The 72,089-nt window shown below is 35.0% G+C and overlaps 2 protein-coding genes across 3 annotated transcripts; both read right to left on the bottom strand.

The window, feature by feature from the left end:
* Positions 1 to 18,675: 18,675 nt before the first annotated feature.
* Positions 18,676 to 31,497, bottom strand: ANXA6_9 (Annexin A6). The gene is made up of 6 exons (XM_051216261.1): positions 29,952 to 31,497; positions 27,321 to 27,702; positions 23,174 to 23,361; positions 21,979 to 22,109; positions 20,910 to 21,091; positions 18,676 to 19,601 (listed from the first exon to the last, which is right to left on the bottom strand). Exons 1-3 carry the CDS (start codon positions 30,270 to 30,272, stop codon positions 23,270 to 23,272), a joined length of 795 nt encoding a protein of 264 aa, XP_051066832.1. The 5' UTR covers positions 30,273 to 31,497; the 3' UTR covers positions 18,676 to 19,601; positions 20,910 to 21,091; positions 21,979 to 22,109; positions 23,174 to 23,269.
* A 9,834-nt stretch (positions 31,498 to 41,331) lies between these two features.
* Positions 41,332 to 58,984, bottom strand: ANXA6_7 (Annexin A6). 2 transcript variants are annotated; one of them, XM_051216259.1, is made up of 9 exons: positions 58,378 to 58,984; positions 57,772 to 57,893; positions 57,700 to 57,750; positions 57,338 to 57,663; positions 52,741 to 53,122; positions 51,169 to 51,355; positions 48,559 to 48,701; positions 46,673 to 46,854; positions 41,332 to 42,095 (listed from the first exon to the last, which is right to left on the bottom strand). In XM_051216259.1, exons 2-9 carry the CDS (start codon positions 57,887 to 57,889, stop codon positions 42,042 to 42,044), a joined length of 1,443 nt encoding a protein of 480 aa, XP_051066830.1. In that variant the 5' UTR covers positions 57,890 to 57,893; positions 58,378 to 58,984; the 3' UTR covers positions 41,332 to 42,041. The 2 variants fall into 2 exon arrangements, with proteins under 2 accessions (XP_051066830.1, XP_051066831.1); XM_051216260.1 differs by lacking the exon at positions 58,378 to 58,984 and having other exon boundaries at positions 57,700 to 57,989.
* Between the last annotated feature and the right edge of the window lie 13,105 nt (positions 58,985 to 72,089).

Below are 72,089 nucleotides of genomic sequence, written 5' to 3'. Positions count from 1 at the left end.
GCACTATATCTGTATTTCTTTGTATAGAGTTTCAAGGAATGTTGTTTATAGTTTCTTCTCCTGCAGAGGTTTTCTTTATGCCCCTCCCGATGACATTTGCTACAACGATGTTCTTTATATGGGCAAAACCTCTTATAGTGCTAACCTCCACATGTCCAGCATACAGATGATGGTTTGTCGCTGTTACTACGGTAATTATGAGTGCTGGAACCTTGAAAGACTTTTCTCTTGACTGCATTGACATTATGGAGACAGTTACCGTTCTCTACTATTGAGGTATCATGCTTCAAGTTTACTAACCTTTGGCACTCGGTAGTCACTTCCTGCATGGTCATGTTAGGGCAGTGTTCGAGTTTGCTTAGAATTCTTGTTCGGATATCAGCATCCTCGGGTGAACGCAGGCTGCAGATAAATACTAAGCATTTAAACTGATCTTCAGACATGGACGACAATCTGAACCTCTCATATTCTCGGTTCACAGTTCCTGCATGCTTCACCCAGTCATCTCCTGGTTCTTTCGTTAACTTTAAGCACTGGTAACGGATATTGAATAGGGATGATTGTTCTCCGAAGATTTGGGATAGGGTTTTGACTGTATCATCAAAACTAAAGTCTCGTGGATTCTTCGGGAGAATGAAGTTGCTATAGCGTCCATGTTCCATAGTCCCAAGTTTTCTCAGAAGTATTCTGACTTCTGAAGCGTCACCCAGTTTGCAAAGATCAATATAAAATAAATCTTTATACTTCTTAAACCAAGAATTAAAGTTAAACCTGCTACACCATCAAAATTAAATTCATGGATGGCGTTAATGACTGAATCAGTATGTGATACTTGAGATTCACTAGAAGCAGGGTTTTTCTCGGACAGGCGGAATTTCTGCATCAGGGTTTCCATGATTCTAATTTGGGACTCTTCAAACCTCTTTTCTTGACGCACCATATAGGCTTCTAATTGCTCCAAGGAAATATGTATTGTAGTTTTTATTCCCGTCGCCACTGATAACCCAAGCTGCCAACTTTGGGGAACTTTGGGGAAATTTGTGGGAAATCCCCAAACTGAAGGTTTTGGGGATACAACTGACTACTGAATTTTAGTAAGTAGTATAAAATAATATACGAAAGAACAAATAAGCAACGGTTACGTCTGATAAAGCCTGTGAAGCCATGTGAAACGGACAAGAAAAAGTAATATCACTGTGGGGAAGCTTCCTAAAACCTTTGGGTTTTCCATGAGAACTGTTTTAACGCAAAAGCTTTACGAAAACGTATTGACATCACGGAATACCTAGGGAGAGTGCTTACGTACATTTCTTACTGGGATATTTTATTAATTTTCGTCAATCGCGCATTGCCAATGAAACTTAATGTTAACCGATTTATCGCGATTATCAAAAGACTGATTTATGACATATATAAATGTTTATTACAGTTAATAAAATTACAAATGATTCGTTTATGCAAAGTTTTTCATTGCGTTGTAACAGCAACATCCTACGTAGACGTAGAACTGTCATTGATAGTGTTCTAAAAAATAAATAAATAAATCATTTTTAGTGTATAATAACGTGTCAAGATATGTGAAAGGTTGATGATGTACCAACAGTATAACAATGTTCCTAATAATGCGAACAAAGAACTTACAGTTACGTCTGATAAAGCCTGCGCAGCCAGCTGAAAGGAAACATACAAGAGACAAGTTATATCACTTTGAGTATTGATCACAAAGTAATAAACTGTTACAGTAATTAAAGTACAGTGATTATAGTGATAAATACAATGATAATTAACATCCTGTGAATTTTGGGAAATCCCCAAGGTGAACTTCAGTTATTGGGAATACAACTGAATACTGAATTTTATTAATTAGTATTAAACAATATACAAAAGAGTAGGAAGGGAAACGAGTAGGAACAATGTGGGACAAAGTTAACATATGTATTATAACAAACATATTAAGTAGTTTTAGCTCACCCTTTCTTTGGATCGCCATCCACGTTTATGTACTTTATCTCTTGCGTCATGCAAGAAGGCCTGGCTTGCTGTAGCCATGGCTTGTATTATATCCTTTTCCTGGCAGCTTGCACTCCTGAAACGTGAACTCAAAGCACCTACAAATATGTTAATACAGTAAAGTGGACTTACTTTGAACCGTCGAGTAAAATTTGTACGTACTAATACCAAATTTACTTCTGGTTCCGTGCAAGGTGTACGTGTTTGCCAGTTCCGGAGAAAGGAGGTATTTCAGACAGGTTATCCACGTGCATTCGTGGCTTAAGGTAGAACACTTAAACATACCAATATTACTGGAGGGAAAAGGGTCGGTATATAAATTGGAAGGATTATGGAATGGCCGGAACCTAATAAGGCTTCCATCACGCATTTCTGTTACGAACCCTGGCCTACCTTTGGCAATAACTACATTGTCCGGCCTTGCAGTAGATAGCTTTGAATTCCTGTAACTGACCATTTGCTTTGAAGAATCATCAGTTACCTCAGGCTCAGTGACATTTTCAGCCATATCCTGATTCAGTATACTTTGAAAGTACACTTCTTCGGCATATCGCTGTGCGGCTTGTTTAGCCCCAGCAAATCCACAGTGTAGTGAATGCCTAATTTTTCTCATGTAAGACTCAAAAGGAAATGCTGCGAACGATTCTAAAGTACCATGTTCCATAACGTCGTCTGCAATGTGCTTTAAACTATGCACATTGTAGATTAAGTGTTCGGTACCGTAACACCTTTCGTAACCTAATAAAAAGTTATTAATGTAAACCCGAACACTGTTAGCGAATGTGCTATGAAACGTAGGGCGCGATAATAAATAAATAGACAAGGAGAGTGACTGGAAGTTTCTGTACATTGATAGTGGTAACCTATTATGAAGAACTACAGGTCCTAAATATAATAAGAACAACCGACATTCAGTTGCTTTCCATACTGCATAGCTTTCAAAATTTGAAAAAGTGGTTTACAACAGACAACTCTTTGTCTACTGTTTGTTTGTTGATGTATTAAAACAAGACCTGAAATTCGATGGACTAATCCTCACCAAAAGTCTGCATTGAATTAAAATGTAAATTAATTTATTCAAATTTACTACTTTGAGGCTTATTTATATTATGTTGATGAAATGTTAGTGTGCAAATTTGCGCTACGAACATTTTGGGGATTTTCCCCAAAATTTCCCCAAACATTGGGGAAGGTTTTTCGCTTTGGGGTTTTCCCCAAAATTCCCCAGAATTTCCCCAAAGCTGGCAGCTTGGGACGTCTTGTCGATGAAACGCTATATACGATTCTTAAGCTATTTCGGTAACCCGCAGTCCAGAACTACACAGCAAATTGAACACCAGAGAGAAGACACAAAGTATGAGAGAAATGCTTTACTCCAAGGTTCACTTTTGTACAGAAAAACACGGGTATTTATAGATGTTAACATTTGTTAAATCAACACCATATTTCGGCCAATCCGACCAATAATAGCACGCCACGCTGGAATTCTCGAACGTTCCATCGTACTCTGATTGGCTAGGATCCTTCAGCTCCTTTTGGGCCTCTGGAGGCTCCGTTGAAGTTCTCCGGAAGCCGACTCAACAGTTCTGGACTGCAAATAATCAAACAACCAATACAAATGATTTGTCCTATTATTATTCAGTATTCTTCATAGGGTTCCTGATAGCTAGTTAGTGAATTTCAAAATAACTTGATAAATTAGACAATTGCTTCTTTCCCTTCTGGTGATGTTCGTTGTTAGAAACTAATAAAAATAGGATTCACGAAAGGAATACTAATATTAGGAGAGTAAGTATCAATAAAAATCTTAACATCAATGACATTGTATTGAGTTGTACTGAATATATTAAATGGCCGACAGACATTTTAAAAATTCCAATAATTTATTCTAAACAGTGGAAAGCTTGCGAATGGTGGACAACTAGAAGCATAGCTGTTGACTCAAGGTTAATAGTGTTGGTCGAAAGTCTAACTGACCAAGTAAGAGACGCCAAGCTATAGGATAAGTAAAAGATGCCAAATAGACCCAATTAGAATCAGGATTCTGTTTGGTAGCTTTTAATGTGATTCTGACCGCCAGTCTGAGAACACAACAGTCTTGAATGACTTATTCATATTGTATTTTCTTGAGTTTCCTTTCCCTACATTTCGTATCATGGTGAACATTCTGAAGTACTACTGTAGTGAACTGGAACACGAGCGAGGACAACCAAATATATTTCAATACAAAATTACAGAATCTCTTAGCAAAATCTGAGAACCATACAGTAAATTGTTCATCTGCAAAATACCCGTCAATTGTCTCAGCCTTGATTGTTCCTTCGTTTCCACACCAAACACTTCATATTCTCTTTCTCTTCTCTTCGACCTTCTTAACCTTCTACCACCAGACATTTCACTTTCGATTGATGATACATACTACTTATATCTGTCGACATCAGTAGAACTCATCACACTACAACTTGTAGAAATACATTTTGTATCCAGAGTCTTGCATTATAATTATCTAATCATCTTAAAAAAATATGCATAAATGATATGACAGGCCATTGGAACCTTAAATGTTATGTATAACAGTTTAACTATAGATGATTCTTACACAATTTTTAATGTAGAGTAAAGTGAATGCTTAAATCTCAGTTCTTCTCAATCATTTATCAACTTCAGATAGACAATAATGATGAAATTGAATACTCGGTGAAAGAAAGTACTTTTTACTTCGAATTAACATAATATTTACGAAGCTCTGATCAGACTGCAAGGTGAATGGTCGGAATTATTCAAATTTCAACTTTTTGGAATGATACAGACATGAGTTTACATTTACCATCACTATTCCTCTGATTTTGAAAGCCATGTATGATATTGTACTCTACAAACTTCAATAAGCTTTTCCCACTTTAATCGTCCATTTTCTTACTTACTATTAATTCTTGATAAATAGATAATGACTTAAACGAATGTATATTTATGCATCTCAGAACGTGACTGGAAATGGATAGGACATACACTACGCAAATCGTCAAACTGTATCACGAGACAAACCCCAACTTGGAATCCTGAAGCAAGGCGGGAAAGAGGAAGGCCAAAGAACACATTAGGTCGAGAACTGAAAGCAGATATGGAAAGGATGAATAACAACTGGAAGGAGCTAGAAAGGATTGCCCAGGACACGGTTGAATGGAGAATGCTGGTGAGCGGCCTACGCTCCTTCACTAACAGTAACAGGAGTAAGTAAGTAAGTCAGAACGTGACATTTACCATTTATTTTATTATTTTGTTGTAAAAAGGTACATGTTACTTATTGCCGTTGAGTAGTACGTTTGTTTAAAAAATTAATGGAGAACGATTATTAAGATGTAAACATTTTTATCTGATAAAGCTTGATTAAATGAAGATCCTTGAGTAATGTGAATGAATTACCTATTTCAAATTGATACTAGCCAATCATGTCATGAAACTCCGCCTGGACTCCCTCAGGGGACTACTGCTGGTCCCGAGCCCGGATAAAGGAGGAGGGTTGGGCGTGGGGTTAGTGTCCCCATCTCGTAGGAACCTAACTCGCTAAAAAACCTCCAACCAGAAAAAATTACTCAAACTTTTTAACTCTGCGCTGGGATTCAGAAGGTCTCCATTTAGAAGAGTTTTGACGCCTCATGATGAAAGCTGAGTTCCTCTGGAAGTCACGAGGCCGATGCCCCTTCTGACAACCAGAGCAACCATTTACTTAGGTACATAGAATGCTCGTACAATATGGGAGGCTGGAAAAGTCTTCCAAATTGCTGCAGAAATGAGGAGATACAACCTGAAGATGTTTTGGGATCAGTGAAACACATTGGATGCAAGTTGGACAACAACGACTAACTTCAGGAGAACTGTTATACTCCGGCCATGAAGGAGAAAATGCCCCACATACACAAGGAGTTGCATTGATGCTGTCCAAGCAAGCACAAAAAATCACTTTCAGAATGGGGATCTCATGAACCAAGGATCATCAAAGCTTCCTTCAAAACAACTAAAGAAGGCATTTCAATGAACGTCATCCAATGCTATGCGCCTAAAAACGACTACAGTGAAAACGCTAAAGATCAATTCTACAATAGGCTTCAGTCAATCATCGAGAAGTGCCCAACAAACGACCTGACCATTCTGATGGGAGATTTAAATGCCAAGGTTGGAATGGACAACACTGGATATGAAGACATCATGGGACGACACCGAATGGGAGAAAGGAAGTAAAGTGGTGAGAGATTTGCAAACCTATGTGCCTTCAATAAGCTGGTCATAGGTGGCACTATATTCCCACATAAACGCATTCACAAAACCACATGGACTTCACCGGATCACACCACGCAGAACAAAATCGACCATATCTGCATCAACAAAATGTTCAGGAGGACGTGAGAACCAAGAGAGTAGCTGATATAGCATCGGATCATCACCTGCTGGTCGCCAGGATGAAACTGAAACTCAAGAAGCACTGGACAACAGGCCGGACAATATCACAAAAGTTCCATACGGCTTTTCTTCCGGATACTGACAAACTCAACAAATTCAAGATAGCCATCAGCATTAAGTTCCAGGCCTTTCACGATCTACTCAACGGAGAAGGAACTACTATGGAGAGCGACTGGAAGGGGACCAAGGAGGCAATCACTTCAACATGTCATGAGGTTCTGAGCCACAAGAAGCACCATCACAAGGAATGGATCACTGTTGATACACTGGATACGATTCAAGAAAGGAGGAGCAAGAAGGCAGCAATCAAAGCCATCTGAACAAGAGCTGAAAAAGACAAGCAAGTGAAGAGGAGCATCAGAACTGACAAACGTAAATGTGTGGAAGATTTAGGAATGACGGCGGAAGAGGCTGCAAGAGAAGGAAACATGAGAGAACTGTATGACATAACAAAGAAACTCTCTGGAAATCACCGTAAGCCAGGACGACCAGTGAAAAGCAAGGAAGGCAGAGTAATCACCAACATTGGAGAACAGCGAAACAGGTGGGTAGAACACTTCAAAGAACTCTTGAATCGACCATCTCCACTGAACCCACACAACATCGAAGCAGCACCCACGGACCTCCCAATCAGTGTTGGCCCACAAACAATTGAAGAAATCAGTATGGGACCAGACAAATCAAGAGTGGCAAAGTAGCAGGACCAGAAAAGATTACAGCAGAGGCACTGAAAGCAGACATAGCGGTAACTGCAAGGATACTCCACATTCTCTTCAATAAGATTTAGGATGAGGAACAAGTACCAACATACTGGGAAGAAGGACTTCTGATCAAAATACCGAAGAAAAGCGATCTCGACAACTGTGATAACTACAGGGGTATCACTCGTCTCTCAATACCGGGAAAAGTCTTCAACAAGGTATTGTTGAACAGGATGAAGTACTGTGCAGACACCCAACTTCGAGACCAACAGGCAAGATTCCGTAAGGATAGATCGTGTACAGACCAAATCGCAACTCTACGGATCATTGTAGAACAATCAATTGAATGGAATTCATCACTCTACATCAACTCCATTGACTACGAAAAAGCACTTGATAGCGTGGACAGAACAACACTATGGAAGCTTCTTCGACACTACGGCGTGCCTCAGAAGATAGTCAATATCATCGAGAATTCCTATGATGGATTGAACTGCAAAATCGTGCATGGAGGAGAGTTGATAAACTCGTTCGAAGTGAAGACCGGTGTCAGGCAAAGTTGCTTACTCTCACCCTTTCTCTTTCTCCTGGTGATCGACTGGATCATGAAGACGTCAACATCTGAAAGGAAGCACAGGATACAGTGGACATCAAGGATGCAGTTGGACGATCTAGACTTCGCAGATGATCTGGCCCTCGTATCGCAAACGCAACAACAAATGCAGATGACGACCAGTATATCAGAAAACTCAGCAGCAGTAGGTCTCGATATACACAAAGGGAGAAGAAAGATTCTCCGATACAACACAGCATGTACCAATCCGATCACAATTTACGGAGAGGATGTGGAAGATGTAAAAGCCTTTAAATATTTGGGCAGCATCATTGATGAACAGGGTGGATCTGATGCAGATGTGAAGGCGCGGATCGGCAAAGCAAGAGTAGCATATTTACAACTGAATGACGCCTAGAACTCGAAGCAAATGTCAACCAACACCAAGGTCAGAATTTCCAATACAAATGTCAAGACAGTTCCCCTGTATGGGGCGGAAACCTGGATAACTACGAAAGCCATCATCCACATGATACAGGTGTTTATTAACAGTTGTCTATGCAAAATAATTCGGATCCGTTGGCCAGACACTATCAGAAACAACCTACTGTGTGAGAGAACAAACCAGAGTCTAGAGGAGGAAGAAATCAGGAAGAAGTACTGGAAGTGGATAGGACACACATTGAGGAAAGCACCATACTGTGTCACAACGCAAGACCTCACATGGGATCCTCAAGGCCAAAGGAGAAGAGGAAGACCAAAGAACACATTGCACCGAGAAATGGAGACAGATATGAGAAGAATGAACAAGAATTGGATAGAACTAGGAAGGAAGGCCCAGTACAGAGTGGGTTGGATAATACTGGTTGACGGCCTATCCTCCATTTGGAGTAACAGGCGTAAGTAAGTATAAGTAAGTCATGTCATGAACAAATAATAATAGGGTTTTTATTGTTATTCTGAGCTTAAGATTACCAAGTTATTATAAAAATTTTGGATCCCTAACAGATTTTGTGAAATGAATTGGGGCTAAAATGTATAATATTGTTCAGATGTTTTGTGAATTTGATAGGAACCACTAGTTTAGTAAGTATGTATTTCTGCTAAATTATTGGTATTGTACTTTGAATTTACGAACCTGAGAAAGAGTTTTCAACTTTTAAAATTTAGGGAGAATAGTTATGGTTAGCGCATTTTTTATCATGATTCTTTCTTACGGTGTTGAACTATTAACTCTATGCACAACTCTCTTCCATTAGTCAGGTTTAAGACCAAGAGTGACCACATGGACTTCACCGGATCACACCACGCAGAACCAAATCGACCATATCTGCATCTACAAAATGTTCAGGAGGACGATGGAGGACGTAAGAACCAAGAGAGTAGCTGATATAGCATCGGATCATCACCTGCTGGTCGCCAGGATGAAACTGAAACTCACGAAGTACTGGACAATGGGGCGGACAATATCACAAAAGTTCAATACGGCTTTTCTTCGGGATACTGACAAACTCAACAAATTCAAGATAGTCCTCAGCATTAAGTTCCAGGCCTTTCATGACCTACCGAACAATTGAAGAAATCAACATGGCCAACAGACAAATCAAGAGTGGCAAAGCAGCAGGACCAGACAACATTCCAGCAGAGACACTGAAATCAGACGTAGCAGTAACTGCAAGGATACCCCACATTCTCTTCGATAATTTGGGATGAGGAACAAGTACCAACATACTGGGAAGAAGAACTTCTGATCAAAATACCGAGGAAAAGCGATCTCAGCAACTATGATAACTACAGGGTTATCACTCTTCTCTCAATACCGGGAAATGTCTTCAACAGGTTATTGTTAAACAGGATGAAGGACTGCGTAGACGCCCAACTTCGTGACCAACAGGCAAGATTCCGTAAGGATAGATCGTGTACAGACCAAATCGCAACTCTACGGATCATTGTGGAACAATCAATTGAATGGAATTCATCACTCTACATCAACTTCATTGACTACGAGAAAGCACTTGATAGCGTGGACAGAACAACATTATGGAAGCTTATTCGACACTACGGCGTGCCTCAGAAGATAGTCAATATCATAGAGAATTCCTATGATGGATTAAACTGCAAAATCGTGCATGGAGGAGAGTTGAAAAGGTCGTTCGAAGTAAAGATCGGTGTCAGGCAAGGTTGCTTACTCTCACCCTTTCTCTTTCTCCTGGTGACCGACTGGATCATGAAGTCGTCAACATCTGAAAGGAAGCACAGGATACAGTAGACATCAAGGATGCAGTTGGACGATCTAGACTTCGCAGATGATCTGGTCCTCCTATCTCAAACGCAACAACAAATGCAGGAGATGACGACCAGTATAGCAGGAAACTCAGCAGCAGTAGGTCTCAATATACACAAAGGAAAATAAAGATTCTCCGATAAAACACAGCATGTACCAATCCGATCACAATTGACGGAGAGGATTCGAAAGATGTAAAGCCTTTACATATTTGGGTGGCATCAGTGATGAACACAGTGGATATGATGCACATGTGAGGGCGCGGATCGGCAAAGCAAGAGCAGCATATTTACAACTGAATGACGTCTGGAATTCGAAGCAACTGTCAACTAACACCAAGTTCAGAATTTTCTATACAAATGTCAAGACAGTTCTACTGTATTGAGCGGAGACTCAAAGAACTGCGAAAGCCATCATCCAGAAGATACAAGTGTTTATTAACAGTTGTCTACGCAAAATACTTCAGATCCGTTGGCCGGACACTATTAGCGACAACCTACTGTGTGAGAGAACAAACCAGAGTCTAGAGGAGGAAGAAATCAGGAAGAAGTACTGGAAGTGGATAGGACACACATTTAGGAAAGCACCCAAGTGCGTCACAAGACAAGCCCTCACATGGAATCCTCAAGGCGAAAGGAAAAGAGGAAGACCAAAGAACACATTACGCCGGGAAATGGAGATAGACATGAGAAAAATGAACAAGAATTGGATGGAACTAGAAAAGTAGGCCCAGGACAGAGTGGGTTAGAGAATGCTGGTCAGCGGCCTATGCTCCATTGGGAGTAACAGGCGTAAGTAAGTAAGCAAGTATCTACAAATTCCGGTATCTGATGAAAGCAAAGACCTCCTGACGATCAAAACGCACAAAGGTCCGTTCCGGTATAACCAACTACCTTTTGGGGTTAAGATGTAGCCCTCTATTTTACAGTAAATTATAGATACCATGTTACAAGGTATTCCAGGGGAAGCAGCTTACTTAGATGACATCATAATTATGGCAGGGGACAAAATGGACCTGCAGAAGAAACTGGATCAGGCATTAGAACGCATAACCGATTATGGTTTTCGCCTCCGAGCGGAAAAGTGTGACTTCTATATGCAGCAATACAGTATCTTGGGTTCATAATAGGTAAAGACGGAAGACGACCAGATCCAGAGAACATTGAAGCTATGAGAACAATGCTTAGACCCAGGGACATTACTACCCTACGATCATTCTTGGGATTGGTCAACCATTATGGTATCTTCCTCCCTGATCTCCATCGTCTACGTGCTCCACTAAACCACCTTTTACAAAAGAATACAAGATGGAATTGGTCTGCGGACTGTCAAGCAGCTTTCGACAAAATCAAGCAAATCCTAACCTCCAATCTCTTATTGACAAATTATGATCCTTCGCTGCCGATAGTTGTTGCTTCAGATGCCTCTAACTATGGTGTGGTCGCAGTCATCTCTCACATTTTCCTAATGGGTCTGAAAAGGCTATCTCCCACGCTGCGAGATTTTTGACAACGACCGAAGGGAACTATAGTCAAATTGAGGAAGAAGCACTATCAATTATTTTTGCAGTGGAAAAGTTCCACAAGATGATATATGGCCGACATTTTACCGTAATAACAGACCATAAGCCACTACTTGCAGTTTTGGGTCGAAGAAAGGAATTCCTGTTCATACAGCTAACCGACTCCAACGATGGGCAACCACACTTCTGGGTTACGATTTCAAGATCAAGTATCAGTCTACTACCGCTTTCAGGCAAGCTGACGCATTGTCGAGATTAATAGGCTCCCAATCAAATGCCCCAGAGGAGACTCTTGTAGCAAATATAAAGGCCGAGGAAGAAGTTCATCGCATGTTGGATGACGCAGTTAATGGACTCGCAGTAACCTTTGAAACTATCAAGAAGATCACTGAAAGTGATAAGATACTGAGCACAGTTAAATGCTATCTCTCGACCGAATGGCCAAACAATCGCCTTGACGGAGAACTTTTGCAATATTTTCGTCGACGGGACTCACTAATGGTTGTCGACTCGTGTATTATGTTCGGTGATCGAATTGTTATTCCGAAGTCATTACGTCACAAGCTTCACAAGTAGTTTCATAGTGGCCATCCTGGAATCAATAAAATGAAATCGTTGGCTCGTAGTTATGCTTATTGGCCGTCAATGTGCAAAGATATTGAGAATAAATGCCATAACTGTCCATTATAAATTCAAGCCGCTAAAAATCCTTTGAAATGCGAACCTCAGTATTGGCCTACGCCTGCAGGACCCTTGGTAAGGTTTCATGCAGATTCTGCCGATCAATCCAAGGGAAAATGTTTCTGATTATTGTAGACGCATTTACTAAATGGCCGAAAGTATATACCATGCCAAATTTTACAGCATCAGAAATAATCCACGAGTTGTCTACGCTGTTTAGCTGCTTCGGTGTTTCACATGCCTTAGTAACGGATAACGGCTCGCATTCGCCACAGAATCGTTTAAGCATTTCTATAGAGCAAACGAAATAACTCATCTTCGCTTTCCATCCTATCATCGGCAATCAAGCGGACAAGTAGAACGCTTTGTGGACACCTTTAAACGAGCACTACTGAAAGGGGAGGCGAAGGGAAGACTGGACAGATTGTAGCGTGGCGTCGAGTTGAGATTAACTGTGAACACCGCTAAAAAGAAACACGTGCCAGATAAATCAGAAGACGAGGATCGAACGTAACCAGATTTATTTCGTTGTCGATCTCGTGGTATTGAACGAATACCGAGATCGTGCCAAGGAATGGTACAAGTGAAAGCAGAAGACAGGAGTACGTGCGAACAGTACCAAAAACCACGGAACAATGATGGAAGGTAATGGAAGCACAAAATGGCTATAATTAGCACAGTTAAACAAAAGCACATTAAAACAAACACTGGTACAGTTGGTTATAATTATAATTGTTTTTATTAAGCCAGTCGTGTTCTCGTGATAATTGTGAGTCACTACAGGAGTCCCCGCTAGAAAGGGTTTACACTTTCGATAAATAGCGGTTTGAATCGTGGGACTGATCGGCTGACGAGCGATTGTAGGACGGAAGAATTGGCGAACAGGAAAGCGATCGTTGATCGTCGAGTTGCCAACGGAGGTCGTTTTCGGATAACGATACCAGGAGCGATGTGCTGTATTTATTGCTTGAGTTGGCATGCTACACCAGAGTGGTTTGTATCCAGAATCTGAAGATGGCGTTCGTAGGGAATGTGGAACAGAAACGCTGCAGATGTAGGACGAAGCCACATTGAGCTGATGAACCAGAAGCGACCATAACGACCAAGTTCGAGACCAAACGTATGCCAAACATTCGAAACAAAGATATCGACTGAGTACGTTGACATGAGCGTGAGTGATCAGGCCAGCTTTCGCCAAAGTTGACTGAAGTCGACGGTACCAAACGGGATTGGTCGGAGGCGTGGGCTCAGGAAACAAAACGAAAATAAAAAAGAGAAGAGTGTACCATGCGTGTAGTATAGGAATAATCCTACACCGTATCGGTTGTTGACTGTGCGACTATTCGCGGAAGCGTACGGGTAACCTTACTCGGCGACCGGAACGTGAGACGGCAGTCTCGTTCGCGTCGCGTGAGCCTGCAATCTCATCCGAAGTCAAGGGTGGCGTGGTCTGCTGATCTGGACGTGAGACTGTCGTCTCGTCCATAGACGGGCAGATAACGCGTGCTGTTGACTGGGACGTGAGAATGAGGTCTCAGGTGCCTACGCTGTTTAGCTGCTTCGATGTTCCAGAGATCTTAGTAAAGGATAACGGCTCGCATTCGCCGCAGAATCGTTTAAGCATTTCTGTAGAGCAAACGGAATAATTCATCTTCGTTCTCCACCCTATCATCGGCAATCAAACGGACAAGCAGAATGCTTGGTGGACACCTTTAAACGAGCATTACTGAAAGGGGAGGCAAAGGGAAGACTGGACAGATAATCACAAAATTTTTAACATCCCACAGATCCACCCCGAACCCGAATGTTCCAGATGGGAAGTCTCTTGCTGAAGCCATGTTCTGAACGCGTATTCGAACTGTCTTCAACGCCATGTTGTCATCCAAATTAGTGAATGAGCGCAATCACAATCCAAATATCCGGAAATTCAATGTTAGCGACAAAGTTTTCATTAAATCCTACATCGGGAAGAACCGATGTAAGCCAGGAGAAGATGTACAAAAATTGGGAAAAGTACTGTACAGAGTTCGAGGATTTTTGCAACATGTACACGACACATAAATCAAATCCATAAGGACAAAAGAATGATGCTTTCGCGAAATAACCGGCGGAATTTTCCGTTAGAGTTAATCTTAGATACACCAATGCTACACATACCCAAGCACACCGAAAAGAAGCCTTATACAAGACAGACGACAAGAATAATGACACTCCACCGCAACCCAGTTGTCAAGCTACAAGTAGATCCTAGGAAAAATCTTATTCGGGAATTGTTGAGTCGGCTTTCGGAGAACTTCAACGGAGCCTGCAGAGGCCCAAAAGGAGCCGAAGAGTCCTAGCCAATCACAGCATAATGGGGCATTCTAGATTTCCAACGTGACGTGTTACTATTAATCAGTAGCATAATATGTCGTTAACGAATTAGCCGAAATGTGATGTTGATTTAACAAATGTTAACATCTATAAATACCCATGATTTTCTGTACAAAAGTGAACCTTGGAGTAAAGCATTTCTCTCATACTTTGTGTCTTCTCTGTGGTGTTCAGGTCACTGTGTAGTTCTAGCTTGCGGGTTACCAGAATAGCTTAGGAAACGAATATAGCATTCAATCAACAAGACTTATCAACATTAATCTCGTTATAATTCTCTATTATATCACAAATCAATAATGATTAGAGCGTGCTTTCAGTTACATAAAGTCAAATTCAATTAAAATGAACTCTGATTTATAATTGTGAGTGGTCACAATTACATATACAATGGTATAAGAATCCTATTTATGTCAGTTAATTCTTTTTCTCAATTCAGAATACTGAAAATTTATAAGATCATTTCATTATACTGATACTGACTTAGAAAATAGTACACTTACTTTGATTCGTCTGTTCCTATTTTTGCTCCCCTGCTCTATATAGATCTTCCGCATCTCTCCGTACAAGATTCGTATCTACAAATGTAGATTCATCTCTATTTGCTTGCAGCAAAGCAATACATATACGTTTAAAATGATGTGTAGTTTCATTGTCAACATCTTTCTCTAAGTTACGTCCATTTAGCACTAAAATTATATAAAAAAATTTAGCTAGTAGTTTTAGGCGAAGAAACAATTTATAGTTTACATGACTGACTGACCTAAATAAAATAGTAATTGAAATCTAAGAATCACTGGGACGCCTCTAAAGTGCAAAGACATGTCTCCGGCAGGACGACAGAATAATTAACAATAAATCCGTTAAACGGATTATACATATCTCAAGTTCATCAAGGAGTGGTACCAATATGAGAAGCCTTTTGAAGGATTAACGATAAATCAGATAAATAGATCATATACATACCGAACTCATTGTAAAGCAGTGACTTGATGGTTGAGATATTAACTTTCACTTCGCTTTGATATTCGTAGACGAGTAGTATCATTAATTCTTACAAGGGAATTTAGGCAATCAAACGGACAAGCAGAATGCTTGGTGGACACCTTTAAACGAGCATTACTGAAAGGGGAGGCAAAGGGAAGACTGGACAGATAATCACAAAATTTTTAACATCCCACAGATCCACCCCGAACCCGAATGTTCCAGATGGGAAGTCTCTTGCTGAAGCCATGTTCTGAACGCGTATTCGAACTGTCTTCAACGCCATGTTGTCATCCAAATTAGTGAATGAGCGCAATCACAATCCAAATATCCGGAAATTCAATGTTAGCGACAAAGTTTTCATTAAATCCTACATCGGGAAGAACCGATGTAAGCCAGAGAAGATGTACAAAAATTGGGAAAAGTACTGTACAGAGTTCGAGGATTTTTTGCAACATGTACACGACACATAAATCAAATCCATAAGGACAAAAGAATGATGCTTTCGCGAAATAACCGGCGGAATTTTCCGTTAGAGTTAATCTTAGATACACCAATGCTACACATACCCAAGCACACCGAAAAGAAGCCTTATACAAGACAGACGACAAGAATAATGACACTCCACCGCAACCCAGTTGTCAAGCTACAAGTAGATCCTAGGAAAAATCTTATTCGGGGAATTGTTGAGTCGGCTTTCGGAGAACTTCAACGGAGCCTGCAGAGGCCCAAAAGGAGCCGAAGAGTCCTAGCCAATCACAGCATAATGGGGCATTCTAGATTTCCAACGTGACGTGTTACTATTAATCAGTAGCATAATATGTCGTTAACGAATTAGCCGAAATGTGATGTTGATTTAACAAATGTTAACATCTATAAATACCCATGATTTTCTGTACAAAAGTGAACCTTGGAGTAAAGCATTTCTCTCATACTTTGTGTCTTCTCTGTGGTGTTCAGGTCACTGTGTAGTTCTAGCTTGCGGGTTACCAGAATAGCTTAGGAAACGAATATAGCATTCAATCAACAAGACTTATCAACATTAATCTCGTTATAATTCTCTATTATATCACAAATCAATAATGATTAGAGCGTGCTTTCAGTTACATAAAGTCAAATTCAATTAAAATGAACTCTGATTTATAATTGTGAGTGGTCACAATTACATATACAATGGTATAAGAATCCTATTTATGTCAGTTAATTCTTTTTCTCAATTCAGAATACTGAAAATTTATAAGATCATTTCATTATACTGATACTGACTTAGAAAATAGTACACTTACTTTGATTCGTCTGTTCCTATTTTTGCTCCCCTGCTCTATATAGATCTTCCGCATCTCTCCGTACAAGATTCGTATCTACAAATGTAGATTCATCTCTATTTGCTTGCAGCAAAGCAATACATATACGTTTAAAATGATGTGTAGTTTCATTGTCAACATCTTTCTCTAAGTTACGTCCATTTAGCACTAAAATTATATAAAAAAATTTAGCTAGTAGTTTTAGGCGAAGAAACAATTTATAGTTTACATGACTGACTGACCTAAATAAAATAGTAATTGAAATCTAAGAATCACTGGGACGCCTCTAAAGTGCAAAGACATGTCTCCGGCAGGACGACAGAATAATTAACAATAAATCCGTTAAACGGATTATACATATCTCAAGTTCATCAAGGAGTGGTACCAATATGAGAAGCCTTTTGAAGGATTAACGATAAATCAGATAAATAGATCATATACATACCGAACTCATTGTAAAGCAGTGACTTGATGGTTGAGATATTAACTTTCACTTCGCTTTGATATTCGTAGACGAGTAGTATCATTAATTCTTACAAGGGAATTTAGGCAATCAAACGGACAAGCAGAATGCTTGGTGGACACCTTTAAACGAGCATTACTGAAAGGGGAGGCAAAGGGAAGACTGGACAGATAATCACAAAATTTTTAACATCCCACAGATCCACCCCGAACCCGAATGTTCCAGATGGGAAGTCTCTTGCTGAAGCCATGTTCTGAACGCGTATTCGAACTGTCTTCAACGCCATGTTGTCATCCAAATTAGTGAATGAGCGCAATCACAATCCAAATATCCGGAAATTCAATGTTAGCGACAAAGTTTTCATTAAATCCTACATCGGGAAGAACCGATGTAAGCCAGGAGAAGATGTACAAAAATTGGGAAAAGTACTGTACAGAGTTCGAGGATTTTTGCAACATGTACACGACACATAAATCAAATCCATAAGGACAAAAGAATGATGCTTTCGCGAAATAACCGGCGGAATTTTCCGTTAGAGTTAATCTTAGATACACCAATGCTACACATACCCAAGCACACCGAAAAGAAGCCTTATACAAGACAGACGACAAGAATAATGACACTCCACCGCAACCCAGTTGTCAAGCTACAAGTAGATCCTAGGAAAAATCTTATTCGGGGAATTGTTGAGTCGGCTTTCGGAGAACTTCAACGGAGCCTGCAGAGGCCCAAAAGGAGCCGAAGAGTCCTAGCCAATCACAGCATAATGGGGCATTCTAGATTTCCAACGTGACGTGTTACTATTAATCAGTAGCATAATATGTCGTTAACGGATTGGCCGAAATTTGGTGTTGATTTAACAAATGTTAACATCTATAAATATTTTGACTATATATGTAATGCTTTGCTTATTACGTTCCTCATTAACTTTTGAAGATGATTTTCAGGTCAGATGAATGCTCTTCATGGTGTTGTGTTCTATGATGTCCTATGTTGTGAAAGCAAAGACTTCGCTGACTTTCTGGAACATATCATCGCTAACTTCCTTCTATTTATATGAGCTTTCAGATTATTTCACAGGTGAAAATATTTTCATGCTGTTAGGAATTTTGTTGACTACGCTAACAGATTAACCTATTACTATGTGAGCATTCGATCATGTCGTTTCTAATACTGGAACTCATGACAATAATCGTATCATCCTGATTGTGTTGTAATTACGAGATTTAAGTAGATAGTGATTAGTATCCACTGTAAACTGATATCAACTATCAAATCAGTGTAGACTGACAGATGTTTCAGTTTAATTATCAGTGAATGGACTCAGATTGGTAGAAGAAATAGGATAATGCACTTTCAAGTATTTAGCAATCAAACTGATCTGGAATACAGTTATCAATTACTTTATTGAAGTATACATAATTTTTCAATCAGCACAAAATATTATTGGGAGGATGAGGATTAATGTTAAGTAAACTGAAGTTGAGTGAAATACATTCGTTCAACGAGGTGGTCTTCACCAGATTAATCAATGTCTATTACTAGATCGAAAACAGAATGCATTCTAAAACATGCATATTTCATTCTAACTGGTCAATACACAACATGAAGAAGTCACGGTTTGATTTGCTGCATGATTTGTTTAAAAGTCTTGAAGTGACACTGAATGTATCTCTCCTTTGTTGTTCTCCGATTTGAATTGTTGGAGGACTCATGATAAACAACCTAATGATCATTCAGTTGAATAAACTAATATCTTTCAACTTGCTTCACACCACTCACTCCTCTCAATGAAAACTTGAACAAATCAATCTTATAACAAAATAATTGTATTCATTTAAGCAGAATAGTTAAGCGAACGTATCTTATTACTACATTTTGTTAGGAGATTAATCAAATGGAGTATAGGGTAAAGACAGAGGGAGAGAGAAGACGGAGAGAGGAGATAAGGAGATAAAATAAGTGTGAATAATAATATTTTCATTTGTTAATACAATTCTTGTTAAAGGAGGAAATGGCTTTTGTTCATTGTGAATCGAAACATGTCAAGAAATATATTTTGTGAAGCCGGAAATCGTTGACGTCTACAGAATAACTTCGTAATTGTTTGATGACTTTAATCAATGTAAATATATGATTAATAATGTAATTGGTAAGTAGATTATCCGTTGATAAGCTTCAATAACAGACATCGATAATTATTCAGTGCCCAATTCAATAAATTCGTTCAATAATTGATTTTATCTGGTTTGATGAGTCGTTTCTAAAACACTGAAATAAAATATTTTTGAGAAATAAAATTTGTAAAATTATTTCCTTTTATCACGTTTGATCACTTGATAAATAACTTCAATGCACAAGTAATGCATGGTAAAATTTGCTACAAATTATGCCATCAATTATTATCAATGTAGAATATGACATACATTCACATAAGTCGAACTAGTATGCTATAATTGAACACTAGGATTTACCAAAACGAAAGATACTCTAGTCGAAACAATAGTGGGAGATTAAATATGAAGGTTCTTGTTCAATTGATTCATTTCCGAAGTGATCTGACGTTATCATCAAATCAGACAAACACGCACACATCTATACATGGATGCAGGATGGTCTAGTCTTCTTAGAACTGTATTTCGAAACATGTCGAAACTCTTCAATTTGTTGTTATAATCAAGTTTCAGCAACATACAATACAACCATGAAATTTCTGGGTCAATTTTCAGCTGACAAACACCTTGGATTATTCAGTTACAACGTAACAATATCATGAACCTTTTGTTCATGATGTGTTTGCACACCGTTTACGGACTTTATGAGGTTCGATTAATTTCTACTGATTCGGGTGAAAATCTACGTAGGAATATAGTTTGTAATATGACGTGAAAAATGTGAAAGCATTCTGTTCCGACAATCGATGTGGATAAAATAACTTCATTTGAATGATTCAACAAGCGATTAGTCTACAACACATCACATGAAACAAGGACAAAGTAGTATGTAGGATCAGAAAGTGTTAATTTAAGTATCAGTCTCAGTATAATGTGTCCACAATTGTTTGAAATAACATCTTCCTTCTCAATGAGAATCAATTCTAACCGTCATACAATACGTAGGTCACCTAACTGGGAAAAGAAATAATCTTATGATAGCTTAAACTATGAATTGACAAACAGTTTTCACATAGAAATAGTTTCAGATAGTTCTGATGTTCAACAATCGACTCTTAACACAACTTGTTTTAAGTAAAACTCGACTAAGTGACAATTGTCATTGTTTTCGGAAGCATTTTGAAGTGTATTGAATCAATAGACTGTGAGACTGCAAATGTGATGTATGCACTTCAAGTCATGAACGTAGAAGTTTTCGAGAAGTATTTGGTTGAAGCAATAATACTCAGTAATATTCAGCATTATTGTTCACTCCGATTACGTTGGGGATATAGATAAACACGTAGAGATAATGGTATTTACTAAGCTAATCCGTCTATATTAGCAATTGTATCCATGTTTAAGTTTCAGTAAATGGATCATAATAATTGCAAATTATTACTTCTTAAATATTGTTTATACGTACTTCTATACACTTATATAATGGTTCTCCCTTTAAATCAAGAAATTCTTCCATAATTCGTCCCATATCAACTTCACAACGAGAGACAATAATTCGATTAATTGTTCCATAATCTTTTTCTGCATTTTCCGTAGCCTTGACTAATTTTTCAGCAAAATATCTTGGTCTATTTTGTATACAACGGACTGAAATGAATTTTAATTAATGAAATATACATAAGTAAATGTAAGAAATGCAAAAAAGAGTTCATTATACAGAACAATTACTTGCTCACTTAATTATACTTAATATGAGACCAAACAATCCAATTTGTTGATAGTTTTCAGCAAGTAATCGAGTCAGTGATAAATGATTAAAAATACATTAGCCTAATGCTATTGTGGTGTGTGCTTACTGATGTCAACAAATATAGTAGTATGTATCATCAATCGAAGTGAAATACCTGGCAACAGAAAGTTGAGAAGATTGAAGAAAAGTGAACGAGAACAGTGAATGATCGCTGTGGAAATGAAGGGACAGTGAAGTCTGAGATGATTGATTGACATTGTGCAAATGAAGTATTTACTGTATGGTTCTCAGATTTTAATAAGTTTTCCTGTAATTTTGTGCTCAAATACATCTAATTGTCCCTACTTAGTCAGAACTATCTCACGTCAAAAACATGATATCTACAATGTTATTTCATTTAGACTAATGATCAGATTAAATCTCGTTGATTAGTGGAAATTGATCAATACTAAACACTAGACAAATACGTCATACCTTAATACCTGTTAACTAGTAATTGTAGAGTTTAAAGATGTTCAATTTTAAGTAGAATTTCTCTTCATATGAAGATCTTAACATCTGAGGGGAAACATGGAATACAATGGACAGCTCAGGATCAATTAGAAGATCTGGACTTTGCAGATGAACTGACACTTCTATCCCAAACACACAAACAAATGCAGATGAGAACAACTAGTGTGACAGAAGCTTCTGTAGCAGTAGGCTTCAAAATACACAGGAGAAAGAGCATACTAATTATTCAACTCACAATTCCTTTGAATACATAATAGTGATGACTACTTACCAATAGACAGTATACAATCGACTGCATGTCCACGCATTTCCTCTTCCAAATCACGTTCACTATGTAACGAATATTCATTGAATACAGCTCGTAAGTGACCATAGGATCGTGTAATCAAGATAGGCATGAATCTAATAAGTGAAGATATTAAAAAAGTTATTTCACCAGTTCATTAAAAAGAACAACGTGTTGTATGTTGCTTCAAATTGATTAGAGGATCACATTCATTAATTTAATCAATGATGTATCTAGAGTTCTAGTTAGATTTCGGGACTGATGGATACATAGGAGATATATATATATTGGGAATTTTAATTCGCAGTAAAATTTCGTACTTTGTACTCGTGAATTAGTCGACGATCTTTACAAAAGTAAGGCATTTATGGTGAAATAATTGAGACCTAAACGTAGCCCAGAAGCAAACAAGTGAGTGAAAGTGGGATCCTCACACAAACATAATTATTTATAATAAGTCACAACAGTTCTGTTTATAAAATGGAATTCTCTTTCAATGCGAAATTCACAAACTAAGTAAGAGCTATGTAGGATCAATAAATCATACTAGTATATCTGCAAAGAAAAACTAATGTGTTGGAGGAGAATAAACAGATATCTTTGTTCAGTTATTTAGAGCTTGAATGACCGAACTGTAAGACGAGAAAGTAGTTGCATTGATCTGGTCCATGTATTGATTAGTTCATTTAGATTGACGTCTAGTACCAATTACATCAGGTTAACGGATGATACGCTAAATGTGAGATAACAACTGAATGACTATTTGTCCGGAATGCAGTTTCCACGTTTACTCCCCGATAGCCACAAAGAAAAACAACTCAGCAGACAGATGACCTCCAACTAAACAGTTCGAATTTTTCGATCACTCATACAGTAATATAGAGCAAAATCGTGGCAACACATCAACAGAATTAGGAATTTACAATATGAGCACAACTGCACCATAAATGGGAAGGAACTGAGTATTAGGTTTGTAATGAATTAACAATAACTTTGGGAAATGTAAAAGACAAAACAATGTTTACTGCGTCAAACAAAATTGGAGGAGTGTAAGAATGTAACAGTTAAAATATTTAATAAGAGTACAGCGAAAACATCAATAATAACTTCAGATTGGTTAGTTCCGAAAGTTCACTTTTGTCTAATATTTATTCCGGCATAGTAAAAACAGTACACTTACTTTGATTCATCAATTTTAATGTCTTGTTTCATTGCTCTAAGTAGTTCTTCCACATCTCTTCGTACAAGATTTCCATCTATAAATGTGAATTCATCTCTATTCGCATTTCAGTAAAGCTATATATATTGATTTAAAAGGATGTTCAGTATTATCGTTCACATCATCTTCTAAATCACGTCCATAGAATACTAAAATTTAACGAAAAACGTGGTTATTATTTAAAAAGCGAAAAAATTGTTTATCGTTTACATGACTGACTGACATCAGCTAAATCAGCATTGAAAGCCTATTTTTACTTACTTACTTATTTACGCCTGTTACTCCCAATGGAGCATATGACATCAACCAGCATTCTCCAACCCACTCTGTACTGGGCCTTCCTTCTAGTCTATCCAATATTTGTTCATTCTTGCCATGTCTTTTCGCTTCTCGGAGTAATCTGTTCTTTGATCTTCCTCTTCTCCTTTAGCCTAGAGGACTAAATGAGGTCTTGCGTTGTGACACAGTTTGGTGCTTTCCTCAATGTGTGTCCTATCCACTTCCAGTGCTTCATTCTGATTTCTTCTTCACCGGGATCTGGTTTGTTATCTCACACAGTAGATTGAAGCCTATATTTAGCGTACAGCTTTTTCACCAAAATGTGAGACTTTTCTGCAGTACGCATTCATAATCATATCACTTATCAGATTCATGGTTTTCAGGCATCGTGACAAGTTCTTCAACTTTATACCACATAGGTGATACCCCATGATTTACACTTCTATTATCTCTTTATAATTAAATAATCATTGAATATCTTAACGTATAGACCTACAAAAGCAATGCGTACATTTACGTTAGAGCTAAAGGTTGAACCAACTGGTCAATAACTATGGTATTTCAAATGTTTTAGTGTAATAAGAAAAGCTAATATTATATACCAACTGTCAGTTAAGAATACTACTGTTTACAGAATACTATACTAATCTTTCATATTGACCTAGATAAATAGAATATGAAAAGAGCTATTTTTAAACAGGTAAGTATATTTAAACTAATGAATGCTTTCATTACTATATATGGTCACTATTTTAATGAACGATTAATTAAGTAAACAAAAATAATATAACTATATGACAGGCTTCTTAAATAATCTGATAAGTGTTTTAATTGAACGCTAGATTCGGTTTCCTAAGCTCTCTAATAACACCCAGGCTAAATCTATATAACAATTGAACACGAAAGAAAAGATGAGAAATATGGAACAAAACGTTTTACTCAAAGGTCTGTTTATGTACAGAAACTCTAGGATATTTATTTATAGCATTCTATATGGCCTTGTTTTCCAGAAAATACTGGGGCTCTACTAAACATAATAGCAGTATAGGTAATGATCCAATTAGAAACGCGACATGTGACGTTTCACTTTTCAAATGTTTATGGAAAAACTTTTATTAAATGTTGATTAGATAAGAGGTTTTCTCAACGTTTTCAGAGCCTGTTTTGGCTTTCTCTGAAGGATTTTCTGGATCTCTCAACATAGTCAACAATAAACTAGTTAAACAAATCATGTACAGTTCATAATTGACGTAGAACAGTGAAATAATAGTTGAACCATTTAAATTTTATCTACTGAATCATAGATTTCAATCCTGTTTTAATTCGTTCAATTTCAGTAGACTTGTAATATCATAAATCTTTAAACAGGATTATGATCAGATTTTGCTCAATTTTTGGACGAAATAGATGAAAGTGATTTCGAAATACAAAGCAAATAGTATACACAAACTTTCAAAAATTCACAATGTAAATTATGAGGATCTTAGAGCTACATAATTTCTGATAATCCAAGAAGTACTGTGGTGTGTGCTACTGATGTCGACAGATATGAGTAGTATGTATCATCAATCGAAAGTGAAATAGCTGACAACAGAAAGTTAAGAAGATTGAAGAAAAGTGAACAAGATAGGAGAATGATTCCTTTGGAAATGAAGGCACAGTGAAGTCTGAGATGATTGATTTACATTTTGCAAATGAAGTGTTTATTGTATGGATTCTAGATTTTACTAAGTTGTTCTGTTATTTTGTGTTCCAATACATCCGATTGTCCCCAGTTGTATCCTTATCTACTACAGTACAAATGAACAGACGCCGATAAAATTAACATGTATCTATCAGTTTGTTCAATGGCATATACAATTAGTATCTAATGAATAGATTTGAATTGGTAATATTGACCAATAAAGAGAACGAATATACATTCAAGTGTCAAACAGTGATATATCGTGAATACATATCTTACATCTATAAATCTATATGACACTAATTGGTAAATAAATTGAAATATTCAATGTGATGTGATTAGAATGAGTTATGTATGGAGAAGTAAGTAGTTCCGATCTATCGTACCACAATAAATTCCTTCTAAAGCATAAATCTAACCATCTTAGAACTTTAAGAAATTCATTTCAAAGAGGTTTTCTCAATAAACACAAGATGGTTACTTAATTGTATTTGTGTGAAGATCTACATAGTTTGGAAATGATTACTCATTATTTTAAAATAAACAATGTTGACCATAGAAATTATGTAAAACTATGCTGATAATATGTAATTTCAAGAGTTGAGATGATCAGTCATTTGAAGCTAGACCACCACGGAAAACCTGGAAGCACTGAATGACCGTTTTGTCCTAATATGAGACTCCTCGGCAGTGCGCATCCACGATCCCGCTTCGCGAGTGCTTAACCTCTAGACCACTGAGCCGGCCGGCATCCAATTGTGTTAATGTCTAACTTCAACTAATCCACGAAATTGAGCGACACATCCACCATTGTCTTCAGTCAGCTACTATCTCACAACAAACCCGGTTGAACTCCACTAGTCACTGCTTCTCACTAGAACTCCAGGAAACACCTCTTGAAGCCAATCACTAGTAAGCATATGTTGATTAATATCAGAAGGGATTTTTGTGGATATTATAGTAATTTCAGTAGTTGAGATCATGAGTCAATTGAAGCTACGTTGATAGGTTCTGGGTTCGAAATCTGCGAGGCGGGATCGTGGATGCGCACTGCCGAGGGTCCCACATTAGTACAAAACGGTCATCCAGTGCTTCTAGGTTTTCCATGGTGGTCCACCTTCAGTTGACTCATGATCTCAACTATTAAAATTACTATAATATCTAGAACACCCCCTTCTGATAATGGGTAGACAAATTGAATTTTCAAACTTTGTAACATTTAATTTCTCTGAGAAACAACTTGTTTTTCCATGAATATTAAGGATTTGAATATCAACTTTAGAAACAGCTAGTATGTCCAGATTATAGTATTTTCAAGGGATTGTAATTTTGATCAATCTATTGAATCTGTCTGAATGAATCTTTCAAATAGTCATTCATTCATTCATTCTTTCTTTCTTATCAAATATGAATTGTGACTACAGTGTAGTCCACGCGGTTCACTTCTTCCTACATCAGACTCATTAGATGAACATTCCTGAATTCCACTGTTTGTTTTCACATTGAAACAAGTTTTGAACTATAATCACAGTGTGAACATGAAAAATGAGATATATGTATATCTACTTGACATGTTCGAAATAAAATGAAATTTACATCTTCTATTCCAATTGCGTACATCATTATTACTTTCCAAGTGAACTCATGGAGTTGCGTAACGAATAAGTTTGCTTCACAATAGTAGCAGTTAGTAATTTTTCAAATGTTGATGTCAGGGTATTTCTCCTTAGCAAAATGAAATATATTGAAATGGCTACCATAGACCCATATGGTTAGATGGATAACATTAAAGGTACATTATAGAAGTGAAATATTTTCATCTGATTATAATCTTAAATTTAGATAAAGATTATTGTTTATTCAATTAATGTAACCCTGAAATATAAAATATAAACAGAGCTTTTATTTAGAACTGTGGACAATTGGATTCTAACCCATTAGCTTAAAGTTGATGGCTATGGCTAATGGACCTAGAATCCCTGGTTTCTTGAAGGTTTGTTTGTGCAAACTACCAATGTATTGTAAAATAGTAAAAACTAGATTTATGTTATTCCTTGTATTCTCAATGATTCTTCAGTTTAACCAAATTTATGGTGACCAATCTTCACTATAAATAATTCATGATTTTATTAACTAATAACTTACATTTTGGATAAACATTCTTAATTCTTCTGATTTGTTCATTCGTTCTTGTACAAAGAATTTCAATTATTGTATCTTCATCAGTATCAGTTCCTCTCATTGCTCTATGAAGTTCTATTGCATCAAATTCTGCTGGTGTATAGCACAACGCAATCAAACAATCTTTTAAACATCCAGTTAATATAGAATTAAATATGGCGAATAAATTGTCTATATACAGAAATTTATATTTTTGTAGAATTGCTATACGTTGAACAACAGATCGACGACCCATTACATCAACGATTTCTTTTTCTCTAATCTTTAATCTATCCATAGCATTCATTAAACGTTCACAGTCATGTTCAACACAGAAATCCTCTTTAGGTGTTAATGTTGGTTTCATCTAACATTAGAAGAATGGATATTTACAACTAAGTAAGTTGTAGAATCAAACAAACTTTAAAACATCCAATTAATTTAGAGGTAAATTTGGTAGGTAAATTCTTTCCGTACATTGATCTATATTTTTGTAGAATAGCTATACGTTGAACAACAGGTCGACGACCCATTACTTCTATAATTCTCCACTCAGTTATCGTATGTTTACATACAAGTCTCCGCCAATGTTCGCAATTATGTTCAACAGTGAAACCCGGTTCGACAGTAAGAGTTGGTTTCAGCGAAGATCAAGGTGAATGGATATTGACAAATAAGTAAAATGTCAGTCAGCTACAACGTAGGATTGTTTAAATCAAATAATCTGAAATAGTCTTGATATATGTCAAATTATTACTGTTTACCTAAAATAATATTCAACGTATTTAGATGAAGTGATTCCACAATAATGTAAACTCACTGTAAAACAGAAGCATGATAGTACAGTGACGTATTTTGGAAAGTAACTTGTGCATGCTAAAGGACTTTAAAATGCTTGAGGTTTTTAAATGACCCTTATATTTATGAACCATTCTTCTAACTGAAAATTCATTCAATTCACTTTCCTTGTTCAGAATAATAATAATAATAATTTAATGGTTGAATTCATGAGTTGATTTAATTGAGGGTACCCTGGAAAACTTGCAAACACTGGAGGGCCGTTTCATATCAGTATGGGACATTTAGGCAGGACGAAACAACCGTCCAGTGCTTCCAAGTTTTCCAGGGTGGTCTAGCTTAAATTGACTGATGAATTCGACCATTAAATTACTACAATTTTCCATTGGTTTAGCACAAACATAATGTCATAGAAGTCGATATTGTGATTGGTAATTTTGTCACGTCATATTTAACGCATCATAGGACATGACAATAGGTTCAATTTCAATAAAATGCTTCAATGAAATCAATTAAAATGTGTTTCATAACCTCTATTAACCAAACCATCCACTACAGATATTATCTCATTCGTAAGATGGAGAAATGGATATTGTGGTAAAATGTAACAAAAGTGATCAGTGATCTATTTGACATAAATGAAGGTATTATTATAATGTAAATAACTAAATTACTAACTGTAGGGAGTTAAATGAAGCATTCCAGTTTCACAAATGAAAAATGATTTCCTCGATAAATACCTCAAGTAACCTATCAATATGAGTAAACATATACATACGTTTTAACATTTGATATCACTTGACTGATATCACCCATAATCCGAACACCCATTACAAACACTGTTCAGTGGATTAATATTCATCAGATCAATACCTCTGTAAGTTCCTATGACTGTTAACCGTTAATTAAGAATTATTTAGCAGCATGGTATGTTTGTACAGATATGCCTACTCTGAAGGATTCATTAAAATCGGAATGGGGATTTGTGGAGAATGCAGCAATCTTGACAGTTGAATTCATAAGTTGATCTAAGCTAAACCAGCATCGCGAATCTGTAAGTACTGATAGGCCGTTTCATCTCAGTATGGGACACCTCAATAGTGCGCACCCACCATCCCGCGCACAGCACTAGAACATAGGACCTTCAGTCTCGCGTGCGAACGCTCCACCTCTAGATCACTGAGACGACATCCAACGGTGGTAATGTCTAACATCAATCGATCCATGATCTTGTGCAGCTCTTCATCCGTTGTCTGAGGTAACTAACTGTCTCCATACTACGACGAAACGATCGTCCTGTGTTTCCAGGTTTTGAATAGCGGTCTAGCTTAAATCGTCTCATGAATTCAACTATTAAGATTTATTATAAGTTCACAATTACACTGAAATAACTATCGAAATCTACTGAGTCTCTCTAAATAATTATTTATTTAGAGATGAGATATTGTGAGTTCTTGTAGGATTTCACTTTGTCTTTTTCTGAAAAGCCTCACATAGTGAAATTTATATTTTCATCATTTCTTAACCACCGTATAGAATAAATAATTAACCGACTGAAAATAAGTTCCCATGAATCAGAATCTATGGGAATGTGGAGTTTGGAATTAATGTAAAAGAACACAACGGCCATTGGAAATACCAAAGTTAATAAGTCATAAACACAATAGTAATCAAAGTATTTCTAGACTGGATGGATATTCAGTATAGTGAATTTCAATTGCTAATCAAAGATGCATGAATAAATAATGAACAGAATAATCAACGAAAATGACTGGAAAAGTCATTCAGACGAAATCATTTATGAATGTAACAACTTACTATATCTTCGTAAGGAACTGATTCACCATATCCAAATACTCTGGAAGTTCCAAAAAAGTCATTAAACTGACATGATTCAAGCAGAGGAACATTTGGAAAAACACTAGGTACACTCAAAGGTGTGTCTGATTGTCCGGAAAATTCACACAACGTGGTTTCAATTTTTCCATCCATATTATATTCAGCTTTATTTGAATTTATTGAGCTTCCTATCGATAAACAAGCATGTTCTATTGGAGGTTTACCTAGATAATTTGTATTAGATTGTTGAGTCTCATTTGAGCTATCCACCACAGAGAGATAAGAGAAATCTAAATCCATCAGTTAATCTGATATACTTAGAGTGAGTGTGTTATGCACAAAAACTGTTAATAGATTGATTTTTGTTTCGTCTAGGTCACTAGTGTGATGAGTCAATTGGCTGAAATGAAAATGTAACAGTAAGAGGATTGGTTAAGTTAGTCGGAAGAAACAAACAACTGGCCTTCACAATGTCGACAGATTTTCATGGCATAAACAAAATACATTTTTCATCTGTTCCAGGTTATTTTGAAATTATCAGCCAGTATTATGAATATAGAAACATTTTTTAGAGGCTTTTAAGAAGTTCAAAAGTTTATTAGTTAATTCAATAACATTCTTCTCCGATGTCTCATCTTCAACACATGCATCAGTGATCATCACTTCAAAGTTTTATTATTATTATTATTATTATTATTATTATTATTATTATGAGTATACACTAGAATTCCTGGAGTTACATCTTAAATCTGATCACTAGTGAACACATGTTTATTATTAGCATAGAGGTCCTGAGTTTGATTGTCACGTGAAGTGTCGTGGATATCCACTGCTGAGGATTCCTATACTGACACGAAATGTTCGTCCAGTACTTTCAGGTTTCCAATGATGATCTAGCTAAGATCAGTCCGTCACATAAAATATGAATATGCTACAACGTCGACAAATCCCCCATACTGATCATTCTTATACCTCTTTTTACAAACTCTAATAAGACAACTTATTGCCGTAGTGAGTTCTGAATTTCCCACCTTTGGTCACGTTAACGGTAGGAGTTTTAGCTACACCATTTTTGTAAGCAATCATCGATGCTATGTCTCACAGGTTATCCGTTTTTTGCTGATTTTGTGATAATGCTCCAGTTGTTGATGTTTCAGTTTCCGATAATTGTGCTGTTTGTGTAATGTATCCTGACCATTTTTGACACATTTATCATCACAATATCAATCTCCACTTCGTCCTACTTATTACTTAGCTATTTAATTTATTTCACTATCATTATCTCACAAACTATCTTCTAATAAATATGCATATAAATATTACTGTATATTTAAACAATGACTTATAAAGATCCGACTGAGACAAATCATGTTTGCTTATATGTTGAATTGTTCTACATTACAAGATAGGAATTTCCAATATTTCAAAGTATTTATATCTTAGACACTCTTATTAACTGAAAAGTAATTCCAAGGAGATAACTAAAGGAAATGACGACATATCAAGTTTCCTAGTGAATCTGATTTAATAAATCTGGACAGTCAGGAAGTTCCAGATAAAGTCATTTGACTGACAAGGAGTAGGATTATAAAAATAGAATGTATGAGTTCTTGGTTTGTGTCTACTGGATTGATATGAAAAATCATTTATCTGATGAAATAAGTGGAAAATACTCTGTTAGAGGATATTGCAAACAAGAATCCTCGGCAATGTAGGGACTCTGCATTCGAATTTCAGAATCTATTTGTAAAGTAGTTGTACCTGTAGTATAAGTGCAGTATTCCCATAAGAAGGATTTATATAACCTAGTTGAGTTGAAAGTGAAGCAGTCGGATTAGTTAAACGGTCACCAGAAGAACCATCAGTCTCACAGCAAGGTGTATTATTATAATCTCCATCTGATTATCGAAGAAATGTATACTACTTGTCCTCCTGAATATATTTTTGTGATTTGATTTGTAGAATTTCCCGGTGATGATTCAGGAGGTTGTGCAAATAATATTCCTCGATAACCCTCATCAGTTATCCCTGGAAATACCCCACAAGATATACAATTATAACTTGCATTTGATTGTTGTTGTTCGTTTAAGTTCCAGAATGAACAATCAGAAAACCTCTGATTGATCTGTCAAGTAGATACAATTAAGTTGAGAATGATTAGCATGAAACCGGCAATTGAAATCGTTTTTTCGATAAGATCACTTTTGTGACTAGCTAATTGGTTAAAATGAGGTAAATAGCTTCATAAGGATTGGTTAAATTAACTAATTAAAATGTGAGATGATTTTCACAACTTTCATGATCAAAATATTTCATATATAATTTTCACATATAATCATTTTAACTAAGTTTTCTTGTTATAGCCACTCAATTATCACGTTTTGTACAAAATTCCCTAAGAACCGTTCGTACGTTAGCATTAAGCACTGAAGTTGGCGCCGTATCCTTGAAATCTCTAAAACCCTTCTGATTGGCTCGTCCATAAATTAGAGTCTCTCCCAATAAATTAGTTACGATAAGTGTTGATAATTTATATTGTAGATATGGAAAGTGTTATCACTTGTGGCCTGAGTGCCCTGCTAATGTATAACGTAATGATACCGCTAATTAGAGAGCAGTGAATTATCGGTCAGACCAATGACGTCTAAAACCCGTGCGAGCAGTCTTGAGTACTTATCGGCCCTGCTTCCCGTCTACCCCAGCCAGTTAAGTCCAGAACACCAATCTCAGCCTCTACAATATAAATCATGTATTTCAAACATGCGGGGTTTATATACCAATCAAACAGACCACATCGTACCAGATAGTCAACGAATTGTATATACAACGAAGCTTGTTAGTTTGTAATTACTGAAGATCTACGTATGTTGGATATATGAGACATTTTGCACAGTTGAAGTTACGAGTCGATCTAAGCTAGACTACCATTGATGACCTGGAAGCATTGGAATGCCGTCTCGTTCTAATATGAAACTACTGAGCAGTGTGCACTCACAATCCCACACAAGGGACTGAAACTCAGGACTTTCGAACTTGCTAGCATACGCATAACCTCCAAACCACTGAGTCTGCACCCAACGGTGTTGATGCCTATCTTCAATCCCTATATTAATATGAGAATCTGTCAGAACTGTTTGGTAATCATTTTTATTTGAATGAAACACTACTTAGTTGTAGTAAGTAGCATGAATATCAACCTAAAAATAATCAGATGGGCGTCAGTTGTTACATCTTTAAACATAAATATACATTATTATATTAGACCGTTAGTTATAAATTAAGGGATGATGTGAATAGGGATAATTAATAAGTAGAATAGTGGTGGGTTAATTTGGAAATTACTTATTGAATTTTAAAGATGGTAGTATTCATGTACATCCAGCTGACGAGTGCCAAATAGGACGAAAAGCGCGTTCTGGATTCCACTGCTAGCCACTACCCATCTTTGTTTATAATGCTTGTGATTTAAGGCAATAGCGAGACAATCCACACAAGATGTACACATTCCAACAAGAGACTGGTCAATTGCAGTCCTAAATAACAATGAGAAGACACAAGCAAACAACACCAAGTGAATTAAAATTGTTTAGAAAATCAGAATAGTAATGATATTAGACAATATTTGTAGTAATGCCTTGGGTCGGAATTCAGATGACACAAATATTTCATTTGACTATTTAGTTCGAACTTCTTCAGTATTAAGTTAAACTGAACAAGAAATTAATAAATGCATTCTTTGACTAACTATGCATCAGTTCACAATTTCACGCATGAAAATTTGAAAATCATGTTTATTATTCTGGATGGTTTTTGAAAAATGTACTAAATGGTAGTTTGAACTTTTTATTGTACTATTAATGATCTGGGTCAATGAATAAAGTATAAATCAAATATGTACTTGTTAATTTATCTGATCTATTCCATTGTAACTAGGATAATTATCAGGGAGTTTGGATAAGAGAGATCATGAAGGAATTATAAATAATTGTAAATCGAAACCCTGTTAATTTATCAATATATTGATGGATTCAGCTAAGAAGCTGATACTTACAAACTTGATTTGATGACTATACAGTCGTCTTATGTTCAAACAATATCCAAGTTTACTTTATTCATATTCATAGTTCTATTATCTATCGATTTCCGTATAGATTATGGGACATATTATAAACCATGTTATAACAATTTTTTTATTTACTACTGAATAAATTCACTGCCAAAATTGTACAAATTACTGAATGGGTAGTTGTTTTTACTGAAACAGAAATATACATACCTATACTTTCAGTATAACTCCGCCTGGAGCCCCTCTGGGGCTACTGCCAGTCTTAAACCCGGATAAAGGAGGAGGGTGGAGCAAGGAGTGAGAAACCCCATTCCGTAGAAAAGTAACTCGCTAAAAAATGCTAACCGGAAAAAGTAATTCTAGCCATTTAAAATACTCCCTGGGAGATAGAAGGCCTTCATTTAAAAGAGTATGACGCCTCATAGTGAAAGCGACTTGAGGTAGATCGAAGTAAAAAGATTCACTTTTTTTCTACCGAAGGTAAACATGTAGTTAATTTTACTTGGTTGTTAAAAATCAGATGACATTTTGATTATTTGAAGAAAGTAGTTTTTTATGGTTAAATGACATCAAATAGAAAATCTCTATTCACTTCCACTTAAAGACCCCTCATCAACGTGAACTTAAAACCTTAAATATGATCAAATGTATATCTCCAAATGTTGGTATACAGTTGGTAAATTCTATGGATTTATGATATAACTCAACTATTAGTTAATGCTATACTGTGCTGTGAGCTACTTATATCCACATAAGTAGTAATATAACAGTGGGTAGTAATAGAATGTATTTCAGTAGAAGATCGAGAAGGAGAGAAAGGGAACCAAAAGCAATTGATATGAAATGCAGAAACAATGAAATCTAAGACGATGTAGTGATATTTGCAAAAGAATAGTCAAGTTTGAGACAATTGAGTATTTACTGTATGGGTCTCAGATTTTCGTACGATGTTCCACAATTTTACGTTGAAATATATTCGACTGCCCCCACCTCTCTCGTGTTCTTGTTCACTGCAATACAAATCTGGTTTCTATGATACTTACATATACAACTAGAACAAAATGTTCTCATGTATGCATAAGTAGAAACTAATATTAATTACCTATCTATACAGTAATAATTTATGATTGACAAGTGAAAGTAAGTAGATAAGTCACAATATTAAATGAAATTAACATTAGCACAATCAAATGAGTTCCAGTTATAATAGCTATCTATCTATCTATCCACACATCTATCTATCTATCTATTTATCTATCTATCTATCTATCTATCTATCTATTCGAACCCATGACCTATTAGTCGCGAGCGCTTAACCACTAGATCACTGAGTTGGCCGGCATCCAACGGTGTTAATTTCCAACTTCAACCAATCAACAAAACTGTGTGACACATCCACCATTGTCATCAATCAGTTACTATGTCACAACAGACCCGGTTGAACTTCTCTGGTCTAGCTTCAATTGACTCATGATCTCAACCATTGACATTACTACAATCTCCACATAACCCATTCTGATACAAACAGCTTAGTTAACAATAAATAAAGTAGGATCTGGTGCAATAATATAATGATTCAAATTTCTGCATTCCATTTTGGGATAATACTAAAAAAAGAAATAACAATTTTAGAAGCCCTCAAAAACGTTACTTTAGGAACGTTCGAGAGGGTTCTAGAAAATGAGAAATTATGTTTCCATTCATTTTGTTGGACAATTATGTATTCCGTTACCAATAATAACATTGTCTTTCAAATGCTTTTAGCAACTCATGATTACATTTAAAACTGGAGGCACCCTTATTTTCTGTGTATCAAATCAATTTGATAGTTAAACTTCTTCTGTACTTAACTTTTGTTTTGTGTTCGTGGTTCCACAGTGAAAGATTCATAGACACCAGGAAGCTATTAGAAAGTGAATATTTTGGCACTCAAATACAAGATTTACCAACCATTTTTATTCGAAGGCTAAACAAACAAAATATATTTTCGAAGTAATTGGTAATATTAAGAAATTAAATGTTTAGAGTAAAATTAAGATCAATGGTTAGAGGAAGATGAGAAATGAATTTAACTGTACTATTGTAAATATAGGATATAACTATTCCATGAGTACCAACAAATCAGTTCACACCTACTTACATGACTCAATATGACAGTCAGCATTTAATTATTTCCTTTACTTGGTTACTACGGACGTTTTCACAACATATCACAATACCAGGTGACTCGATGCTTCAGAATAAGCTGTGAATTGGAATATGTTAAATATGTTAAATACCATGTGCCTAACCACTGAAAATAGTGTATGACAAACACAGAAATTATTTTTCCTTAATTAACGAAGGTTTTGATAAGTTGTCAAATCATATGAAAACAAAGCAAGATTTTCATTGAAATCATGAAGAAATCTAAGTTAGACCACCACTGAAGACCTAGTATGGGGTTCCTCAGCAATGCTCACCCGCGACTCCTTGCGCAGTAATAGAACCCAGGATCCCAGGTTAAGCGCACAAACACCTAGACTTAAGCTAACGTAACCGGCACACAATGGAGCTAATATCCACGACGTTGGACGCCCTGGATTCGATTCTCTTCTGAGGGGTCTTAAGTGCTCACTGCTGAGGAATCCTATGAAGGGACTAAACAGTTATCCAGTGTTTTGAGGTCTTTAATGGTGGCCTAACTCAGATCGGATCATGACTCCAATGCAATTAAATAACCTTCATATTCCCATACTGAATATAAGGTTTATTTGAACATACAGACGAATTCACTAAGCATTGGTCCTGATTTACGATGTTACGTGACAGTGGTTTCTTGACATCGGTAATAGTATCCTTACTGTAAAAATGACTGAATTGAAGAATCCCATACTAGAATGAAACTAAACTAATATTTCACTTGGTGATATTGTGGTGTGTGCTACTTATATTGACATAAGTAGTAGATGGTGTTATTCGTGAACAGAAGGTCTGGCAGCAGAGAGACAAGAGGATCGAACAGTAAAGAATCAAAACAGGATGCGATTCTAATAAAAATGCAAGAACAATGAAGTTTGAGTCATTTTGAAACAATTGATGGACATCTTGCAAATTACGTATTTACTAAGTGATTGTTAGATTTCATTAACAAAACCTATAATTTTGTGTCAAATACATTTAATTGTCTTCAGCCGTGTTCTGTTCACTACAATATGATTATGGATGCGTACTGCAGAAAAGTCTCACATTTTGGTGAAGTAGATGTACGGTAAATATAGGTTTCAATCTACTGTGCGAGAGAACAAACCAGAACCCAGAGGAAGAAAAGATAAAAAGAACTGGAAGTAGATAGGACACACATTAAGGAAAGCAACAAGCTGTGTCACAACGCAAGCCCTCACATTGAATCCTTAAGGCCAAAGGAGAAGAGGAAGACCAAAGAACAGATTACGCCGAGAAATGGAGACAGACATGGTAAGGGTAAACAAGAATTGGATAGAACTAGAAAGGAAGGCCCAGTACAGTGTGGGTTGGAGAATGCTGGTTGGTGGCATATGCTCCCGATAGGGCGTAAGCAAGTAACAAGGAGATTTAAATAAGTTTTATTAATGTTCAGGAGCTATTCATTGAAAAGTATTCTAATGTATCTCATGACATTGTAAGATAGGAGAATTTATCCTATATTGAAAAGAAAATTTATATCGATATTTTAGCCAATTAGTTGCGTGGATGCACACTGCTAAGAAGTCTCACAATAAGAAGAATTGGCTGTCGAGTGCTTCCAAGCTTTTAATGGTAGTCTAAAATCAATCGCATCATGATCTCGATCAAAAACCTAAAAAACCTCCACAACCTAATACTGATAAAATGCGTTTGTTATGCAAACAATTCACAGAATTTTCTGCATTTTGACAACATAATCTGAGTTACTATTTAAAAGTAGAAAGAACTTGACAACTGCTTTATTTCTTAAAAGTGTGCATCTATGACTTTGAATCAACTCATACTCATAAAATCTTGATCTCATTACTGACACAATAAAATAAGTCCGTTGAGTTGGAATCCATTTTTTTTTCAATTTTTATTAATTCAATAAGAAAAAGAGAATTCAGTGAAAAAAAATTTTCTTTTCGATGAAATCATTTACTTAAGCTGTACATTCGTACATATAGTTATATGGGAAATGTATGTCTATAGAAGGATAGGGAGGATTGTATCACTAAGAAATGGATTCGAGAATAAATAAGAAATGAGGTTAACGTACTAATCAAGGGGTAAGGAGGAACAAAATTTATGGGTCAGATAATAGTCCAATTGACAACAAAGGTCATAATAATAAACTGAATGATAATCAAGAAAACTTGTAAAAGGTAATAATAATAAATGATTAGAGTTCAAAGTGCAAAATAGTAATTTAAAAATATGGATAATAATAAAAGTGCAGAAAAAAACACAAAAAATACCTAGAAACATACCCATTAAGAGAATGAGGGCCAGGGAAGGATGAGAGGTTGGACAAATCGTTTCTGCACGCAAAGTTCAGGCTTTAGTTTGTCGATTGCTAATGCCTCTGCGGTGCATAAAATATTGACTCGAACCCTCTTCGATCCAGTTTTTTGACTCTGTAAACTATCTTAAACGAAGTGTCTTTAGGAGCGATATGTCCACAGTTGATTAAGTGCTCCTGTATCAAACTAGTGATTGTTTTTCGTTCCCCTTTCAAGAGCCAGGTTGGATAATGTTCAGAGATTCGTTTGGATAATGATCGCTTTGTGAGGCCTATGTAACATGCCCCACATGAGCAAGTAAATTTATAGATACACATTGAAGTGGCCCAGAGCAAAAGTTTATCCTTAACACAACCCAGAATGGTAGGTCGGCTATAGAAGATGATTCGAAGCTTAGCTGCGTGGAATGTTTTATTCAATGATTTCGAAAACCGTATATTTAGGATTTCAGCAGCCGTATCTCTCTTAAATTCCATATTCATAAATAGAGTTTTTTTCTCTACTGTCAATGCTTTGTCATGAAGTATAGGTGCCAAGTTTCTATCGATGAATCTCGGTGGATAACCATTTTTGATGAGAGTCTGTCGAAGATAAAATAGTTCCCCATCTATTGTGTCATTGGAACAAATTCACCTAATCCTTGAGGATAAAGAATGAATTAAGTTCCTTTTTCTACTTAATGGAACCCAACTGTGGAAGTTCGTGTATTGTCCATTCCAAGTGGGTTTTCTATATGTCGATCTCTGTAATAAACCGTCAGGCATTCTTTTTAAATGGATATCAAGAAAATGAAATTCGTGGGTTGTCTCTGCTTCTAAGGTATATTGGATTGATGGGTGGCATGACAAAGCATTGACTGTAGAGACAAAAAACTCTATTTATGAATATGGAAGATGTGCAAATGAATTGTATAATGTATGGTCTTCATAACTTACGAAAAAAATAAAAAAAATATAAATTGGTTATCGCCACCAAGTCTTCGTTCGTTAAAGTATTTGATGAATCAATATTATTTATTTTGAGGCTACACTCAAATAGTAAAATATTTATTCAAATATACATAACTGTTTAATGAAAAAAAACCTGAGAAGGTTGAAAAGATATGTAGATAAGGTGAATGATTTTGATAGAGTTTTATTTTCTGAACTGAATGGTTTCCTCGTAGAGCTTTCATTATTCTTCTGAACGACATCATCAACCAAAACTTCATATAGAATGATTTTTGTATAAATACGCTTGATTTGTGTGCCTGATTGACCTGGTTTCTGCTGGTTACTTGTAGAATACACTTCTACGTCTTACCAAGACTTCTTTATCAAGTTAACTGAGTCGGAGACAACGGACCAGAATAGCCTATCGAGTCTTTGAATCCTGATCCTTCGTTCTGTTCCGTTCCGAATAAGCCGAATCGGTAGTAGCATTCAAGCTTAACGAGCATAACATCTAATCTTCTTATAACTGTATTTTTAAACATGTCGAAACTCTTCAATTTCTTGTTATAACAAGGTTTCAGCAACATGCAATACAATCATGAAACTTCTGTGTCAATTGTTAGCTGACAAACACCTTGGATTATTCAGCTACAACGTAACAATATCATGAATCTTATGTACATGAAGTGTTTCCACACCGTTTAGGAACTTCATGAGGTTCACTTAATTTCTACTGATTCTGTTGCAGCAAATCAATTCATCTCTAGATTCACCATGAATCTACATTGACGATTCAACGTCGTTTCACAATGTTATACGTCGATATAATGCACTGTATATCATAGATATGTGTATTTCTCTCCGTTTTAGAGTTCGCACGTCACAGGATCGATGTTGTTCAGTGCACTACCGATCACATGATTTCACTGAGACTTTTATTTGAATAAATGAGAAAGTAGTCAACTCTCATCGGTTTAAATCTCAGATGCAGTTCACATCACGACGAACACGCATTCCAAGTCCATACTACACCATTTCTTATTAGTGATGGTTTAGCAAACGCTTACTTACCACACTCAAGTGTTTTAAGCACTTGAAGAGTGCATCGTGTTCACGATCACCTGTCAGAGGTGTAACATTTGATATGAGTTCATGCATTGAACTTGAAATACCAGTTCATCATGTTAACGCTGATTGGTTCAGTCATGGTTACTGGTGCAACACACCCTTATCAAGCTAATCAATTTCTATTTAACACTGATTAAATGTATTTACCATTGTAAAACTCTTGACACAACTTGTTTTAAGAAAAACTCGACTAAGTGACAATTGTCATTGTTTTCGGAAACATTTTGAAATTTGGTGAAACAATAGACTGTGAGACTGCAAATGTGATGTATGCATCATTAGACATGAACGTAGAAGTTTGTCCAGAAGCATTTGGTTGTAGCAATAATACTCAGTAATATTCAGCATTATTGTTCACACAGATTTCCATGGGTTGTAGATTAACCTAGAAAAATAATTTTCAATCTAAAGCAGATAAGTTTACCGTGAAATGTAAATCATTCATCATATTTGGCTTGTGAGGTGGTTGGAGATAGTAATAGGAAATTGTACGCCTAGGTATTCTGTTTGTCGACACTCGTTGATAAAATATATGGGGAATTATAAAGAAATTATTGTTACCCGTAAAATCTGATTCTACTTCACTAAACATGATTGACCTGGTATCTACTGGTTGCTTGTAGAATACACTTCTACGTCTTACCAAGACTTCTTTATCAAGTTAACTGAGTCGGAGACAACGGACCAGAATAGCCTATCGAGTCTTTGAATCCTGATCCTTCGTTCTGTTCCGTTCCGAATAAGCCGAATCGGTAGTAGCATTCAAGCTTAACGAACCTAACAACATCATTTTAATACATGAAATGATGATCATTAAAAAAATAGTTACTTGATTTCGAATGAAATCAAACAGATTTTTATTGTGTTAAAACGTTTTTCATTCACAAAGTGAGATAATTTGTTTCATAATAAATCATTTTTTAAAAAAAATAATCACTAAGATAATGTTCAATTGTTCACAATAAAAAAATAAAAATCACAATGTTTAATTAAATAATAATAATAATAATAATAATAGTAACTCCGCCTGGAACCCAGCTAGGGCTATTGCCTGTCCCAAACTTGGATAAAGTAGGAGGGTTCGCAACCCCATACCGTAGAAAACTAACTCGCCAATAAACGCCAACCAAAAAAAAAAAAATAAGTAGTAGTAGTGATAATAATAGTAGTAATAGTATGGAATTTTCTTTCGTTTCATTAATAATAAGAATGAAAAAAATAAAAAAAGAAAGCAAGAAAGTAATAATCTTTGAAAATCATTCACAATAAAAAAAACTGTATAGAGAATAAAAGTTGAGACAAATAAAGAAATATCAATCAAATAATAAATGATCACTTCAAATGATATGTTGTTCTAAAGTTTGTGTTTTATTGATTAATCTAATATTGTTAAATATAATTGAATTGTGGTCGATTTTCTTTTGCCATTTACTTTTTTTTCTTCGTCTTCTTCTTATTCACTAACAAGTTTTAATAATATACGTCGATAATCTCCACTGGTATCATCCTGAAATTAAAATATACACAAGAAAATATTGTTTCAATGGTGGTCTAGCTTCAACTGACTCATGATTTCAATCTTTGAAATTTCTAAAACTCTCCACAAAACCCCTTCGGATAATTATCATCTGCTCACTAGTGACTGACTTCAAGAGATACTCTTGGAGTTCTAGTGGGAAGCCGTTACCAGTGGAGTTCAACAAGGTCTGTTATGAGATAGTAACTCACTGAAGACAATGGTATACGGTGGCGCAACTTCGTGGATTGATTGAAGTTAGACATTAACACCGTTGGATGCCGGCTCAATGGATTAATCGTTAAGTGTTCGCGCGCGAAATCAGTTGGGCCTGGGTTCGAGTCCCGCGGGGTGCGGGATCGTGGATGCGCACTGCCGAGGAGCCCCATAATAGGACGGAACGGCCGTCCAGTGCTTACAGGTTTTCAGTGGTGGTCTAGCTTCAACTGACCCATGATTTCAATCTGTGATATTTTGGATCTGATTTACTATGTATACAGCATTTAAAGTGAGCTGTTAAAATGTTCAATTATAATTCAGACAAAGGTCAATTGTACAAGGATTTGAACAGTCAATTATTTTTAATCAGTCAGATATTGGTGACCTGTATATTTTGCAGAAAATAAGCAATGTTCTTGTAGTGTTGATTACTATTGCTAAGCTCACATAGCTTATTCTAGCTTCCGGACAAGCCAATTCATTTTTTTTATTATTATTGAGTCACATTTCGACCATGTCAATTATTTGCTTATCAACCTTGACTGTTTTTATATGAGCGTTTGTGTGCATTTGTTATCCCATTCATCACATATTTGTAACTTATTTTTGTTCGGCTATAAATATCGATTAACGTTTGATTAAATCGAGTTGGCTCGCACACACTTTTTCCACTGCGCATCATTTTTGATTCGCTCTCTTCTCTTCGCTTCTCCAATCTATTGTCTGAATCAACGAATGTATGAAATATACGAATTTGAAATTCATTCTCGTATTTGACTTATTTAATTCCGTTGTTCACTAACATGCTTTAAGTCGATGATTATATACGAGGATAGGCGACATGTATATTTCAATAACAAGAAGCATACGATCATATTGGAGTCAGATTTAGGGTCATTAAATTCTCATATATCTAATTGGTAATACATAATGAGTTATTTTTGTTATATCTTTCGTTACAATATTATGTGTACACTTTTAATTTGGACATCAAGCAAAATCACTCCCTATACTCGGTACATGTAGACCTCTATAATTTTTTTTCTAGAAATACAAAGTATTTATGCGGTAAAAGCGCTGAGAATACATGGAGATGATAAAATGCAAACAGACCATAGGACTGTTGAATTACTTAACTCATTAAGACTTCCACATGGGATAAATTTACTGTTAAAAAAGGTGAGCACTTTAGTGGGAACAACATTGATATTTCCTAAATTATATAAAATGACGTTTTTATGGACTCAATTTATGTATTCGTTGGATTGATTACATATACCCATAGATAATAAAATAATATATATTTGCAAAAATTTATCAAAAGATAAACTTGTTAGATTTAAGACATTGAAGTATTTCAACTAGGCAATATTTAATATAGACTATTCATCGGTGTTAATTAATTAAAGGCGATCAACATAATAACCCTACTTGACTTAAGCTTAACCCTGTAATTCACACTTGTCAATAAGATGTATGACCAGTTATGAAGCATCATGTAATATCACGATCAAAAGTGTCATAAATGAGTCATTCAAGATATCATGTTACCGATTACCAGTACATGTTTACCGGTTATTGGTTGAGAGACAATCATAATCTACAAAGATGGAGAGTGGCTGGTAGTGGAATCCAGGATGCACTTTTCGTCCTATTTGGGACTCTTCAACTGTATGTATGTACCTTGGAACCCAGTACAGTTCGTTTCAGTCGCCATCGCGTTATCTACTATGCTACTGTGCCCTGATGGCCACTTGCTTGTTCAATGGGGAAAAGTTTAAATTCATCAACTCTGAAATGCAGGTACATCCAACTGACGAGTCCCAAATAGGTCGGAACGCACGTCATAGATTTCGTTGCTAGCCACTATCCATCTTTGCTTATAAAGCTTAAGGCAATATCGAGGTAGTCCACACAGGATGTACAGATACCAACAAGAGACTGATCAATTACAGTCCTAAATAACAATGGGAAGATTCAAGTAAACAATGCCTAGTGAATTTAATCATAATCTAAGTTTGAATACTTTTGATGATATATATTAAAGTTGATGAAAGATACCCCTACGCTTTAATTTTAGCCTAATATTAAGCATGTTATTGTATTATCCTTATTCTAGTTCCCAATTAGTAATTTCACCAAAGTTGACATTATTATTATTTTTTACCTGCGTTTACTTTTTCCTCTTGTCACTATGCTGATAACATAGGAGATGAAAAAAAATCAAACTGCGAAGCATAATTTGTGTTACTTTATGCCAATAAATATTTTAAAATTATGTAGAATAATAATAATTTGAACACTTAACTAGGTAAACACTTCACATTGTGCGTAAATTTGCAGAGAGAGAGAGAGAGAGAGAGAAATAAGAGTAGCTAAATCGTTTAAATCATGTGATTCATTCACGGGCCTGGTTACCATTACTAATTTCTTATTTTTAACATTTAATTTTTTTTAAAGTTCAGTGTTGTTGATCCCGGATTACTTGATTAATTAATTAGTCAGATAAATAATTATTGATACATTTATTTTATAGTTGAATTCATGAGTCAGTTGAAGGTAGACCACCATGGAAAACCTGGAATCACTAGACGGCCGTTTCGTCCTATTGTGGGGATCTTGAGCGCGAACGCTTAACCTCTAGACCACTGAGTCGGTATCAAACGGCATTAATGTTTAACCTGAACAAATCCTCGAAATTGCGCAACCATCTTCCATTGTACTCAGGTAGATACCTGTCTTTACCCGACACAGATTAGCTCCATTGGCCACGGCCTCTCACTAGAACTCCGATAATTCACTCATGAAGCTAACCACTAGTAAGCATATGGTTAGTTTTCTCAACTAAATATTCATAAGTAATCTATTAATAATCGACTGGACGAATAATTTTTATAATTGTTTTAGGATTTTTTGTAGTTTTGCATAACTAATTGAACTTAGTTCGACAATCATTAGAAACCAGGAAGCACTGGATAGCTATTTCATCCTAGCATGAGACGTTACAACAATAATCACGTCTGACCGAATCAAGGATCGGATTCAAGGTCATTCATTCTTGAGGTAAGTACTAAACCTTCATACCTCAGAACTGGCATTCAATCAATTCATGATACTGTGAAATGCAATTTATGGATAAATCACTTATACCCAAAATGTTTTATTATTGTTTATTGTTTAATAGTTTAGATTTAAGTCAACCGTAGCCTTTATTAAGATTTTCCTGTAAATGCAACATAAAATGCGTAGAATGGTTTTGTTTCTACTTATAATTATCATCGTTTCTAATTTTTAAAAAAGGCTGGAAAAGAACCAATAATTAAACAGATTCATAATATTTTGCTACGATTGCTATTCTTCAGTGACAAACTATCCTCACTTGAATGGATCATAATGCAAGAAATATTTATTCAATTCATATTAATGTTTCGTAAATACCTAATATCTTGATGGAGTTTTATCCTCTCAGCTGGATGGCTTAGTCGTGGAGCTTTCGTCGTTCTTCTGAATGAAATAATCAGAACGGACTTCAAGTAGAAGTGAAATGTTCGAATTTATCCACATTTAGCTCACAGCTTTTCCTGTAGACCTCGCTGTTGAATGGTTCTTGTTGACATTTAACCTCTCATAGTTTACTTCTTTGTTTTGGTTGTATCTCACAATGGTTTGAATCTTGGTCCTATATTTATCCATGAATTTTCTAACTGGTTGATAAATTACATACATTTCAATCTGTTTGTCGGTTGTTGGTTGATTTGAGTGCCAAGTTTGTAAGAATTCTCTGGTATTTTCAGAATTGCCTCTATCAACGATTTCCAAATTTTTCCGATCTAATATGTGTAAACTGTTTTACACGTGCATTGATATAGGTGAGGATATGTCATGGAGTTTGACCACTAATTGATGTTCATGTAGGCGAAATGAAGAGGGCATCCGCTTTGTCCGACGTAGTGTTTCTCGCAGTTGGAACAATTTATTTTGTAGATTATGTTCGGTTTTTGTTATTTTATCATTTCATCTTTTGGTTTGCATAGAATAGATTGTAGCGATTTTGTTGGTTTGTGTGCAACACCTATTCCGAAAGGTTTCAACAATCTCGTTGTAGTTTCGGATATGCCTTTTATGTATGGTAGAATGATCCGTTTGTTAGTTTCAGAAGAAAGATGAGAGCTCCACGACCAAACCATCAAGCTCAGAGAACAAAACTCCATCAAAATCATCCACCTGAGCTACAAATCTTCTCCACCATATAAAATCTTATAGAAGAAAAGGAATTTCCAACAAGTTATTTAATAAGTATTCATAAGTATAAATGATCATGCTTTATCTAGTTGATTATTCAAACTTACAGCTATCCATGACTCAAGACTTTTTCCTGTTAAACTAATAAATTCTTTTTTAATACGACCCATATCAATACCAGAACGTCCAACAACTATACGTATCAATGTTGAATCAGCTGTTCCAGCACCTTTCATGGAAGCTTTTAATCTCTCAGCAAAATATTTCTGTTTATTTATAACACATTTCACTGCAATAAGAATTAAAAGAAATCAGTTTAAATTCATTTTGAAACAATTAATTATGAACACAAGTTACTCAATGAAGACGGACTCTGTGTTTCAAGTTATCTACAAAGTAAGTAGAAGTCTTCCAACGACAATTATATCGCATCTTCTTAGCATTGCCGAAGCAATAGCCATACATCTGGTAAAACTATAATTGTTTGTCCAAAAGAGATTGGTAAAGGGTCTTCTTCTATTATATTCTTATTGTCTTATAATTTTTTTTCTTTCTTCATACTCTTCTTCCTTTATAGTCATCTGCTTTCCCATCCATCGCCTTAAACCTTCTACTCCTAACTGCTTTATTCCTGTTTCTATGGCCTTCCTGACTACATTTAATCTCAATTTCATCATTTTATATTATCATACTGAGCCATACTTTTCCAATGTTAATTTAACTATCTATCTTTTGATGAATATTTGAGCCAGTACCAATCAAACGATTGCTAACTTCACTTGTTGTTTACTTGTATCTTTACATGGTTATTTAGGACTGTAATGGATCAGTCTCTTGTTGGCATATGGGCATCCTGTGAGGACTGCCTCAATATTGCCTTGAGTCACAAGCGTTATAAGCAAAGATGGATAGTGGCTAGCAGTGGAATCAAGAACGCGCATTTCGTTCTGTTTGGGACTTGTCAGTTGGATGATGATGTTCACTCTGGGACTCGAACCCAGTACCGTCTCAAACAGTACGAAACGCGCGTCCTGTATTCCACTGCTAGCCGCTATCCATCTTTGCCTTCAAACGATTATAAGTTTCCCTGTTTAAGAAAATTTTTAATACCTTTGTTTATTTTAGCTCACTGTCACCATGTTTAACAGAAGTTTATTATCATTATTATTGTAATTATTATCATCCTGAAAAATAAGTTTATACATATGCAATTATACAGCTTTAAGGGTGAATTCGCCGAAAAGAGAACTATTCGCTGAACCAATCTCTCTTATTTAATGTCTTAATGGATGTATTCCGTTTACTAATTAGTTTTCCATTTACATTAACGTTTTTTGGTAAAATATTGACTAATATCCAAAATGTTAAGTCCACTGAACAATCAAACACTTTAGGATGTCGTTGTATCCCGACAAGATAAAATAAATAAAATATTCTGTTCATATATTTCGGCTATAATCAAAATTAACATTTAAGGCTTCGGTCGATGAGTTAGAAATTATTCTACTCAAAACTCTAATTGGTGAGACTATAATTTATAGACGACCTTTGAGCAATGCTAAAATGACCTTAAAAATGTCCATCTACTCACTAGGGTTAAATGAGGGTTATAAATTAGTGCGACCAACTAGGATTAAGATTTGCAGTTGGACGTTAGGGTTAGAAATTATATTCGATGTTTCCATCACGAACTGACATCAACTATAATCCCGAAATGGTATTTAGCCAAATGAGTGGATGAATCTTGCACCAAAATCTAAGATTTGCTATCATAAATCTGATTGGTTTGTCCATAAATCATAGTCTCGCCATTACGGATTGAATTCGGTTAGATGACTAAGTTTCACTGGATAACCTTTTCATAAATCTAATGTTTATTTAAACAGATTTCACATAGTCGATAATAGATATCAGTACATAAGTAAAAAATTAGATCAAAACCGAAGAATAAATGACAAAGGTTATGTATGAACAGGTCCGAAGTGAAACTTACCAACAGTAAGCATAGCTCGAAGTAAATCTCCACTCATTTCCGATTTTAAAGCGCTTTCAATATCTCTTCTACCAAGTGTTGAATAGTGCTGAAAAACTGAACGTAAGTGAGCATAAGATCGATGACAGATGATTTGAATAAATCTGTAGAGATAAGAAATATTCAATTAGATCTTGTAGAAAATCAGTATATACGTTTATTAGTCAATAAGTCTGAAATCAAATCAAACGGTAATTCTACCATTTTTATAATTATTCAATCGAATAGTGAATGGTTATGGCAGTTGTAATGAAAACAGTTGGAATTCAAGCAATTAACACGTAAATACAAATTGTCTGACATTCAAGTTTATCTACTATTATATTCGATTGTCCTTATTCACATTTAGAATCCTGCTATTACCCAACAGATTTCGGTTTTCTATAAACAAGCAGGTGGCTGTCATGACTTAGTAGGTAAGTGCAGAACGCAGTGGCGTTTGAAGCGAACGGTACAGGTTTCGAGTCCCGGAATGAACATCAACTCTGAAATGCAGGTATGTCCGGCTGACGAGTCCAAAATATGACGTAACGCGCATCCTTGATTCCACTGCTCGCCACTATCCATCTTCTCATTATTTCATACTTAGTTCAATATTTCAAAGTTTTAATAAAGTATCTACTTCATTGTTTTATCCTATTGGAAAAGAGAATCGAATGAATATATAGAATCAATACCGTTGTGGTGTGTGTTACTAATGTCGACAGATATAAGCAGTATGTGTCGTCAATCGAGAGTGGAATAGCTGGCGGCAGGAGGTTGTGAAAATCAAAGAGAGGAAAATTAAAACAGAGAATGGTTGATATCGAAACGAAGGAACAATAAAGTCTGAGACAATTGATGGATATTTTGCAAATTAAGTATTTACTGCATTGTTCTCAGATTTTACCAAAAAGTTGTATTTAATACATTTGGTTGTCACCCAATTGTGTTCACATTCACTACACCGAAGGTCTTCATAGAAAATATGTCCACCGAATCATGTACACTAGTGATATCTAATCACAGGTTCTTCTGAACGAGTTGTTGACATCTTTACTGAGCTACTTTCAGACTTTGTTTAAAAGTCATCAGCTATACTCGTACGACAGAAAAAAGTGTTTTCAGTGGATTCTGGAAATTGTTCCACTTTATATCAATTCAACGTTATTGTACAGTTTGTTGATTATTTTAATAGAAAAAAAAGGATATTTGTTGGAGAACTAGTGGTAGCTAAAAAAAATTCAGGAAAACGGTTTCAATCCGTTTTAGGAAACACTGACGGTACTCATTCACAACTCAAATACACAACCCTTTTTCATTGTGTATCTGTCTATCTAAAAATATCTGAGTGGTTTACATCGATTATTGGTTCGGATACATTCAGAGTAGGTGTCATGGGTTCCACCGCTACACAATATCCATCTTTGCTTATTATTCTCATTATTTTTACAAATTTCCAGCAAGAAATTTAATTTTTGTAACATGTCGACCACATTAAAAATTAAACTGTGACTGACAAACCAAAACGACAATTATGAATACACTTTGTATTCATAATTCAATATATCTATAACAAAAAAAATATTGACATATTAAAAGGAAATATCAGTATGAGGTTGTGGAGTTAATTAAATTTTTGATTGAGATGATGAACCGGTTGATGTTAGACCACCGTTGAAAACCTGGAAGCACTGGACGGCTGTTTCGTCCTACTGTAGGACTCCTCAGCATTGAGAATCTACGATAGTTAACAATTTGACTTTCAATAATGAGAATAATACATTAAAAGTGATGAATAATGAGTAACCCTAATATCTAAAGTCAGGTAGAACTTCAGTAAGATAATGTCTCTGATCGCCAGTACGTTTTCAGAAAGAATATTTAATATTATGTTACAATGTTAACGATGATTCAATAAAAGCAAGAAAAAAAAGATATTCAGAGTTCAAGAATTGGGTATCAATATTCATGACATATATTGACATAAATATCGTATGTGAGCAGGTGAAGCACTTAAAAATATGAAGTGACCTATTACATATATGACGTGAAAGAGTATGCCTATACGCACCAGTCAGTCATGATCAATATGACTAAGAATTTCATGTTAGCATAGAGAGTTTGTAGAAAGTTTTCAACTTGAGAATATTTTAAATCATGGACCGAATTTTGTTAGACACCAGGATGTAATCGATATCTGCTTAATAAGGTTATGATACTCCTTATCATTACGGACCCAATGACTACATCAGCGATTAAACAGAAGATCTTCAGGTTACGTGATGAATACATTAGCTTTAGACTAATAAGTTAACGTAGTTCAAAATCCTAACTCTAGTGATATGATGAGATTTCATTAATATCACTCATCCACTTGGAGTCAGTTCATAATGTCAACTACAAAGGTTCAATAATCGAAAGTAATAATAAATGAATCTGCAAAAGAATAAAAATTTCCTTTAGAAAGACAATAAGAACTTTTTTTCATACGAATAATGTAAGTGATTATAGTGTAAAGTTATTTTAAAACAGTAATATTTATGTAAGGGGAATATTTCATATAAATTACTGGACAAATTATTAACTTACTTTGATTCATCTGTTCCCCATCTTTGCTCTCCAGCTTTATATAATTCTTCTGCATCTCTACGTGCTCGACATTCATCAACATTTTGACTTTCATCTCTATCCCCTTGTACTAATGCTACTAAGATACGTTTGAAATATCCAGATGTTTCATCTTTTAAATCTTTCTCGAGGGAACGACCTTTGTAAACTATTTAGAATAAAAGATTATAATATTGTTTGAAATCGTCTATATTGGGAGTTCATATTTAAGGTTATTAGTCCATGAAGCAAAGATTATTCCACTTGAAATTTTGTCTCATTTTTGCATGTAATCAGAATTAGTTTATTCAACGATTTATTGTTCTACTTCATTGATGCGTATAAAATACTCAATCATTCCCCTATTGTATTTTCTTAAATTAGTTACAAATGTAGATAATGAGTACTATTTCTGCTAAATGATAACTCTTTAGTTGTTTATATAGTAAGTAGGTGTACGAAGTTTGATATAAATAGATATAAATAAATAAGTCGAATATAGCTATATCATTCATTAGTTTGGCTTATTGTGCTAACCGGTCTTCAGATACCGATATGTACACTTTCCGTACGCCATTCTAACTCACTACTTGAATGAAGGGAAAGGAAGTGAAAAAAACCCAAATCGAAATATATACACAAATTCATTCATGAATTTTATTGGGTCCATTTATTAAACATAACATTAGATCAACCAGAAAAATGTATTCAAGGCCAAGAGATAATTGTGATATGCTGATGAGAGGACATTATAGGTTGAAATTTAAGTCAGTTAATCTAGGGACATGGCTAAATTTAAGGTCATATTAATTATGTAAAATCCTCTATTCTGTTACAAACAAACTGGAATCTCATAGTTGGAATGAATTTTATTTTTTCATTCGATCCATAGAAAGACGATTCGGAAACTAAACATTGTAATCTAATAATATAACAAGCTAACTTGTCCAGAAGACACTTTTTCCAAACATGTTAGTTTAATATGTGGGGCTTGTATTTAAATACACAAAATCTTTAATATTTATGAGTTTAATGCAACTCATCATATTTTAGAAGACTCTACAAGTATATTGGGATGAAATAAGCATGAAAGCTAGCTTCGAGATTTCAGTTTTATGCCATGACCAAGGCCTTTCTATTTTATAATGAAAACAATCAACTGTTTGAAGATTAATTTTGCTGAGAGTTCTACTAGAGGGCGTGATATATGGAATCTCTTAAGTTCACAGTAACTCAGTTATTGCTTATAATATGACATTATAATGCTCCTGTCATATTATAAATGAATGTTTAAGATTCTAAACCTTTCGATTATAATTATGTTGATATTTCAATTACTGATTGCTGAGAATTCCCAAACTATCATGGAAAAATCTATCCAATCCGTTCCGATTGTTAAAGGTTATTCTGATATCATCAGAAAATAAATAAAGGTTCCCACCGCCTCTCAGTAAATTTTTCATCATGGCTCTACACTAATATATATATATATATATATATATATATATATATATATATATTCCATATTATTTTAAAAGAAGGGAATTTACTTACGTCTTGTATAAGCTTCACGTATCTCCCTTATCTGTTCATTCGTTCGAGTGCATAAAATTTCAATCAAAACTTCTTCATTTGTACCAGTACCACGCATTGCTTTACGTAGTTCTATTGCATCGAATTCCGATGGAGATCGACATAATGCTAGCATACATTCATAAAAGTGTCCACTTAATTCAGATTCAAACTTAGAAGTTAATTCTTTTCCAAACATTGCCTTATATTTTTTTGTTATTATAACACGTTGGTTAGGACTTCTACGACCCATTACTTCTATTAATTCTTTTTCATTTGTTCCTAAACCAGCCATTGCTTTTCGTAAACGTTCACAATCTTCTTCTGGATTAAAATTTGCTGCATCTTTGACTGTTGGTTCAAACTAAATAGATAATGAAAATAGGCTGATTTAAATAAATACATTTATAAAATAGTCAAGCAATGCTATCTGAATGAATACAATTACCATTTTTATCTTGTCATGATTTTGCACATATCACCATCTTTCTCATAGTCACCGTAAGACCTAAAAATCGAGCAACATAACTATATGTATAATTGAAGGTGATACCCAGTGCTTCCTCATTTTCAGTGATTTTCAACGGACGTTTTATCGTAAGGTGGTGGTTGGAGGTAGTCAACAGGAAACCCTGGACCTAGGTTTCGTGCTATCTGACACTCGTCAGTTAGGTGTACCTGTAATCTTGAAGGAACTGATGCTCCCTGACGGATTTGATCCCGTATCACCCAGCTTCACAGTCAGAGACGTTTAATCGTAATAACAATTACATTCAAAATACTACTTTATTGAAAATACTTGATCATAATTAGATATATTTTTTAAAAGCAAATATCTAATAGCTATTCAACACGTAAGCTTTGTAGGTTTTGAGAATTATCTTAAACAATATGATCAGCTTCTAAACAATCACCAGTAAATATACGTGAAAACAGTGTCTACAAAAAACAATCATGTGACAGAGACAGATCTCAGTCCTTCCATCGATACCGAATGAAATGTGTTACTGAAGTTATTAATTATCTCATTTATACATATTGACTTTATATTGCTAATATGTATCTTTGATCACCATTTGTATAAGAATTAGTGATCAATAATATTAAAATGAAGGCTTTATCTGATAGTTTCTTAAACAACCACTAACGTCTCCGATATTGTAGTTTGACCTTAGCGCTATGAGTCAGTAAATTATTTTTAAAAGCATGTAGCTACCCAACAAATAGCAGTGAGTATTCAATACAACAGGATTGTATAAATGAAGCCGAATAATACTGTATTTATTAAGCCTTCATTTACTTAACCATTTACATGATCTGTTAAATGAGTAGGCCAATAAGATCATTAACTATTGACTATCTGGAGTTTCTGACCTGTAAGTCGATTACCATGCTGAACCATCCTCACCAATCACCAGAACTAAACCTGTGGTTTCAGAATTCTCCGTAGTGCAAAACGGCTATGAAGTAGTGATCAAATGTAGCAGCCTGAATTTTAAAAAATTCCAAGAATGTGATGTATGATGGAAAACAAAGATGGTACAAGCATACTGTCATACATGAAGAATATTTTGAAAAGTGTGAGATGGATGTTTCCTAACTTTTCATAAAATAAAGTTTACATGACTTTAATTGGCATATTTACTGAGAAAACTTTGTTTGTATTTGGGTTTCATTATAAATTCACAATAGCTGGAAAAGTTGAAAAATCTTGGAAACATCTTTTGTTTTGTTCGATAACTTCTTCTCTAATTAATATGAAACCAACAAATTACCCTTTTTAAAAATCACATTTTTCAATAGGTTATTGAATAGAAACCTCTTAGTTTATTGTTTATACAATGTATATAGTAACAAAATCATTATGCAGATAGGAATTAAAGATTCCCCATATTTTCATTCACAATTTACCGTGAGGTTGAATGATCGTAAAAATGAATCAAACTATAAAAAAACTCTGATTGATGAATCTCCTCATTAGATTGCTCATCTTATACATAACCAATGTTCCCTAGAAAAAAAAACTGATAGAGTATTGCATTATCTATCCATGTTTACGGACTTCGATTGTAAAACATTAATTATAAGATATGTGAGAAATATTTATGATATGGGTAATGGAAAACCATTTGCATCCAGTATTATAGCATCAGAGGTATAACTGATGATGACAGTTAATATCTAGTATTAAGCCCCTTGATATTTCTCAGGTCAACAAAATGTTATTATTATTATCAGCTTTATTCAATGTTATGTTTTTGGTACAATATAGAATTCTCAGCGTAAAGTATTTCAACAAGTTTCCGTTTCTTTCTTCTTGGTCGGTCCTGGCGATAAATATTGAGTGATCGCCAGTTAGATGTTAGCAGTTCAGTAAATGAACATCTGAATAATGTACATTCTTCTCGTTGTATATTGCCAGCAACCACATTGTCCCTTATTGAGTTTTTTGTAACTTTGACAACCAAAGGTTGTACAATTTTCAGAAACGCAGCAGAATAGGTTATGCGATTAATAAACATAATGATATATTAAAACAAACAAAAATAGATAACTTGTTGAAATATCTAGATGGCGGGAACAGGTAGCCCAGATGCTCAAGCAGGCCGCCCTCAGATCAACAAAATGTTAATTGGGAAGCGAGTGTTAAGTATTGAATTTCACACTAATTTCTAAAGGTAATTACCTTTAGTATCCATTATATCACTAATATTTCATCCTAAAATTTAATGTAAATTATATGGTAGATAAAAGTGCAGATATTCGAAGTTTCGCCACATTTGTATGCTACGGCTACTAATAATATGTATCCTCATGAAACTGATGTAGGTTTAGTAGAGCTGAAATACGTAACCTGGAGTTGAAAGTCGAACTATTTCTATTTTAGCTAATAGGTGGCTGGCTTTGCACCACTAGGAAAACCAGTGAAAATCAAGAAACACTAAACGGCTGTTTCGTTCTAGCATGGGACTCCTTAGCATTTCTCATCCAAAATTCCACAGGGCATTATACTCAGGACCTTCAGAATTCTGAACCAGCGCTTAACTCTTAGTCATGGGTACTGATTGTTAGGAAGTCTCACACTAAGGTAAAACAGAAATCAAAAATACTTCTTGATTTTCAATAGTTATCTAATCAAATTCAGTTTACCTCTAAAATGCTTGATAATATTCACAATCCCCATCTACCCCTCATGGAACTATGATCATCAGATTTTACCTTAACCTCAATAGACTTTCTCTCTATGTGCAAATGCTTGGCCATTGATTTACATTTTTTCTTCCTATATTACTTACTGACATATTATCGGTCGACATTATTTACATTTACTTCTGAATAATACTTTATTACTATTACTGTGGCATGTGCTACTTATATTGACATAAGTAGTATATGATGTTATTCGCAAACAGAAGGTCTGGTAACAGAGAGACAAGAGGATCGGACAGTAAAGAATAGGAACAGAATGCAATTCGTATGAAACTACAAGAACAATGAAGTCTGAGTCATTTTGAGACAACTGATGGACATTTTTCAAATTAAGCATTTACTTTATGATTGTTAGATTTTATTAACAAGTCCTGTAATTTTGTGTCAATTACATCCGAATGTCCCCCACTGGTGTTCTCGTTCACTGCATTAGCATTAAATTTATATCATTACTATGAGATAACGGACCCATTCATTTAAAAAAAGTTGTTTATAAAATCCTCCTATTTTACACAAACAAAATCTTCATAAATGAAACCTTCATTCAATGATTTAGTTGTGTTTTGATAAAAAAAACTTTTTTTTATTTATGTACTTTTCATTTTATTTTTGGGTAGGGCGTTTTTTACAACGACCTTATATCAGCTGTCATTAAAAATGTAAACTACTGTATTTCAATTCAATAGTCTATCATTATATTACTTACTAGATTATGAACTCACTCCTACACAGGGTTGTGAATGTTCACTAGTGATGGGAGATAAGTTAGGATCTGTAAATTATCGATTTACTTTAAAAAAAAGAAGAATTTCAAGATCTTTCAAGGCATATAAATAAGCCTATTAACAAAGAGTGATAATTAAAAGCTTTCCATCTACTTGCCTCAACATCATTAAGATTTAAATAGATTTCAACCGCTTAAGATTATTAGATTATAATAACAGACAAAGAAATAACATAGCCTTTCTTCCAAGTTCCATTAACTAAACTAAAATGAACTATTTCAAATACACAATCTGAATTAGTCCTTATATACTGCTGAACGATTAAGGATAAACAATAATCTTTTCCTGTTTTAACTAATCTAGTCCATTTAGTGTAATCTACAGATTGAAGTTAACTCTGTATCTAATAATAAACGCTGTTGTTCAATAGTGCAATTACTAAATAAATGAATTACAAGTTAGTTGAATATAGTTGTTGACGAACTTCATAAGTTTCACATATAACCTTCTAGGTAAAACTAATTTGTTAAGCTAGAGCATACCTTATCAATATTTAAGAATTAATGAAAACTACTACTGAATTTTAAAAAAAAAAGATAAGGCCAAATGAAGTGCATACATGTTGATAGACGTATATGACTTACAATCTCACTATTAGGATTGGATTGGCAGATATTCTGATCAGTTCGTAAATTGCTACCATTATTATATTCATTAGTTTGTGTTCCAAAACGAGGGGCTCCTGGAACATAACCTGGTGACTGTGCAACAGGATATGGGTTATTTCTTGGAAAATTTTCTCCTTGTGGTGAATATCTAAATCCAGTTGGATTGGAAGGTTGAAATCCTCCAGAAAATGAATTAGGATAGTATCCTGATGTATAATCTGCACCTCCCACCATAGGCTCTGGACCTCCGCCCGCGAATCCTATCCCTCCATCTATTGAACTTTGTCCCCCTACTGAAAATCCTAGTCCACTTGTTGTTGGTAATCCCTGTCTCTTACCTGAGAACCCTGGTCCTCCAACCGGGTAACCTGATCCTCCAACCGGATAACCTGACCCTCCAACCGGATAACCTGGTCCTCCATCAGGATATCTTGAATTTCTATTTGGATAATTTGAACTTTGATTAGGAATAGTATCTTGTGTTCCTGATAAATTCCATGCACTCAAATCAGGGTAATTAGGATTCATTTAACTATCGGGAAAAAAAAATGTAACGATCACTTTGTGATTGTATCAATTAATTCATACATTGTTTTATCTAGATACATCATTTAAATATAAATTAGCTAATCATTCATTGGTTAATTTGATCTGAATGCGTGGGTGGAATTTGTGATGAGTAGATTTGAAAAACTTACTATAAATATCTTATTTCATTTCTTACTGGATAAATGAAATATTCAATTAACCTTGTGAAGTGAATTCTTTCAACAGTTTTGTCATTACTATTTCACTAATATTTTTTTGTGTATGTAATAAGTAGCATTTTAGTGAATCTCATAGTTACTAAAAATAACATGTTTATGAATAAAGAAATAAAGGATTTAGCAAGTTTCACTTTCAGTGAACATAAAAAAAAGTGGTAATTTACCAGAATGTTGGTTCTTTTTTTTGAAGTAGATAATCTGATTGAGAAGATTTAGATTTATCATTTACTTACTTACTTACTTACTTACTTACTTACACTTGTTACTCCTAATGGAGCATAGGCCACAGACCAGCATTCTACAACCCACTTTGTCCTCCGCCTTCTTTTCTAGTTCCATCCAATTCTTGTTCATTATTCTCATGTTTATTTCCATTTCCCGGCGTAATGTGTTCTTTGGTCTTCCTCTTTTCCTTTGGCCTTCAGGATTCCATGTGAGGGCTTGTCTTGTGACGCAGTTGGGTGCTTTCCTCAATGTGTGTCCTATCCACTTCCAGCGCTTCTTCCTGATTTCTTCCTCCGCTGGGATCTGCTTTGTTCTCTCACACAGTAGGTTGTTGCTAGTAGTGTCCGACCAACGGATCCGAAGTATCTTGCGTAGACAACTGTTAATAAACACCTGTATTTTCTGGATGATGGCTTTCGTAGTTCTCCAGGTTTCTGCCCCATACAGTAGAACTGTCTTGACATTTGTATTGAAAATCCTGACGTTGGTGTTGGTAGATTTATCATTTACTTTATCGAAAATGCTGTTGAAAAGCATACAGATTATTATGTAGTTAACAGATACATCGATCCAATCTGTTAAATTATGTAGGAAATGTAAATAAAACACATAGCCAAAAGTAAACTTAAACGAACAAAATTATAATAGTGCAAATGTACATGAAGATAATAATAAATAAATAAATAATTTATTTATTTGAACACATAAATATTGGTACAAAGAGGCACCGAATATATATGCACCACACAAGTCACTTGATTTGTGTGTCGGCTATGATATTACCCGGATGCTGAAACTGAAGCAGGTGGTTTCCTAAGGGGGTCACATTCCGAACCTTCGACTTAAAGGTTTGATTCGAAAGTCAGTGGAGCAACGTCAGGAGATGCAGTCACATGGTAGCCGGTCACCAACGATATCTTCACACGCCATATGTTCCCTCAGGATCTTGGAGACCATGTGCACCATTGGTTTGGAATCAGGGTTTTCCAATTCTCCTGGGTAGATCCTCTGTATCCACCAACCCGGTTTAAGTGCCGGATATTCGCTTTTCGTCCTCTCAATTTCATAAACAACACCTTAACCACGAGAAGGTAGTGAGTAGGTCTTCCTTGTCAGTGGTTGTATACATGTGGTCATGTGGGAGCATTTGGAGAGTGAGGACTGACTCTCCCTATTTTCGGCAGTACCAAAGCATTTGGGGGTAATAATAAATGCAGTATCATTTAACTCTACTGCCTTGTATTGAAACGAAAAATTCAATCCCCTTTTGTTTTTGATGCTTTCTAACTGATATCAGTCAATGACAGTTGTCTATGATGAAAATTCACTTCAAGTTTATCATTTCCTAGAAACTCTTTACACTAATAAAAAGAAAACAATCAATTTAATAAATTCATAAAAAAGTCATTCTAAAATACTCAATAATCTTGATTCTTACTACGTGTATATGCAATATGTTACATAATTTTTGATAACTATTGAATCATATATGTAAGTTAGTCAAGAAATTTCTTTCGTTTTCTTAAAGATCCTTGAATAGCTTCAATAACAGTAAATGATTCACGTTCTAGAATCAGAAATAATTTTTAAAAAAACAAATAACTAAAATCACGATTAAGAATTAAAAAATTAATTATTATTATCTCACAAAAAATGGTCAATATCTTATTGAAGTGTTATTTACTAAGGGTATGAAATGTTTTATTAAACTTTCACATTACTCTACTAAAAAAAAGTCTACTAACGGACAAAATTTCATTAATGGTTGGAATAATAATCTTAAACTACTTTTTCAACAGTCAGAAAGCAGGTAATGTAAATAATTTACAATGTAAGCACGATATAAGTAGTATTATCCTTCAAGGGATTCAGAATTGAATGATGGAAAAATTCATTACTTCTAATTAGTCTTTTCGCCAGAGCACTCAAAGAAAAAAAATGCCACTTTGCATTCGTTCACAACCATTTTATGTACCCAATCGGAGAAATGCATTTTTCTTAATATTTCAACGGTTTTAGAATTTTCGAATTTATACGGCATGGTAAAAAGAAGTCAGGTCCGCTCAAAGCCGCCCGCTGTTTTGTTTAAACGACCCTGAATGGCCTGACATGAGACAGCCATTTCGTAATTCCATTGCTATGGGTTTGTTGGGTGTCCGTTGAGTTGCACGAATATTAGGTGTTCTCATATTTAAGTGGTCTCTTGCTGAAGCAAAACCACAAAGTGATTGTGAAGGATATTGGTTTAGCTCTCTCTCTGTCTTATGGTGCACACGTTGGATCAATTGTTACTTCGTAAATTTCCAATCTACTTATTTTTGGGGAAATTTTGTCCCGTTTGGGTAAATTTTGAGGGAAATCGTTATAGAAAACGTTGAGGAAATGGCAAGAAAGCCCAGAAATTTCTCCAGGTCTGGGGAAAATCCCCAAAATGTTTAGGAAAATTTTGAGTTTTCCCCATGATTTCCACTGAAACTTATTACACTTTAAGGTTTTTCCCCAAACTTTGGAGAAAACTACCATATTTCTTATGACTTCGGGGAAAACCCCAACATTTGCCTAAAGTCTACCCAAGATATTGAGAATGGAATACCAACTGAGATACCAATTTCTTTACTGAACCTCACCGCTTTGTTTAAAATCTGATAAGTTCCAGGAAATGACTTAGCAAAAATAAGAATAATTTAACAGTTCTAGATACGCGAACGTTATGTGGATCTCTGTTTTACTCAACGATTAAGAGGAAATATCAAATAACCTGTAAGTCTTAAATGTTGGTAGTATTTCCTTCAGTTAGTAAATTGTTTTTGCGACGAATAACTGATTTTTAATAATTACACAGTGCTGTTGGTAGTACTTCATGTTCAAGAGATATTTTAGTTGACGTAAGCGAGGCGTTTCAACGTATAATACTGAACAGGCGTTTCTGAAGCTGGACTTGTTATAACTTTATGTCCGGCTTTTTATCACGTGATTTATCCACCAATCAAAATACGACTTATTCCATATTAGCACTATGCCAAAACAATGTCATTCGACCGGTATGAGCAGCCTAGCGTCCTTATCGATCCTATGTCCGCCTAGCCCGTCCACTTGAGTCCAGAACACAAATACCAGCTTCCACTATGCGAATCATATATTCCAAACATACTGGGTTTATATATCAACCAGGCAGACCACAACGTACTATAAAATAGAAAATAACATTTGTACAATATTTGGCCAAATGTGGCTGTGAACGTGGGAGGTAGTAGTCAATAAACTGAACATAGCTTAAGAACTGTATATCGTACACTAATAATATATAGGTCAAAATGAAGCTTATAATAAGAGAAATATAAATATACATAGTCGAATTACTGAATGGTTATACCATAAGAATATATAGATGATATTATTCAATTAATATGTCTCAGTAGTTACTCATGATTTAATCTTCGCTCGGATATAACAGGACTGAATTCCGTAGTGTGCTAAAAAATTTCAAATCGTAGGGTAGAGTAACTTTTTCCCCTCTCAAACTACACATACTCATTACATTCATGTCGAAAGTAGACTGCTTTTTGATCAATTCTACTTTGTAGATGTTCGTTATTTCAGTTGATAATACTGAATAATTTTGGTTGGGGGCGTCCTGTTCTGTTTGCCTGGAAGCGGAAAGAATTGCGAGTAGATGTAACCTGATTCGTGGATAAATTGGGATATGCCGATGTCTTTGCCGTCATATGCTTCTGGTATACATAAGAAAACGAACTCTTACAGGTAAGCTCGATCAATTATGAAATATAGACTGTATAGTTTATCATGTTCTTAGACATCGCAGTAGATAGAAGATAGATAATACGCACATCTTCCTCAATAGCACAATAATTTCACTACCCAGACAAAGCAAACAGTATGTACAGACTCGACAAATCCAATTTTTACATAAGAATCATCAATAACTAGGTAAAACTGCAGTTTCACTAACGCTTGTCTTTGTATAGTATTCTTTACGATAGAAAATATGGATCGGAATACAACAAAGTGTGGCGACGTGACAAGCACTGTTTACTATGGGAGGTTCTTTGTAGTAGTATTTTTAACTTAACTATATATCCAACTTGTAAAATGATTTTTCTGCATCAAATGTTGCTCTTCTTGTACCAGTAGTAATGATGCATCAATAAACTATTGCCCAATTTTTATTTTTGTCTTCATCGTAGTTTCGTGGGGAGATATACCGATAATCTTAACGAATAACTGTTTGTGAAAATTAAAAACAACTAAGTGTTTGCATTATAAGTACCCGTTTCGTTACGAAAACTTGTAATACTGCATCAATTTAGAAGTCTCGCTAAAATGTTGCGTTGTATGTATAAGTTTCTCCATTATGACAGTATATTCGGATGGATATTTGTAGTTGTTTCCTAACCACACGGTCTTCGAAGCCAAGCATATAATGAGTGAAAAGATAAATATTCGATATGTAACACTTGGAGAAGGTTGGAAATGGTGGACGTGGAGACATTCATTTAATCAGATGGCATGGCTCAGCCCTACAGACGTGGTCGTTATGTGTAACTTATTACCATTTACAAGAAATATATGATTATATCCCCAGCCCAAATATGCTCTTTAGAAGTACTACGTATCATTGTTAATTGTCACGTTACGATGAGTCAATGTAGACAGTGATGTGACTTCCACGTAATATATATATTTCATACACATAGTTCCCTTCCCTTCAAAATAATATATATATATATATATATATATATATATATATATTTAAATAATCCATTGAATGAATAAACGTGGCAGCAGTCAATATAAAACAATTTTCGTCAACTCGTAAATTGTTTCTCCACATGATCTCCTATATTCAGAAGTTCCTTAAGTTGTTAACTTGGGTATACTTGATTATTAGAAAAGTTTAAGCCTTTCAATTAGTTGACAGAAGCCATAATTTGTATATCAGAAAACGTATGGGGACCTTCCCAGCTTAATGCAGTACTGAAAAACAACAAATTAATCGTGAAACAAACGATTAAAGTCGTTATCAGTATCAAATTCAATAGGTAAATGAAATATCAGCTAACAGAATGTACCTATAAGTGTCTTAATTGTAAACAGTGCTCTTCATTTTCTAACCCTCCTAGAATTTCACCTAGTCACTTGGTATTATCAAAGAAACTACAGGCAACAAATAAACGGATTCAAAAATTTCAATTAATAGTATGAAATCCGAGAAAATCTAGTTACAACTTTCATAATTCTATTCGCAATTCACTGTTTACATACAATAATGACATCAATGGTAAGCGCTATTTAGATATTACTCGTCAATATGTATTAAAATTTGTTTATAATTTGATCGATGATTGTAGGTTCTGTTTACAGAAATTCATACTTCAACCCTATAACAGATGCATTATAAATTAGCATTAACTACATGATTTAGTTACCATGCTCAAAACAAACACGCATCTTTCTACATATGAGGAATATGAAACTAATTAATGTGGCACTTACAGTAATGTTATACACAGTCCCTGTATATGTTTAGAAAGCGGGTAGAAAAGGCTATCAGCGTCGATTGTTAGCCATAGTTTTTCTTTCTCAGGTACGATACATAATAATTCGTCAGTTCAGTCGAAAAGGATGATACTTATAATGAATAGAACTGTTTATGCCTGTATATTAGCAGCTAATGTAACATTCAAAAATAGTTTAACACTTAATTGCATCAGCCTCCATTTTGTAAACAACTATCCATGTTCATCACCACCATAATTAGGAAGGTGAATCAAATGTAAATATAGATCGATAGACCCCCTATCCTTATTACTGAAGACTAAAAGGTTTTAGAGCTCATTTTTGCTTAAAACTCTGATTGCGATCTATTTTAGACTTGATAAATGGTGAATTTCATTTGCTTGAGTTTACATTGCTACAAATAACCACATTAGGCTGATTAAACATTCCCCCAGATTGTGAGCAATAACTACCTCAAACTACTAATAAACTGGTATAAAAACTATGTAACAAGTACAAACATTGCGAAAATTGACATGAGACAGGAAAAAATGCTGTTAATAGCTGATAAATAACAACATCCAAAATCTTCGACAACATTAAACATGTGCACGAGAACCCGTAACCTGACTTCTTAGCCGTCTCTTACTTACGGCGTAAGTAAGTAAGTAAAGGTGAGTCAGAAAACATGTAGGTCAACCATTTACTAACATAAAACTAAACATTCACGTCGATAGTGTTTTCAGCTAAACAAAATACATAACCATATACTTGTATGGTGAAAGAAATCTTGATCGCCAGACCTCACTCCTGATCGTATTTATGCTAAGTTTAGGAATGTACTAGTGCTATATACAGACAAAGAACAGGTGAACAGTAACCATTAGGATCTATTTGTGAGCTGGTATCGTTTATATTTTTATTGTATGACCATTAAGTAACTGTACTATATGTATATTCATATTCCTTTTATTGTAAGTTTCAATTTGACCTATTGACTACTATTATTAGTTACAGTATCTCACAATCACAGGCACCTTTGGGCCTGATTTTGTGTAATTGTTATTTTCTATTCTATAGTGTGATGTGGTCTGATTTGTTTGTATATAAAATTAGTATGTCTGAAATATATGATTCATGTTGCGGAGGCTGAGATTGGTGTTCTGGCTTAAACCAGCTGGGTTAGGGGAGAAGCTACTATCTCAGTGGGCCAATAAGAACTCAGAGTTGACTCGGGACTGCACGCACTAGGAAGGACTTGATATACAGGATATTGGTCACTACTCAGTGATCAATTAGTTCACTTTAGTTTTACAGATCGATCGCAAGCTGACTAGCTCAGTGGTGAGGTCACTGACTGTATGTCTGGGTAGCTCTAGATCGAATCGCCTAGACGGTATCCGTTCCCTCAAGATTACAGGTACACTTTACTGATGAGTGCTAAGAAAAAAAATTCTCTCGCCACAATAGGTTTCAAATTCTTTTCAAATGATATAATACATGCCTTTTGTTATTTCACATACTTGTTGAATAGTTATGTGTTCACGTTAAAAAGCTTAGAAATTAAGTAATCGAATATAATAATCAATACTCTTGGATGGATGTTGCATCAATGGTCTAATGGTTGAGCACTTTTTGACACACTTAAAGGTTACCACCGCGTAAACATGCTTTTTATTGACAAAGAAAAGAAATAGAAAATAATTAAAATGAAGAGCTTAATCGACTTTTGATTGAATCAACTTTTTCGGTGAACAACAAGACAAATTCGATGTTTGTTCGACTAGTTGAATTTTTAAAGAAAAACAACTGAGTTAATTGTTAAAATGATGCACTGATCAACATTTTTAATTAGCATGGTTCATACTATTGACAGATCCAACAGAAACTATTGTCTATTAGGTAATAGGCGAACGATTATTAAAAAGATCATTAATGTGGTATTGTAGTTTCTATTGCAGTGAACAAGAACAAAATTGGGGGGCAATCGAATATATTTGAACACAGTATTACAGAATCTCTTACTAAAATTTGAGAATAATACAGTGAATACTTAATTTGCAAAATACCAATCTATTGTCTCAAACTTGATTGTTACTTTTGCAAGTATCAGTCCGTCGTCTCAGATTTACTTTTTACTTGTATTTTCATACCAATTACTTTCCGTTCCCGTTCTTTCCTTCTCCATCTTCTACTGAAATACATTCTATTCCTGACTATCGTTATATACTAGTTATGTAGCTATAAGCAGCTCACACTACAATATTATCTTCAGTAAATTATAAGATGAGCTTCTAGTCATGTGTAAATACCCTTAAGATATAAAAACTGTTACTTATGTAGAGCGAAATCAAACAAATTACACTGTCTTAAGCTTATACAATAAATGAAATCAAATTATGAACGAGATTAATGTAAGTGAATTTCTCAATCTGTTGTGTCCACCCCTTAACATGTGTCTTTCTGGTTCTTTTTGGCCTTTACACACTACGTTATGTTTATAGATCATGTATAGACAGTAATTTTCTATGTAGTTTTACAAATGAATATGTTTAAGAAGATTTATCAGATGAGTTTTGTGGATATTATAGTAATTTCAATGGTTAAAATCATGAGTCAGTTGAAGTTAGACCACCATAGAAAACCTGGAAACACTGGACGGCCGTTTCGTCCTATTATGGGACTCCTCAGCACTGCGCATCCACGACCTCGCCCCCTGTCGCTCAATTTTGTAGATTAGTTGAAGTTAGACATTAACATCGTTGGATACTGGCTCAGTGGTCTAGTGGCTAAGTGGCCGTGCGCGAAACCAGTAGGTCCTGGGTCCGAATATCGCAGCGGGCAAGGTCGTGGATATGGAGGTTTATGTCTTTATTCACTCTTCAAGGTCATTACTCTTTAGAACTCCTTCTGAATACAATAAACGTGTTACAAGATTAGAAAACTTATAATTAAACGACAGGCCAAAGTGTAATCATATCAAATAGAAAGCAATATTGAATGAGTTATATAATCATAAATGAATAACCTATCGTATATCATATACACATTCATTCATTTCACAACTCCATAATTAGTTCCATGATAATGATCAAACATTTGATTGCAATTAACATTTAACTAAATAAAATGATGAAAAACGTGATTTGAATTATTTGCACTTTTTTTGACAAAACCAAACAAACAAACAATAGAATGAAACATTCAATGAACTTGTAGTTTTTCTGTTCAAGGTTATGCAGATTATAATTAACTAAAACAAAAAACTGAAAAGTTCTTTTACATTCAGCCAAAATATTATTACTAGATCCAATTATATTTAATAGACATAAGTCATTAGCGGTTATTTGATAAATCTTTTAATTGAACGCTAGATTCAGTTTCTTAAGCTCTCTAAGTAATCCTTAAATTAATCTACACAACAACTTGAACACGAGAGAAAGAGTGGAATATAGAAGAAACTCTTTATTCTTAGGTTCATTTATGAACAGAAAAACTAGTATATTTATGGTAATTTAGATAATCTTGGGTTCATTGAAAATTCTAAAATGCTACTACACATAGTAACAGTATAGATAATCATTTAATCAGAAACGTGACATGTAACTTTTCAATTTCTATATGTTTATGGTAAAAAAAGTTCATAATCTCAATCAAAAAAAAAAAATCTCCACAACCCCTATACTAGTAATCAACATGTGCTCACTAGTGACTAGCTTCGTGAGGGAATTTTCGGAGTTCTAGTGAGAAGCCATGACCAGTGGAGCTAATCCATGTCGGGTAGAGACAGGTATCTATCTCAGTACAATGAAAGTTGGTCGCGCAATTTCGTGGATTGATTGGTGTTAGACACTATCACCATTGGATGCCGGCTCAATTGTCCAATTGGTTAAGCGTTCGCGCGCGAGACTGAAGGCCCTGGGTTCGAATCTCGTGGGGTGCGGGGTCGTGGATGCGCACTGCTGAGGAGTCCCACAATGGGACGAAACGGCCGTCCAGTGTTTCCAGGTTTCCAAAGGTGGTGGTCTAACATCAATCTGTTCACGATCTCAATAAAAAAAGTCTACCGAATGCTAACTGGATAAGATGTTCTTCAGCATTTCCAGAGCTTTTTCTTGCTTTTTTTTCGAGGGATTTGCTGGATCAACCCAACACTACCTATTAGAGTTGTCTTACAAATCTAAAAGCATGATACTGATTTATTAAGGAATAAATAAAGAAGCTATTGATAGATACAAGAACTATACCTGCAGTGTGACTGATTTAGCTTCAAATATTTTAACTAAGAAAAATAAACTATTTAGTTGCTGTCACTTGATTTGATACAATTTTACCAACTGTAACTTCATAAAAGATTTAACGATCAATATACTTTTTACTGAATTCTCTTAGTCAACTGATAATGATTGACATGTGACTGAAACATACAGTCAATATGAAAACAACAATAAAATAGTATCACCTTGAATTTTTAACTATAATGATGTTTTATAAAATACAATGAATGGACTATGGATAGTAATGGAATCCAAGACAGGCGTTTCCCTTTAACTGAAGCTCACTGACTGGATTTACCTAGATCCAATTGGTAATGTTTGAGTCCACGTGTGAATATCAACATTAAGGTACAGACACACCACTGAGACTATAGTTTATAAACGACCTTTGAATGATGTCTTAGTGACCTTGGGAATGTTCACCCACTGACTAAGGCTAAATGAGAGTTACAAAACAGTTTGAAGAATAAGGATTATGATATTTAGTTGATAGTCAGAGTTAGGCACTAGATTTAGAGTATTTATCACGAACTGAAATCAGTTATAATGCAAAAATGCTATTTAGACTAATGAGTGAATGAATTTCGCGTCAAGATCCAAGACCGATTATCTTAAATCTGATTGGCTCATCCACAAATCGTGGTCTCGCCAACCTATCTGACGGGTTCAGAAAAGAAATGAATCATAATAATGTATGTTTTCGAAGCTTTTCCAAATATAGTTGGTCATATTTTGAACCTTATGTTAAGTAGTGCTTTGATTTACACGTTGTAATATTACCACTTTCTTATCTTGCAGATTTACGTTAGACACAAAATGAAGTTGCAATGTACCCTTGAAATTTAGAGGGAAATAATCTGACTATCAAAATAATAATAATACTAATAATAATAAGGGATGAAATCACAAATATTTGTATATCATGTCATTTTTAAAGCACCACAAAATTAGTTTCTTTACTCTGAAGAAGTGGTTTACATTATGTCACGAAACGTCAGAAATACCATTTTTCTACTCATTGGGATATTGAAAAAATACCTTTATTATTAACTTTCTACCTAATGCTCAATTTATTTGAAGCTTTTAAGTCCAACCTTGGTATTGATACCCAAAATTATTTGTAGTTTAGATGTTTGATTCATCAATATTACAAACGATTGCGTATTTACAAAAAAAACATTTCACAACATTCTTTTAAAAATGCATTATGAAGAACTTATGGTTTATTTAAGATGTGATTTGTAATGAGATTCAGGGTGCTTATTTCATTCTATTTAAATTCATTATATAAATGTATCTATTACTTCAGTGAGCTGATATTCATACTGAAACCTGACATCCAGTGAATTCCTATACTCAGTACCTTAGTGAATAATATATTGACGTTTAAAATGATGGATACTGAGTTTAAGTCATGATCACTAACCACTAACTAATGTGATAAGTTCAAGTTTGTATAGGAGCTTTCTTGACAGAGATTCCAGAAGAGTTAATTAACATTTAACCCTATTCAATTATATGTCAATCACTCAACAATCATTAATAATTGACTTTTATCATAGTAAATTGAAAAAAAGTACAAAAATTAATACATTATTGGTATAATAATTACCTACATACTGCAAAATCAGTGCAAATCAATAAACGGAATTTATTCTGAATAGATTAATATAACGAGTATTTAGTAATTTTAATAGTTGAATTCATGAGTCGATATAAGGTAAACCACGCTTTAAAATCTGGAAGCACTGGACAACCGCTTCGTTTTAGTATAGGACCTGTTGGATAGAGACAGGTATCTACCATAGACAGCGGAATAATGGTTGCGTAGCCATTCATGGACCGATTGAAGTCAGACATTAACACCGTTAGGTGTGGGATTAGTGGTCTAGAGTTTAAGAATTCACTCACGAGACCGAAGGCCCAGGGTTTGAATACCACAAGCGGGATCCTATATGCTTACTGCTGAGGAGTCCCACAACAGGGCTAAACGACCGTCCAGTGCTTTCAGGTTTATAATGGTGGTCTAATATCAATGGGTTCATGATCTCAATCGAAAAATAAACAATTAGATTCTAAATAATTTGTCTCATTCAATACTCATATAATGTACTTTTCATTGATAAATATACGTTATCCACTCGTTGGAAAGAGTAAATTTAGGTAAAAAATAATAATAGAATTATCACCACAGTAAAAAACAAATACACAGATTGATGTCCATCAGTAAATTACTGAATATCAGAGAGTACTGAATAACTATTTCTTCCTAATTCTGACCTCGTCAGCGAATGATTTAAATTTAAAGGAGTGAACAAAATTAATTATTGTTTAAATCATAAGCTACATCATAACATTAAATTGTTACTAAAATATTCAGGTTTCGTTGAGAATTAATAGATATATCGTCCAAGAGTATGTTGTCTGTATTGTATGTATTTTACTCTTGAACACTAGTATACTACTTCTAAGTAGTTGACCTTGTTTTGGAAAAATTCTAGAGTAAATGATTCCATTTTCAAAACTAGTAATATTATCTATTCTGAACTAATTGGAACATGTAAAATTAACCTAATAAATAAATAAGGAAAAGTGGGCATCTTTTATTACTAGGGACACATCCAGAAAACATTTATCTTTGCCATATGATTTGTGAATGTAACTTTGAACATTATTTTCCCTGGAAAATTCATCAATAATAACTTATTAAACAAACCTAGTCTGTTGATTAATGTGATAACGGTTGAGATTCAAAGTGTTTTTATTTCATTATGTATCCTGATCTAAAGACTATTTCAACCAATTCCATGAGCCAATCCCATGCTTTTTTATTACGAATAGATTTAATTGAAAGATTTAAATTAGAGTTCACATTCGATACAGTTTAAACATGGATCTTATATGATTATATCTATTATGAATTAAATTTACAATTTATGGATTATTTTATAAATCGTTTAATTAACGTAGAAATATCCGAAGTTCATCAACTCAATACAACAAACTACAGAAACACATTGAAAAACAGTTTTGTATTTTCAATGGTTGAGGTCATGAAGTTAAACCATCATGGAAAACCTAGAAGCACTGAACGACCGTTTCGTCCTATTGTGAGACTCCTCAGTTTTGTATTTATTAATGTATCTTAATGTAGTTTTGAGGAGGTTAAGATTGTACACCGTTATTGTATAATGTTTCGAATTTGAATAATGTATCATTACATTTCATTTATTTTATTGTTTAAACTACGACATGGTACTTAGCAAATTTACTGTTTAAAAAAATAGCTATTATCTAATTGACTGACATGTGAAAAACTGTGTTCGTTTGTTAATAAAATCTCAAGTGCTCTGTTATAATGTGAGATTAATATGTACTCAATATTATGGAATGTTGCGTAATTTTGATGAGATTAGATAATGAAATCAGTCAAGCTGATTGAAGAACTAGTAAGCTTAAGTTACTGTTAAGTAGATTTTAATACAGTAAGGAGGTTTTTTGGAGATTGTAGGAATTTAATAGCTCAATTCATGAGTCAATTCAAGCTAAACCACTATGGAAAACTTGGAAGCACTGGACGGCCGTTTCGTCTGTTCTGAGCCAGTGTCTCACTGAAGACAATGGTGGACGGTGGCTAAATTTCGTGGATTGGTTGAAGTTAGACGTTAACACTGTCAGGTGCCGGCCAGCTCAGTGGTATAGAGTTTGAGCAGTGGCGCGCCTGACCGAAGGTTCGGGGTTAGAATCTCGCGAGTGGGGTCGTGGATGCGCACTACTAGGGAGTCCCATACTACGACAAAACGGCCGTCTAATGCTCCCAGGTTTTCCATGTTGGTCTAGTTTTAATTGGCTCACGAATTCGACTATTATATTTTGATGAAATATAAGTAATTAATTATACTAATTACACTAGATGTGTTAAACTTTAGAAGCTAACGAAAT

This window comes from Schistosoma haematobium, chromosome 4, assembly GCF_000699445.3.
Source record: "Schistosoma haematobium chromosome 4, whole genome shotgun sequence".
Taxonomy (NCBI): domain Eukaryota; kingdom Metazoa; phylum Platyhelminthes; class Trematoda; order Strigeidida; family Schistosomatidae; genus Schistosoma; species Schistosoma haematobium.
This window is presented reverse-complemented; position numbering and strand designations above follow the sequence as displayed.

Bases quoted from the DNA above. Each gene is read 5' to 3' on its own strand.
- ANXA6_9 (XM_051216261.1), bottom strand. From the start codon at position 30,272: ATGGATTTAGATTTCTCTTATCTCTCTGTGGTGGATAGCTCAAATGAG. The intron at 27,703-29,951 runs GTAAGTTGTTAC...TTCTAATGTTAG, and splicing joins CAGTTCCTTACGAAGATATA to ATGAAACCAACATTAACACC. The intron at 23,362-27,320 runs GTAAGTTATTAG...GTTAAATTTTAG, and splicing joins TAAGAATGTTTATCCAAAAT to TATTCTATGGACGTGATTTA.
- ANXA6_7 (XM_051216260.1), bottom strand. From the start codon at position 57,889: ATGAATCCTAATTACCCTGATTTGAGTGCATGGAATTTATCAGGAACA. The intron at 53,123-57,337 runs GTAAGTCATATA...TTATCTATTTAG, and splicing joins CCAATCCTAATAGTGAGATT to TTTGAACCAACAGTCAAAGA. The intron at 51,356-52,740 runs GTAAGTAAATTC...TATTCTAAATAG, and splicing joins ACGTGAAGCTTATACAAGAC to TTTACAAAGGTCGTTCCCTC.